Source organism: Spinacia oleracea, chromosome 2 (assembly GCF_020520425.1).
Source record: "Spinacia oleracea cultivar Varoflay chromosome 2, BTI_SOV_V1, whole genome shotgun sequence".
Taxonomy (NCBI): domain Eukaryota; kingdom Viridiplantae; phylum Streptophyta; class Magnoliopsida; order Caryophyllales; family Amaranthaceae; genus Spinacia; species Spinacia oleracea.
Window position 1 is genome coordinate 48,581,419 of NC_079488.1, and position 72,089 is coordinate 48,653,507.

The 72,089-nt window shown below is 37.0% G+C and overlaps 1 protein-coding gene across 1 annotated transcript; it reads left to right on the top strand.

Annotated features, from left to right (window-relative positions):
* The first annotated feature begins 43,687 nt into the window (after positions 1–43,687).
* On the top strand, positions 43,688–56,139 carry LOC110775239 (NPL4-like protein 1). Its single transcript, XM_021979845.2, has 2 exons — positions 43,688–44,841; positions 55,553–56,139. Exons 1-2 carry the CDS (start codon positions 43,843–43,845, stop codon positions 55,808–55,810), a joined length of 1,257 nt encoding a protein of 418 aa, XP_021835537.1. The 5' UTR covers positions 43,688–43,842; the 3' UTR covers positions 55,811–56,139.
* The last annotated feature ends 15,950 nt before the right edge of the window (positions 56,140–72,089 follow it).

The window sequence follows — 72,089 nt, forward strand, 5'->3', positions numbered from 1 at the left end:
TTTAGCTTTGAACTCTATTGTCTAGGCGTTCTAACAATAGTTCATATCCTTTGTTACTTTCAACAAGTAAGACTAGCTTGTCTTGAATTAATCTAGAAATCAACCAACTTTCAATAGTCCATAAAAATGGAGCTTTTGAATGTTAACTTGTTGACATGGTCTAAGCAACAATGTTAAAGGTTTGTGGAACTAAAATCAAGAGATTGATTTGAACCTAGTAAAGTTCTTATTGTTAAAGAGTTGTTTGTTTTAATCAAGCATATTGACTCAACTCGTAAATGACCATTTCATTCAAATAAACAAACAAACAAACATTGTTTTTGTTCTTCTGAATGTGAGTCTTTCTGTGTTTGAAAACAGAAATTTAGGTATGCTGATTATGGAACGAAATAGCCATTATGTTCCAGCCTTTGAAAGGACTTAAAACAAACTAGATGACCCTACAACTAATGTAGCATTTCCATGCTTCATTTCCCACTTGTAGGCCTTATGTGTAGCCTAGCTTCCATTGTTTGAGTTATTACCGAAGTAAGAACCTCAAGCGGTATATGATACCAAGGAAGTTTGATTGCTAGGTCACTTCTCTTAAACATAAACTTATAGGTAGAAACGGAATCGTAAATTCCTTTCATTTGTTCCTTGTTTTCCTATTTCTTGTACCCTTTCTTATAGTCTTAAGAATTGAATTCTTTAGTGTTGACTTTTATACTTTGTTTAGACATGTCCAATGTCACTCAAAGCTCTTACCATTTAATTTATGTTGAATATTCTGTTTCAACTAGATGATCTTTCCAGAAGCTTCTAAAATTCTCTAAGCATCGATCTATTCGAATGTCTAGGGACTAGACTCATTCGAGAATTAAATGGACAAAGATATTAGGCTGTTAACCATTGGTAAAGCTGAGCGTTTAAACTCAATGCTTTATGATCTCAAAACTACATTGTATTTTGAATTCACAAGCACCAATCGGTTTTCCATTCGACTTTGATACTCGAAAACAATCATAAAAGTCGCTAAAAGAAACGTACGGTTTAATTTGCTCATTTTCTCTCATTTCCGTGAATCGTTCTTGGATTCATTACTAATCGAGGGGATTTACTGTTACCTTTCTAAAAGGATTTACTGCAGTGAAATATATTTAATTATAAACAATAATTAAAACATACATTGAAGCATGCAAAGTCTAAACATTTATCATGAGTAGTAACTTGAAAATTAAAGCAATCATGAAATTTAAACAAGTCATTGGCATTTTATTCGAATTTATTGTTCTGGCGGGTGTGAATAAAATGATTCCAAGATCCTTAAATCATTGAAGAATTAAGCACATTATCTATTTAGACTCAATTCTAAAATATATTAGGTAAGCAAAGCCTTTGCTAATAGTCTAGAAACTAGTCTTGGTTGATAGGTACGTCTAAGAACTTATTAGGTAAACCTATCTCATTTTCCACGACAAAAAAGGACTCCTTACTTATATCGTTGAGTTTCACCAAAACTAACATGTACTCACAATTATTTGTGTACCTTACCCCTTTATGATCAATAAGTAACACCTCGCTATGGCGGAAAACTATTACTAAGATTGATGTAAAGGTTTATCCAAGTAAGTGTTATTTTGGCATGGCACCTTTTAACTCAATTTTAAAGTTTGGAACTTAAGACTCTTACTATGTTGGTTAGATTTTAAGTGAACTAAAATCCTTAATCATGAAACATAATCAAGCCACAATCTCATGCATAATTAAGACATATTTAAAGCAATAAATAACTTAAAACATGCATAAGATATAAATGTGATCTAGTATGGCCCGACTTCATCTTGAAGCTTCAACTTCAAACTCCGTCTTGAAAATAGATTGGAAACTCCGTCTTGAATTTCACCATGGGAGGCGCCATTTTCTTCAAATAGGATAAGCTATAATTTAAACTAATTACTACTATTTGATGGTACGCAGACCATATTTAAATTAAAACTTTGGTGCACTAGACCAATTTTACATTCAAATTAATGGTACGCAGACCATATTTACTATCCTATTTGGGCCATACTAGTCACTTTCAAAAACCTGCAAAACAGTACATATACAATATATACCATTCACTCATTCATTTATCAATGAATTGTTAGGTTATGATACATATGAATAAACATAAATCATGCGGAAAAACCATAAAGCCAGGAAACATATTATTAACACATAATCATTTAGCATAATTCAGATGCATACACTTTGTAGCGTGCCCTCCCTAGCTGCGCCCGAACCGAACAAGAACAAGTCTTTAGGACTCCAAGTGTCGTCCCTCCGTAGATAGTCCACAGCACGTCCGGATCCGCCTTAAGATTGACCAACTAGAATCGCCCTTAAGGTACTATATATTTTCGGCTAATAGGGCAAGAATATGGCTGATTTTTCTACTTAAAAATCTTAGCTTTTTATTGTTTGAATACTTGAAATTGTATGTCCATAAATTATGACCCTAGGCACCTATTTATAGAGTTATGGAAAAGGACTTGGAATCCTATTAGGATACCAATTTGTTTAATTAGAATCTTATTAAAACTCTATTAAACAAATTCTATCTTTATTAGGATTAGGATTTAATCATAGAACAAATTCCATTAGCTTTAGGATTTGTATTGAAACACAAACGTTGCACGAGCACGAGCATCGCATAAACCCGCGCAGGCCTTGCGGCCCACACGAGCAGGCGCTGCTCGCAGCCCACGAGCATCAGCCCGCGCGCGCGCGCCATGCCTTGTTGGGCCTGGCCTTGCGCTGGGACTGGCGAGGTTTGGCATCGTGTGTTTGGGCGCTTGGCTTGCTGGGCGTGGGCCTGGCTTCGTGATGGGCCTTCGTCTAGCAAGTCTCGTCCGATGCTAATTTGTACGACGCGCTTCCGATTAAATTCCCGTTTCCGGAATTCATTTCCGATACGAACAATATTTAATATTTCCGATTCCGGAATTAATTTCCGTTTCGAACAAATATTTAATATTTCTGTTTCCGATAATATTTCCGATTCTGACAATATTTCCGTTTCCGGTAATATTTCCGATTCCGGTAATATTTCCATTTTCGATAATATTTTCCGATACGTACCATGTTTCCGTTTCCGGCAACATCTACGACTTGGATAATTTTTATATTTCCGATACGATCCATATTTCCGTTTCCGGCAATATCAACGTTTCCGGAGTATTCATTTCTTGCCTTTGACGATCTCAGCTCCCACTGAAACCAAGATCCGTCGGTTCCGAATATTCATAGATGGAGTATTTAATTCCATTAAATACTTGATCCGTTTACGTACTATTTGTGTGAACCTACGGGTTCAGTCAAGAGTAAGTTGTGGATTAATATCATTAATTCCACTTGAACTGAAGCGGCCTCTAGCTAGGCATCCAGCTCACTTGATCTCACTGAATTATTAACTTGTTAATTAATACTGAACCGCATTTATTAGACTTAACATTAAATGCATACTTGGACCAAGGGCATTATTTCCTTCAGTCTTCCACTTGTCCTTAGGGACAAGTGTGCATTTCCTAATTCCTTTGTCGCTCGATGCTTGCTCTTGAACATAAGGTAAGAGTTATCATCCTTATTACGTCCAGAGGTGTTTCTCGGTTTCAGAGTTCAACTGATCAAATAAACAGATAATCATAACCTATGATTCATCCGAGCACGACCATGCATTTTACAGTTTCTAGCTCTCCGAGTGGCCTTGTACAACTTTTAAGCATCTCATCCCGATTTGTGGGAGGACAATCCCATTCTTGCGATCTTGGGATTAGACTTCGTTTGATAGGTGATTACATGAGCGTTGCCTTTATAGCCTCCTTTTACGGTGCGACGGTTGGTCAACGTCAAAGTAAGCAGTTCTCAAACAAGTAATCCCAAATCACTCAGGTATTGAGGATTTAGTGTCTAATAATTTTAATGAAATTTACTTATGATAGATTTTCATCTCTTATAGTAAAGTTTCATAGGTTTGTCCGATACTAGTCTTCCCAAAGTAAGTATCTATGCAAATAATTATGACATTGCCATGTCCACATAGTTCAAGAAACAGAACTACTAGTCATCTTGCATTCTAGTCGTCTAACGTTTTCTATGCGTCCATCTTTATAGAAAACTCCGACCAGGGACCATTTTCAACTTTTGACATTCAAGTTCACTTGATAGACATTTCTTAGTCACAAGACTGGTCCTGACAGTCTATCTTGAATATTTCGTCAAATTGAAGGGACTCATCATTTAATACTAAACCAAGATTAAATGGAATATGAAAATACATTTCATATATGATAAATGTTCAACCCCAATGTTTTACAACCATGGGCCTCGAACCCATCTTTAAAACAATTAATGGAATTCAAAGCTATGCTTGATTTCCAGTGCTACAATGTGAGTGTTGCTTCTCACTTTTTGCATAGGTTTAGTTATCATGCTTTGCCAATCTTAATATCCTTTACATCGAAAGTTCTTCGAGATAGATGATAAGATCTTTTGAGTATGTTTATTTTGTGATCTAGTCTTTTCTTGCTTCAAGAGTGGTTGTACGCATTTTTCAATGAAGAACCATCAAGCCAGCAAACATGTGATCTACCCAAGTTTAACATAAACAACCCTGTTTTATTGCTTCTTAGGCAATAAGTACTTTTACTTCAACTTTATAGGTTGCTACTGATGCTTTGTTTGGAATTACTTATCCAAGCGGTTCACAGATATGTGGAATACTTTCCAGCTGTATCTTAGAACATAGAAATTAATATTTTAATTTCCCACGCAACAACTCATGGTCTCCAATCCATGTTGCCATTTCAAAATACGATGCTCTATAGCTCGTCCTTGTCAATGGATAACTCCAAAGGGATCTTGCTTGATCATTTGCCAGTGTTTCTGCGTGTAGCATCAATTTAGCATATCCTTATTTCCTTGAATCAAGAACTATTCCTATGTACCTTTTCAAGTACCATAAGTATTCTTGATCTCAATCTAGTTGATCTTCACTTAGATCAATAGAGATTGGTATATGTTCGTCATGCCTAAAGCCATACGATACATTTTTGGCGATCCTTATATTATATCATACATGATAAATGCGTTTGCAGAATAATTCCCAATTGAATTCTATCCATTTAACTTTAGCTCATTCAATTTCAGTAGATACTGAATCCAGCTAAATTCTTTGACATATAATATAGGTGAAGAATCTCATTTAGATCCTTTGATGTTTAACTTAGTAAATGCTTATACATAGTTCAAACATTCATTACTTAGATTTATTCATATGGATCGAATATCTCCAATGGAGTCTTTCGTGTTTGATTTAGTAAATGCCATTACTTAATCTAAAACAATATCATAAGATCTTTGTAAATAGATCTTAATACCCAGTATGTACTAAGTTTCGCCATGGTCCATCATTGAAGAATAATTTCAAATCTAAGTCATTAGCATTTGAATGTTCTTTTACAATAGAGAGATATGTGTGTGATACACATAGGACCAATTAAGTTTTATGTACACCCACTAAACTTCTTATACATCTATAAGAATCATGTACATTTTATGAAACTAAAATGCTTATTAGCTTCACTAAAATACAGTTCCAATTCCCAATTGCTTGCTTAAATCTGTACTTAGATTTCATAAGCTAGCTTTCCTTTTCAAGCATTTATTTGGATCCACAAATCCTATGACATGCCATGTACATAGTTTCTTCCAACATTTGACTGAGGAAGATGTTTTGTCATCCAATTGCCATATGTACCAATATGCAATCATTGAGCATTACGATTATGCTTGAGGTTTCAACACAATCCATGCCATGAATTTGCTTGTAACCTTTAGCAACTAATCTAGCTTTCTGTATGAACATAATTCCATGTTTGATGGTTTTTATCCTTAAAACAAACTTGCAACCAATAGGTGTGAAACTATTCTTGCAAATCAACAAAATTTCAAGTTTGTCATCAAAACATTGGTTATGTTTTATGGCCTTTAACCGTCTAAAACAATGAGTCTATATATGGCCTCTAACCATTTTAGGGAATCTAGGTTTCGTCATAGCTTTCTTACAACAAACTCATTAAGCTACATGATAATAGTTTGACTGCAAGTTGTAGGTTTCTTTACTATCTAATAGAAGAATCTCATAGTTTCATTGACCCGAACTCTATGTTTCTTCACTATCTAATAGAAGAATCTCATAGTTTCAGTGACTTGAACTCTATGCCTACTTGGGTATAGAACATCAAACAATAGAATATCAACATCCACTTGAAAGTCCTTTGAATATTCTGTTCTCCTTGAAGCACTTGTAAAGTCCAGCAAGAGATGTCTATTCTTTAAAGCCACTTCTAAAGTCCTTAAAGAATAAGTGTTCGGATTTTCTAAAGAACTTCGAAAAGCCTGCGGAATGTCCGATTTATTTTTGTTGTTCGCCTCGAATACTTTCGAGGTCTATTTTCTCCCACTTGTCATTTTGGAAACGAATCTCCAAAAGGACATTATTTCGAGCAAACAAACATTATGTTCTCAAAAAATTCGTGGTAGAAACAATACCCTTGTTTCTCATTTGAATAAATCACAATGAAGCATATATCTATACTTGGGCCTTAGTTTATAGAAATAACAAACACTAAGCTCCCACTGAGTTTAGTAACTCTTTAGATATATTATGAAAAGATATTCTGAAATTACTTTTCAATAGCTTTGACGAATTTGGTTTAGTTTGGTGGTAGTTGAGCATTTTGTTTTAGAAAATATAGGAAAAGTCTTTATGGTCCATTAAAGTCATAAAATCTTTCTTTAGCTTTGAACTCTATTGTCTAGGCGTTCTAACAATAGTTCATATCCTTTGTTACTTTCAACAAGTAAGACTAGCTTGTCTTGAATTAATCTAGAAATCAACCAACTTTCAAAAGTCCATAAAAATAGAGCTTTTGAATGTTAACTTGTTGACATGGTCTAAGCAACAATGTTAAAGGTTTGTGGAACTAAAATCAAGAGATTGTTTTGAACCTAGTAAAGTTCTTATTGTTAAAGAGTTGTTTGTTTTAATCAAGCATATTGACTCAACCCGTTAATGACCATTTCATCCAAATAAACAAACAAACATTGTTTTTGTTTTTCTTGAATAAGAGTCTTTCTATGCTTGAAAACAGAAATTTAGGTATGCTGATTATGGAACAAAATAGCCATTATGTTCCAGCCTTTGAAAGGACTTAAAACAAACTAGATGACCCTACAACTAATGTAGCATTACCATGCTTCATTACCCACTTGTAGGTCATTAGTGTAGCTAGCTTCCATTGTTTGACTTATTACCGAAGTAAGAACCTCAAGCGGTATATGATACTAAGGAAGTTTGATTGCTAGGACACTACTCTTTAAACATAAAATTATAGGTAGAAACGGAATTGAAAATTCCTTTCCTTTGCTCCTTGTTTTTCCTATTTCTTGTACCCTTTCTAATAGCCTTAAGAATTGAATTCTCTAGTGTTGACTTTTATACTTTGTTAGACATGTCCAATGTCACTCCAACAAGGTTCTTACCATTTAAGTTATGTTGAATATTTTGTTTCAACTAGATGATCTTAGCAGAAGCTTCTAAAGTTCTCTAAGCATTAATCTATTCGGATGTCTAGGTACTAGACTCATTCGAGAATTAAATGGACAAAGATATTAGGTTTTTAACCATTGGTAAGACTGAGTGTTTAAACTCAATGCTTTATGATCTCAAAACTACATTGTATTTTGAATTCACAAGCACCAATCGGTTTGCCATTCGACTTTGATACTCGAAAACAACCATAAAAGTCGCTATAAGAAACGTATATTTAAATTGCTCATTTTCTCTCATTTCCGAGAATCATTCTTGGATTCATTACCAATCGAGGAAATTTGCTGTTACCTTTCTAAAAGGATTTACTGCAGTGCAAGATATTTAATTATAAACAATAATTAAAACATACATTGAAGCATGCAAAGTCTAAATATTTATCATGAGTAATAACTTGAAAATTAAAGCAATCATGCAATTTAAACAAGTCATTGGCATATTATTCGAATTTATTGTTCCGGCAGGTGTAAATAAAATGATTCCAAGACCCTAAAACCCATTGGAGAATTAAGCACATTATGTATTTAGACTCAATTCTAAAATCTTTTAGGTAAGCAAAAGCCTTTTGCTAATAGTCTAGAAACTACTCTTGGTTGATAGGTACGTCTAAGAGCTTATTAGGTAAACCTATCGATTTTGCCACGACATAAAAGGACTCCTTACTTATATCGTTGAGTTTCACCAAAACTAACATGTACTCACAATTATTTGTGTACCTTACCCCTTTAGGATCAATAAGTAACACCTCGTTGAGCGTAATCTATTACTAGATTGATGTAAAGGTTATCCAAGTAAGTGTTATTTTGGCATGGCACCTTTTAACTCAATTTTTAAGTTTGGAACTTAAGGCTCTTACTATGTTGGTTAGATTTTAAGCGAACTAAAATCTTTAATCATGCAACATAATCAAGCCACAATCTCATGCATATTTAAGACATATTTAAAAACAATAAATAACTTAAAGCATGCATAAGATAAATGTGATCTAGTATGGCCCGACTTCATCTTGAAGCTTCAACTTCAAAGTCCGTCTTGAAAATGGTTGGAAACTTCGTCTTGAATTTCACCGTGGGAGGCTCCATTTTCTTCAAACAAGATCAGCTATAATTAAACTAATTACAACTATTTGATGGTACGCAGACCATATTTGAATTGAAAAATAAATTTGGTGCATTAGACCAATTACATTCAAATTAATGGTACGCATACCATATTTTCTATCCTATTTGGGCCATACTAGTCACTTCATAACCTGCAAAACAATATACAATATATACCATTCACCCATTCATTATCATGAATGGCCCACATAGTTGGTTAGTGTAAAAACACATTGTATGCATCATATAAATATTTGCAACAATTAATCAAGGGCACCAATAATCTACCAGTTATTCAGTCCTTATTAATTCTAATCAAGTTGTTTAACCTTAAAGGATTTGTAGACCTAATCAAGAGTTTATGACTAAAATTGCTCCCACTTAAATCAATAACTTTATATACTTTACTAATTTGAAACATAAAAATGTATTTCTAGTCTAACTGGAAACATACAAATTTAATTAAAATTTAAAGCTCATATAAATTTATAATTGAATCCGTTTATTTAATTTATTTTTCAGTTGAATTAAATGAATTTAAATTAATTCAAGGTTTAATTTTAGTAAAATAATTAGTATAAATAAAATTTATAATAATTATAATATTCAAAATTAAAATCCGAGAAAATAATTTAAATTATCAATTTTAAAATTAATTAAAATTATTTCCGAACTGAAAATCTCAAATTAAAATTCAAAACGATTCAATCGTAACACGATGAGCACTTGAGCTTGCGCCCAAGTTCCATCGTGTGAACGACTGGTCGCTGCACAAGGCACACATAGCTCCACGCAACACGCAGCCACAGGCCACACGCACACGCAGCCATCGCTGGCCACGCTGCGCGCAGCCTCTATGCTGTGTCGCGTCTGCTGCTACTTTCCCTCGCGAGGCTTCGCTCGCTGCACGCGAGCCATCGCTCGCTGCGCAAGCCTTCGCTCGCTGGCGCGAGGCAGTGCGCGCTGTGGCGCAACTCGCTTGCTGCCCACACGCGACTGCTCGCTTTGCCCTGCCCCTCGCCCACGCCCATCGCATAGCACACACGGCCAGCACCTTTGCTTCGCGCGCGCGACATGCTATGCTGCTCGCTGCATTCGTACCGCACGGGCGACGAGCTCCCTTGCTCGTCGTTGCGTGCCCACACTATACAACACCCCTTAAGGGTAACACGTAGCTTCCTTTGCTTTGTGCGTGCAACATTTATGAGCGTTTTCATAAAAATTTAAAATTTAAAATTTAAAATTAACGACAAATTAATAAATCATATTAATTTCATAATTTAAGGGCGAAAAATCGAAAATTTATTAATCAATTAATTTCCGATTAACATGGATTCAAATCTAGGTAATAAAAATTTAAAATTTAACATAAATTAACAATTTTTATGGTGGATTTTAATCATGGATACCTAATTAAATTATTAATTAATTATGAAAAACATATCAATTCTAAATTATTCGAATTTCAACAAATTAATCATAATTACAAATTAGGTTGTATAATTAACAAGTATAGGCATTCATAATTGTTAAACATATACTGTAGGTCAATCAAAAACTCAAGATTTATCAACAAGAATCGCAAATATTCAATTTAACATCTTAAATTTACAAACTTTTGCGTTCGAAAAACTTAAACCTCCGAAAAGTCAAAGTTAGGCTTCGAATTTGGGAATTCTGGGTTCGGCCGAAAAACACTAATTTTTGTCAAAATTTTAGAATGCCTTTTACATGCGAAATTGACACAAAAATCACTCGATTTGGTTGAGTAACGAATATCTGCCGAAAAACTGCGTACATATAATGAAATAAACGCAATTTGCAATTAATTACGAAAACTAATCACCCCTTTAATTCCTTGCAAATTTGTAAAATTTAACCATGTTCATGCAATTTAGATTATGAAAATAATAAGAGGCTCGTGATACCACTGTTAGGTTATGATACATATGAATAAACATAAATCATGCGGAAAAACCATAAAGCCAAGAAACATATTATTAACACATAATCATTTAGCATAATTCAGATGCATACACTTTGTAGCGTGCCCTCCCTAGCTGCGCACGAACCGAACAAGAACAAGTCTTTAGGACTCCAAGTGTCGTCCCTCCGTAGATAGTCCACATCACGTCCGGATCCGCCTTATGACCAACTAGAATCGCGCTAAAGGTACTATATATTTTCGGCTAATAGGGCAAGAATATGGCTGATTTTTCTACTTAAAAATCTTAGCTTTTTATTGTTTGAATACTTGAAATTGTGTGTCCATAAATTGTGACCCTAGGCACCTATTTATAGAGTTATGGAAAAGGACTTGGAATCCTATTAGGATACCAATTTGTTTAATTAGAATCTTATTAAAACTCTATTAAACAAATTCTATCTTTATTAGGATTAGGATTTAATCATAGAACAAATTCCATTAGCTTTAGGATTTGTATTGAAACACAAACGTTGCACGAGCACGAGCATCGCACAAACCCGAGCAGGCCTTGCGGCCCACACGAGCAGGCGCTGCTCGCAGCCCACGAGCATCAGCCCACGCACGCCCGCCATGCCTTGCTAGGCCTGGCCTTACGCTGGGCCTGGCGAGGTTTGGCAGCGTGTGTTTGGGCGCTTGGCTTGCTGGGCGTGGGCCTGGCTTCGTGTTGGGCCTTCGTCTAGCAAGTCTCGTCCGATGCTAATTCGTACGACGCGCTTCCGATGAAATTCCCGTTTCCGGAATTCATTTCCGATACGAACAATATTTAATATTTCCGATTCCGGAATTAATTTCCGATTCGAACAAATATTAATATTTCCGTTTCCGGAATTATTTTCCTATTCCGATAATATTTCCGATTCTGACAATATTTCTGTTTCCGGTAATATTTCCGATTCCGGTAATATTTCCATTTCCGATAATATTTTCCGATACGTACCATGTTTCCGTTTCCGGCAACATCTACGACTTGGATAATATTTATATTTCCGATATGATCCATATTTCCGTTTCCGGCAATATCATCGTTTCCGGCGTATTCATTTCTTGCTTTTGACGATCTCAGCTCCCACTGAAACCAAGATCCGTCGATTCCGAATATCCATAGATGGAGTATTTAATTCCATTAAATACTTGATCCGTTTACGTACTATTTGTGTGACCCTACGGGTTCAGTCAAGAGTAAGCTGTGTATTAATATCATTAATTCCACTTGAACTGAAAGCTAGGCATTCAGCTCACTTGATCTCATTGAATTATTAACTTGTTAATTAATACTGAACCGCATTTATTAGACATAACATTAAATGCATAGTTGGACCAAGGGAATTATTTCCTTCATGAATGGCCCACATAGCTGGTTAGTAGAACATATTATGCATCACATAAATATTTGCAGCAATTAATCAAGGCTTCCAATAATCTACCAATTATTCAATCCTTATTAATTATAATCAAGTTGTTTTAACCTTAAAGGAATGTAGACCTAATCAAGAGTTTATGACTAAAATGCTCCCAACTTAAACCAATAAATTTACATGCTTTACTAATTTTAAACATAAAATTGTATTTCCTAGTCTAACCGAAAACATACAAATTTAATTAAAATTTAAAGCTCATATAAATTAATAATTGAATCCTTTAATTTATTTTCAGTTGAATTAAATAATGAATTTAAATTTATTCAAGGTTTTAATTTTAGTAAAATAATTAGTATAAATGAAATTTATAATAATTAGATTATTCAAAATTAAATTCCGAGAAAACAATTTAAATTACGAATTTTAAAGTTAATTAAAATCGTTTCCGAACTGAAAATTCAAAATTAAACTCAAAGCGCATCAATCGTAACAAGACGAGGCACTTGGGATTGCGCCCAAGCCCCATCGAGTCACGAGGCAGCAGCGCCCCAACGATTGATCGCACAGCAACGCACGAGCAGGCCATACGCATCGCAGCCAGCCCAGGCCACGCTGCGCGCAGCCTGCCTTACTCGACGCGTCTGGTTGCCCCATCTCCCATCGCCCATCGCAGCACACACGCCCAACACCATTGCCTCGCGCGCGCGCCATTGCTTGTTGCTCGCTACATTCGTACCGCATGGGCGACGAGCTCCTTTGCTCGTCGTCGCATGCCCGCACTATACAACACCCCTTAAGGGTAACACGTAGCTTCCTTTGCTTTGTGCGTGCAACATTCATGAGCGAATTATATAAAAATTAAAACTTTTTTATTCAAATATATAGACAAATTAATAAATTATATTAATTTCATAAATTTAGGGCGAAAAATCAAAAATTTATTAATCAATTAATTTTCGATTATCATGGATTCAAATCTAGGTCATAAAAATTTAAAATTTATCAAACATTAACAATTTTATGGTGGTTTTTAATCATGGATACCTAATTAAATCGTCAATTAATTATGAAAATCAAATCAATTCTAAATTATTCGAATCTCAACAAATTAATTACAACTACAAATTAGGTTGTATAATTAACAAGCTTAGGCACTTAAATTTGTTAAACATATACAGTAGGTCAATCAAAAATTCAAGATTTAACAACAAGAAGCATAAATATTTAATTTAACATCTTAAAAATTACAAACTTTGCGTTCGGAAAACTAAAACCTCCGAAAAGTCATAGTTAGGCTTCAAATTTGGGAATTCTGGGTTCAGTCAAAAATTGATATTTTTGTCAAAATTTTAGAATGCCTTTTACATGCAGAATTGACACAAAAATCACTCTATTTCGTTGAGTAACGAAGAAACTGCCGAAATACTGCGCACATATAATTAAATAAACGCAAATTTGCAATTAATTACAATTATGAAATTAATCACCCCATTTAATTCGTTGCAAATTTATAAAATTTAACCATGTTAACTAATTATTATGGAATTAATTAGAGGCTCGTGATACCACTGTTAGGTTATGATACATATAAATGAATATAAATCATGCGGAAAAACCATAAAAGCCAGGATTCCAAATTAATTGCCACATAACAATTAGCATAACTTAGGATGCATACTCTTTGTAGGGTGCCCTCCCTTGCTGCGCCCGAACCGAACAAGAACAAGTCTTTAGGACTCCAAGTGTCGTCCCTCCGTAGATAGTCCACAGCACGTCCGGATCCGCCTTAGGTTTAATTAACTAGAATTGCCCCAAAGGTACTATGTGTTTTTCAGTTTTTATGCAGAAAATAATGATTGAATTTTATGCCTAAAACTCGTATGAATACTTTGAAAAACTCGTTATAAATTGTGTACCATGATCACCTATTTATAGGGTATGGGTATCGGATATTAGAATCCTAATAGGAAACTAATTTAACTAATCTGAATTTAACTTAAATTCAATTAATTAATTATCTAGTAGATTTAGGAAATCAATCTATACGAATCCTAATCGATAAAGGTTTCGTACACAAGCACAAACACACACGCACACACAGCAGCCCACGAGGGGCGCCTATGCGCGCGCGCGCGCTGAGCCCAGGCCTAGCAAGTACTCGCAGCCCACGAGGGGCGCGCCTGCTGGCCTTGCTCGCGTTTTGGCTTTGCTTGCTTTGGTCGCGCGGGCTTCGCTAGGCGTTGGGCCTAGCTTCGTGCTAGGCCTTGCGTCTAGCAAGCTCGTCCGATGTTTATTCGTACGTCGCGCTTCCGATTAATTTTCCGATTCCGGAATTCATTTCCGATACGAACAATATTTAACATTTCCGATTCCGGAATTAATTTCCGTTTCGAACAAATATTTAATATTTCCGTTTCCGGAATTATTTTCCGATCCCGATAATATTTCCGATTCTTACAATATTTCCGTTTCCGGCAATATTTCCGATTCCGGCAATATTTCCATTTCCAATAATATTTTCCGATACGTACCATGTTTCCGTTTCCGGCAACATCTACGACTTGGATAATATTTATATTTCCGATACGATCCATATTTCCGTTTCCGGCAATATCATCGTTTCCGGAGTATTCATTATTTGCCTTTGACGATCTCAGCTCCCACTGGAACCAAGATCCGTCGATTCCGAATATCCATAGATGGAGTATTTAATGCCATTAAATACTTGATCCGTTTACGTACTATTTGTGTGACCTTACGGGTTCAGTCAAGAGTAAGCTGTGGATTAATATCATTAATCCACTTGAACCGAAGCGGCCTCTAGCTAGGCATACAGTTCACTTGATCTCACTGAATTATTAACTTGTATAATTAACACTGAACCGCATTTATTAGACTTACCATTAAATGCATACTTGGACGCCTCTAGCTAGGCATACAGTTCATTTGATCTCACTGAATTATTAACTTGTATAATTAACACTGAACCGCATTTATTAGACTTACCATTAAATGCATACTTGGACCATGGGCATTATTTCCTTCACTCCAGGCATGTCACGATAACCGGGTTTTGTCAGTTTTTTTTAAACTGAATGGCGACTCCAATAAAACTAGTAAAAAGAGGCTTACGCCCATAGTTAGTTCCAATGTACTTAATATGCTTGCCACATCCAGAGAGGGAAAAGTCATGCGGGCCGTACACGCTTTCTTAAGAGGCGCCTCGTCGTGTTTTTTCGACCCCCTCACAGTGGCAACTCCACTAGGGACAATACTGAATTAATCTGTGCAAGTAGTGCGTCGGTGAGGAAGCCGTATATCAGAAATCGAACGCTATGCCACAATTATTTCCATATTAAGTTGGGACGACCTGAATATTCAATGTGACGAATGATCCGCGATAGAACCGCATAAACGAATCTCGGCTTCCTTGGCATGTTACGTCTCGGAAGTCCAGACTAAGGACACCTATCAGCCCGAGGGTGCACGCGCTTCAGATGTTATCCACTCGATGCATTCGCAATGTACCACATCCACCAAGACTAAACCGCTTATCTCCTAGGTCCATTCACGGTATATGCCACTCCAGCACGTACCGGATATGCCTTGATAAAATTCGTCATGAACCTGGCTACTCTGACAAGGGCCTGTTGGTGGATTGGCGATAGGTTTGGTACACTTTGACACCCAAGCCTTTTTGAACCTTAGAGACTAGCATAAACTAAGTGTGCATTATACCTGAAATCATGCTTGTTGTTAGTTTGATGTAATTTTTTATGTGCTATGTGAAACTAATGAACCAGACGCTTAGTTTAAGGTCAACAATGCTTATGAAACTCCTAAAACATACTCTAAACATCGAAACAATATTAAGGCTACGAATCAGAAACAAAATTCCGCAGTCAGGAGCCTAGCGCCAGAATAAAGTAGCACAGCCCTGACCAGCGCTAAAAAATTCCAGCGCTCATAAACAGAGCGCAAGGAAATTCTAGCGCACGCGACGAGGAAAAGAAAAATAGTTACAGTGGCCAGCGCACCAAATTCTAACGCTGAACAGGGCTGCGCTGGAAAATTCCAGCGCTTGGCATACTGTGCGCTGGAAATATCCTGCGCACACATATATTTTTCCTTGCATTTGAATTACTTACCAGAACTTGAAAATTTAGAACCTAGTCTATCGTGCAACCAGGTCTAAAGACCAAAATACGCATTTGCCTTAAAGCACTACGTAGGTATAGCGGAAAATACCCATTCCGGAATGCATATTCAAAATTGCGCCGAAGGGTATTTCCGCAGAATTAAAGTATCCTTAAGTCAAAATTAAATGAAAATCCGCATTAACTTTTACCAAATCTAACCCAAAGGTCAGTACGCGCAAATTACTTATCATTTGCATCAGAATGCTGAACGTTTGAGCGCACGAACGCTCTAACGAAGGGCCTAGTTTGGTAAAGTTCAAGCCACAGAGTAAAACTGACTGAAAGGAAAAAAATCTGCACATATGCCTGCAAGCGCTGGAGTTTTCCAGCGCTCCACATGCAAGCGCTAGAAAATATCAGTGCTGCATATATAAGCGCTGAAATATTCCAGCGCAACTGGCTTCATCTTTGACAATTTTCGCGTACTCTGGCCTAAGTAAAAAAAACGATACGCAAAGTAATCGTTGGCTCACCAATGATACTTTTGAGTGGCATGACACCATTCGAGCTAAAAAAATAAGTAATTTGACGTTCACCTGAGTTAAGTCTTTGTAAGAAACTACCCTTACCCAAGAAATTGAGCCATTCCGAGTCAGTATTAAGTTTGTATCCCATAGTACACCAATCCGTCATCCTAAATAGCTGCCGTGTAACATAGGGTTGGTTCCTCTACTTGGCGCCGAACTGAAGATCAAAGATTAGCACGTCTTGAGTCTGTCACCCCAGTTGCCAGTCGATTGCAGAAATAGTAACTCCTATCTCCACCCATCGTTCCCCTTTTCCAGGATCTCCTGACTTCCAACCCCGGTTCTCCTCTGCATCAACTAGCAACATGTCGCTCGAAGATTTGATCGCACAGGTCCAGCTAATGGCCACTGCTATGGAACGGCTCCGCATGGAAAATAAAAAACTAACAGCTACTTAGGCCCAAAATGAGCAGGATAACGCTAGAAAGATCGAGAAAATGGTCCTTCAACAGACCATGGGAAGCAAATTCATCTCAGTCGACCCTACACCCCTTGCTGGCAAATTATCAAACAAGTTCAATTCATCTGACTTGCCCAAATCCAAGGTGACAGATAATCCCAAGAATCACCTTATGCGTTTTGTGGGCGCGATGAACCTGAAAGGCGTGGACAGATCCATGTATCTACCAGCCTTCCCCTTGTCCTTGGAATCAACTGCACTCCAGTGGTTCTATGAACTGGACCCTAAGACTTTCCCCACTTGGGAGGACTTTACTAACATTTTTGTCAAACAATACTCGTCAAACATGGACTTCCAAGTAACCATGCGCGAGCTAGAAATCCTCTCGCAGAAAAAGAACAAGGGATTCACGACTTACTTCAGTCGATGGAGAGCGCAAGCCGCTCAGATAATGCAGAGGCCTCCCGAACCAGAGTTAGTCCAAAAGTTCATTGACAACTTGGACCCAGCTTACAAACAACATGTTCGGTACCTCGGTCTGGATTCCTTTAAGAGAATCTACGATGTGGGCATTAAAATTGAAGAGGATCTATTCAAAAGCACCCAAAATGCTGTGGCAAAACCGCAATACGCACCTCGAAACAACACCTACAAGAAAGGCGAGCAATCCCAGGCCCAAGAGGTCCACGTCGTCGAAAACAGTCCGCCAAGGACCAAACGCTGGTTCAAGGGTCGAAAGTTTGCCCCACTAGGGTCAACTTTGGGAGCGGCATTTGGCCGACTATGTGCTCAAGAAAAATTGGTCCCATCAGAACCAACACCAAAGCTTATAGTCAAAAACAAGTATTGGGTTGACTCTGCCTACTGCAAGTACCACAGGGTCAGAGGCCACGACATCGAAGATTGCTAGTTCCTTAAGAACACGGTACAAGATATGATATGGGATAACATCATTCCCCTTGCCAATGTGAACAAACCAAGCAACAACACCAGCCCTCTGGGAGCCTTCTGCATAACACTCGATCACCCAGAGTGCACAACTATTGACCCCTCGAGCAATATAATACCTCAAGGGGAACCGCTAGCCCAATTACCAGCATACTATGAATATAACAACGTATGCGGCATTTGGGACGACGATACCGAGGATGTCTACTTATTCCAAACTGAAGCCTCATGCCAGAACTACTTCACCGAAGACTAGCACGCGGTACCCTTCACCTACCCTCCTCTGGAAACCGAGGTCAACAACTTAACCCGGTCTGGAAGAGTGTACCAACCGGATATCAGCCCGCCACCTACGAGCGATATCCCGGTCCGGCAAGACACCGAACAAACCTGGCCCAACACCACAGCTAGGGCTATCGAAGATCCCTTTATGAGGCAGTTAAAGAAGACCAAGGCAGAAATCACCATCTGGGATCTCATGTGCACCTCAAAAGTGAACTAGATCCCTTGACCTTATTTCAGCCCCCACAGATACCACTCCAGACTTGCTAGTGAACCAAGTCACTGGGGACTTAGAAGATCGGACAATAGTGTTTACTGAAAAAGACTTACCCAAAGAAGGAAGCACCCATAACAAAGCGCTTTACTTAGTAGTCGGATGCAAGGGCCAAAACATCCCACTCGGACTGGTAGACAACGACTCAGCTGTAAACGTTTGCCCGCTCAGCACAGCCCGATTCCTAGGCCTGAAAGATACTGATCTCCAACCATCTAGTCAAGGAATACGAGCTTATGATAACTCCAAGCGAGCAGTGTAGCTCACCATACAAACTGGACTGTAGTACAAACTACGGAGTTCCAAGTTGTGGACATCAAGCCCACGTTCAACCTTCTCCTGGGCCGCCCATGGTTGCACGACCTAGGAGGAGTAGCTTTCACTCTGCACCAAATGGTCAAGCTGAACCATAACGGAGTAACAATAACCATCCAAGCCCCACCTCTCGACGTTAGTTGTTCCATGACCGAGACAACGGGAAAACGGGAAGACCTATACGGCTTTTAAGTAGACGAGACCGTCTCAGCCGTTGAGGCATACGATCCAACATTCTTGGATCCACGAGCATCACAGATTATACCAAAGATCATGCTATCCTATGGATGCTTTCCAGGGATGCCGTTGGGCATAAGGGGAAGAGACATGACTTATCTCGCCCTACCCATGTTCTCCCCATCGTTCGGTTTGGGCTACAAGCCGCAACAGGGAGAAGATGACTTACGCAGAAGACAAATGCGCATAAAAAGGATGCTATCCAAAAACCGGTACGGCCAAGAGAAGCCCACCCTGCAGCCGTACCAGCTAACCTTGAACGGTATGTTCATACGAGATGGAGAAGATTACCCATGTTACAAATTTTTGGAACCATTTGTTAGTAATGGCATCCAGAAACCCGGCCTAGAAATTTTTCATGACTACAGCCTTTCGGGCGAGGCATTATACCTTGCCCTAGACAAGCCTGAATATGAGCTATCCATAGAAGAGAAAACCCTACAATCGCTGTTTGACGAGCTAAAGTCGTTCAAAGAAGAACCCGACCTGGTCACCCTGGCCCTGCAAGATGAAAACTTCAATCCATTTCTGCTAATCGCTCCATCACCCTAGGCTACTACAGGAAAGGAAGGAAGTTGGTACCGGACTATCAAATGGACTAGCTCCAAAGGAATCAACATTGAAATGACGATCAGACAAGAACCAAAACCCTTCGCCGATGAATCCGCAATCGGTCTAGAACCCCAAGGTCCAATCTGAGTCTAAAGAAACCCATAATAGCAATCACCTAGGGCAATTTAAGTTGTTTTCAATAAATCTCGGACGATGATTCCCGAGAAAACTAGTTAAACGTACTCTTTATGTTCTTTCTTTTCGTCAAGTGTGTTTCAGATTTCCTTTTAATAAAATTAGCAGCATTATTAGAAATGATCTACACTATTAGTCCAATAACCAGAATTATTAAGAAACGTTGCGGATAAAATAAACAAAGGGCCACTTTGAGCCCAATATACGGAAACTCACTCAGTCAATCCGTCAAATGGTCAACTATAAACAAAGCATACAAATGGGAAATCGGCGGAAAATAATAATAGACAAACGATTAACTTGAAAAAATAGGGTTCATGCGATCGCCAGCCGCTTACACATAAACATCCACATCTTGCCCATATGAGCACCTCTCACAAAAAAAAACCGTCTTAAGTCACGAATGCAGAATAAAATGCTAAAACATCAAGTATTTCACGTACTAAACCTAATAACTCCGTAAAGCATACTTAATTTTGGTTTAAGAACCTTTAGTACACGACCATAACTTGCAAATTAAGGACACAGAAAACAACATGAATATGCACGCAGGAAACCTCGAAGCGCTGGAAAATTCCAGCGCTCAAGAGTTGAGCGCTGAAAAATTCCAGCGCTTGAGCTAAAGTGTCCGGAATTTTTTTCGCACTTTTACAGAAACATTCCGAACACTTGGGGGGTCCATAATCGCATATAACTGTGCAGTTTTTTTGTGCAAACTTAAAACTATCTAAGGAACCCACAAATGCAAATATTTTCACATTCAGATTTATTTCGCTTGATCCTTAGCTAGAACTACGCGCAACCTGTTTATAAACTGATTTAATTAAGCTTGGGGTAGATACGTAGGCAATCCAAAAATGGATTCGGTCCAAATAATTTGCAAAATATACAATGTTGCTAAAAAAAATACTCTTTATTGAAATGAAAAAACAAACACTCGCATCTCAAGTTCAAACAAAAAATAAACACACTAACAAGAAAGAAAGTAAACTAAAGACACAACGCAAATGAAAGGGGCACAAACCACCCCAAACTATCCAAGAGCATCTACTCTAAATCCACAGGATCACCAAACAGCGCCTTGTGGAAGTCAAACGCCTCAGTACAATCTTTTATTGCTCCCACGTCGACCACCATAGATGCTAAAGCCTCGCTCACCTTATCTACGCTTGCATCAACCACAACCTAAATAGGAATGGCTACAGAAACAGGCACAGTAACACTGGGGGCTTCAACAGTGCTTGCAAAAGCAGAAGTCTTCCTAGTCCATGTCGGCTTCTTACTATTCTCGCCACAACGCCCCCTACTTGGAACCCATTCAGCACTCCTTGCGGGCGCAGTAACACCACGCCCAGGTAACATGTGCCTAGGACGATGATCAACCCTTCTTATTCAGATTGGAGAACCTCCATTGGTGAGGCAGATTCCAGTTCTCTTTGTAATTATACAAGACCTTACAACATTCAACATTATATTGGGCCGATAGACCTTGAACTATATCAGAGCAATAATCAGTCCTCACCTGTTACTCATGAAGTTTGTAAGAAACGATGGAGGCGTTGGTACTATTTATGGAAATCAACAATTGGGCAGAGATTTTTATCTCACTACTCTCGACCCCTCGGCCTGGGGGACGGATGCCAACTAGAACGACTGTAAACCACAACAAAAAAGCAAAAGATAGAAGATACCCTTGGAGACTAAGTAAATATCAACTAGATTGAGATCAAGAAAAACTTGTGGTACTTGAAAAGGTACAAAAGTAGTTCTTGGCTCAAGGAAATGAAGATATGCTAAGTATTGATGCTACACGCATAAACACTGGCAAAGGATCAAGCAAGATCCCTTTGGAGTTAACCATTGGCAAGGATGAGCTATAATGCATCATGGTCTGAAATGGCAACATGGATTGAAGACCATGAGTTGTTGCGTGGGAAATTAAATATAAATTTCTATGTTCTAAGATACAGCTGGAAACTTTTCCACATATCTGTGAATTGTTTGGATAAGCAGAATCAGACATAGCATCACTAGCAACCTACACAATTTAAATGAAGTACTCATTTCCTAAGAAGAAATAGTATAGAGTTGTTTATGTTAAAGAGTTGTGCACTAAACTTATGTGAATCACATGTCTGCCGACTTGATGGTTCTTCATTGCAAAATGTGTAGAACCACCATTGAAGCAAGAAAGACTAGATCACAAAATAAACATACCCAAAAGATCTTATCATTCTATCTCGAAAGACATTCGATGAAAATGATAACTAAACCTATGCAACAAGTGAGATGCCACACTCACATTGTAGCATTAGAAATCAAACATAGTTTTGAATTCCATTATTTTTTTATAAATATGGGTTGGAGGCCCATGGTTATAAAACACTCGGGTTGAAAATTTATCATATATGAATTGAATTTTCATATTCTATTTAATCTTGGTTTAGTATTAAATGATGAGTCCTTTCAATTTGACAAAATTCAAGATAGACTGTCAGGACCAGTCCTGTGACTAAGATATGTTTATCAAGTGAACTTGAATGTCAAAAGTTGAAAATGGTCTCTGGTCGAAAGTTTTCTATAAAGGCGGACGCATAGAAAACGCTAGACGACTAGAATGCAAGATGACTAGTAGTTTTGTTTCTTGAACTATATGGACATGGCAATGTCGTAATCATTTGCATAGATACTTACTTGACAAGACTAGTATCGGACAAGACAAATGAAACTTTATTGTAAGAGATGAAAATCTGTCATAAGTAAATTTCATTATCTTATTAGACGCTAATCCTCAATACCTGAGTGATTTGAGCTTACTTGTTTGAGAACTGGTTACTTTGACGTTGTCAACCGTCGCACCGTAAAAGGAGAACATAACGGCAGCGCTTGGGTAATCACCTATTAAACGAAGTCTAAACTCAAGATCACAAGATTGGGATTGTCCTCCCATTAATCGGGAAGAGATGCCAAAAGTAGTACAAGGCCACTTAGAGAGCTAGAAATTGTAAAATGCATGGTCGTGCTCAGATGAATCATAGGCTATGACAATCTATGTATTTGACCAGTTGAACTCTGACACCAAGGAATACCTCTAAACGTAATAAGGATGACCCATCTTACCTTATGTTCATGAGAAGGCATCGATCGACAAAGGAATTAGGAAATGCACACTTGTCCCTAAGGACAAGTGGGAGACTGAAGGAAATAGCGCCCTTGGTCCAAGTATGCATTTAACGCATTTAATGTTAAGTCTAATAAATGCAGTTCAATATTAAATAAGCAAGTTAATTATTCAGTGAGATCAAGTGATCTGAATTCCTAGCTAGAGGTAGTTTCAGTCCAAGTGGAATTAATGTCATTAATTCCACAACTTACTCTTGGCTGAACCCGTAGGTTCACACAAATAGCACGTGAACGGATCAAGTATTTAGGTGAATGTTATATTCAGTAAATACTCTAATTATTGATATTCGGAAATGACGGATGTTTGTTTCAGTGGGAGCTAAACAAACTGTCAAAAGGTAAAGAAAGGACATTTGCCAGAAATGATGATTTACCGGAAACGGAAAAATGGTTTATAATGGAAACATAAATATTATCTAAGTCAAAGATATTACCGGAAACGGAAATATGGTACGTATCTGAAAAATATTATTGGAAATAGAAATATTACCGGAATCGGAAATATTAACAGAAACAGAAATATTATCGGAATCGGAAATATTGCCGGAGCGGAAATATTATCGGAATCGGAAATATTATCGGAGACGTAAATATTTTTCGAATCGAAAATAAATTGCGGAATCGGACAAACAAATCGGAAGTACGAAACGAGCGACGGACCACTACACGAAGCAATGGCCCATCGCTCATGGGCCGAACCACAGCGCGCCAGCCACAAGGCCAGCGCTGCTGACCAGCGCGCATGGGCCAGCACTGTTGTGCCTTACTCGCGGGCCAGCGCTGCTGGCTTGTGCTTGGCCAGCACTGCTGGGTCGTGTGCACAAGGGCAGCGGATGGTCCGCTTGCTTGCCTTGTAAGCAGTCGGCCAACCCTAGTTCTTTAGGGTTTGGGTTTTGGTAAATTCCTAAAAGATTCCTAAAACTAACTAGAGTTTTGGCTCCTAGGGTTTTTCCTATTTCCTATAAATACAGGGCCTATGGTCATGAATATACACATAAATTGAAGTACAATTCAATACTCTTTGCCTATCACCTAAAAGTGGGATTCCGAAATCCTAAACCTTATATTATATCCTAGTTGGTGCAATCTAAGGCGGATTCAAACGTATTGTGGACTTTCTACGGAGGGACGACGTTTGGCGTTCTAACTTGTTCGGTTTCGGAGCAGTTAGGGAAGGCACGCATCACAAAGTGTGTTCACTAAATTATGCTAAATGATTATGTGCATTTAATTTGGATTCTGCCATTTATGGTTTTTCCGCATGACATTAGATTTTTCATAACCTAACACCAGAAACCAATAAACACAAACAGATTAGGAATCTCGCATGAAACGAGACAGTATAAAGAAAACCGACAATGCATACTGAATCGGGATGTGTAGTTCCAATCATATCTTTGAACCTCAATACACTGGGTCGCCTCTTCAGACTCCCAGCGGCACCCCAACATAAGGCCACGGGATAACTCATATTCCCTACTACAAAAATTAGAATATAGTACTGTTGAAATAGGCTTCATAAAACGCCTTAGAGGCGTTCTTCAACTCAGCGCACTATAAAGTTTATAGTACATGTGGAAGAGGCGTCTTATATGCCTAGTCATATAGAATGGTTACTTGAACTAGAATTGAATTTTTTGAACTTGGAAATTAGATGCTTGAACTAGAAAATCCGGCGTGACGCCGTTGGATTGAATTTGAATTTGAAATTTTGACTAGAAAATCCGGCGTTACGACGCCGTTGGATTGAGATTGAACTTGGAATTTGAAATTGGGACTAGAAAATTCGGCATTATGACGCTGTTGGATTTGAATTTTGAAATTAAAACTCGAAATTTAGACTAGAAAATCCGGCATTATGACGTCGTTGGATTTGAATTTTGAAATTGAAACTCGAAATTTGGACTAGAAAATCCGGCATTATGACGCCGTTGGATTTGAATTTTGAAATTTAGACTACAAAATCCGGCATTATGACGCCGTGGGATTTGAATTTTGAAATTGAAACTTGAAATTTGGACTAGAAAATCCGGCAATATGACGCCGTTGGATTTCAATTTTGAAATTGAAACTCGAAATTTAGAATAGAAAATCCGGCATTATGACGTCGTTGGATTTGAATTTGAAATTTGGCATTTGTGTGTGAGGCGTGTTTAAGGGTTTTGAATCAAATGGAGTGGCACTCCTAAAAGACCTTAAATCGGCAATTTTAGATGCATGAGGCTTGAATGATGCTCCCAGGGGTTTGGTTTCCTAGTTGGAGGCTAATTGGTTTTGGCAAAGCTAGAACTCGAGGTTAGCCATTCATGCGTGCAAAGACGCCCACACAATGCACAAGTAGCACGTTGTCACATTAGTCATGAATATGAATGCGACATGCAAAGTTCTCAACCTAAGGTCGGCATAAGTTTTGTATGATGCAAGTGGCCGGCTTTGGGTGTCAAAAGGTACTTAACTAAGAGACGGATCCGGCGACAACTTGCACATCCGCCTAAGGGACGTGTGTGTCGGCAGACAGCCTCCATACTTGACATCGGGAATGTCAAGTAAATGCCAAGTTTCGGTAGGCGCGGAAATGGTCACACACTTTGGTCGGGAACCGTATGGAGAGTCACCATTTCGTTGCCCCCGGGGCTAGCCCAAATGTAAAACACATCCGTTTGGGCAAAGGTAGAAATTCATTTTGCACAAATTTGGTTTTCGAAAATGCATGAAATGCCTAGAAATTGAAACTTGAAATAGCACTTGAATATTGTATTTGAAAAGCTCGTTTTTCGACATTCGTTCTCAAGGTTTGGGAGCGTCCTTCAAAGTACAGAAATAGACTGATTCCCACTTGAAAACTTGAGCAAAATATGGGCAGCAAGCCACTGTGAGCCACTGTGCTGGATGCAGACAGTGGCGTTGGGCGCAGGAGGTTGCGCCTGGCGCCAGTTCTGGCATCCAGAACTAAGAAGATCAGTGGCTTGATGCTCAAAGTCTGCTTGTATTTACGAAGTTGAAATCAGGAACTCCCCAGTGGAGTCGCCAGAATTGTAGGGGGTGTTTTTGGAGACTTTTCCCCTACGGGGGCGGTTTTTTTTAGAAACCTTCGTATTTTGTACTTTGTAGGAGTCGCCACCAAACATTGTTTAAGGTCTTGTTTGGAAAGACCGCAAATTACTCTATTAGGATAAGACTTGAATCTTCGAAACGGATGGGTGAGATCCGGGCAAGGGAACAAGATGCTTATTCCGCGAGCTTTAAAAATTATTCGAGTGCGTGACACAACATTTTCGAAAATACCCTAGTTTAGACTATGTGGGTTTGAATTTAGGACAAATTAAATTTCTATTTTGTACGGCGGTCACATTGCTTTAAAGTTAATTTAAGGGAACCTAAGATCGATTTGTCCAAGAAATTATCTTTGTTAAGCGTGATGTAACCTTGTATTTTGTTGTATTTAGCATGTGCGGTGATGAAAGCAATAAAGAAAATAAAGCAACATCACAATAGTAAATAAATACGGAATTAGTAAATACAAGACCCCCTAGAGATGGACTAGGGAGTAGGTCCACATTGCCTAGAAGGACTAGGCAAGTAAAGTTGTGGAATTGAAATGCGTTATTGAAATGCGTTATTGAAAGTGCGGAATTGAAAGTGCGAATTGAAAGGTGCGGAATTGAAAGGTGCATAATTGAAATTGCGGAATGGAAAGGTGCATAATTGAAATTGCAATATTAAAATTTGTATTTTGGGCACATGAGATCCGAACGCCAAACGGGTACTTAAAAATAAGTGCGCTCGACACGAATTCAAAGCCAAAAATCTCAACTTCGGAGAAGTTGTTCATCCCAAAGTATCCTAGATTTTGCATATATAACTTGAACTTGAAAGCTTGAAACTTGAAATATTGAACTTGAAATACTTGAACTTGAACTTGAAATATTGAACTTGAACTTGAAATATAGAAATTGAACTTGAAATATTAAAATCAAGAGACATGAATCTCAAAGATCGGGCCTTTTAATGTTGAAAAGGTTAGATCTTTGATATGCTCTTGCTTTGAAAGTATCCTAGTTTAGGGAAGTAGTCATGAGCAACCCTAAACATTGTTGGATCTTGACATTTGAAAACTTGAACTTGTATATTGAAAAATGGAGTCTTGAATCTCAAAGAATAAACCTTTAAAAGTTAGAAAGGCATCATCTTTGATTACTCCATGCTTGAAAATGATTCTAGTTCAAAGAAGTGATTACAAACAACTTTGAACATCCTTGAATCTTGAAGGTTTGAATTTTTGTATTTTGAAAAGTTTGGATTTTGAAAAGATGTATGACTGTTGCAAGTGACATTTTTAAGAGTAAAAATGCCAACTTACTAATCATTTTGAAAATAGAAAATCAAGACATCATTAAATAGATTAAGGTTGGGATTCGGAATTACCTAGTTAGGTTTAGGCAAGCTTTCCGATTAGAACTCCCAATTGCTTAAAGCTTGAATATTGTATGGTATTTTTTGGAGGATTTTGTATTGATTTTTGTATTGAATATTGAGGTGCAATTTTTGTATTACGACGTTATATCTTGAATTTGCCTCTCCTTAATGCTGGGATTTAGGGGGGTTTTGTAGGAGGAATGGCTGCTAAATGCCAGCCATTGCCAGCGCAGCACGCCAAAGCAGCGCCCAGCGCTGGTGACGTGGCGTGAGTGCTGCCAAAACAAGGACGCGGGCTCTGTCCTTGATTTGTCTTGTATTGATGTACCTTCATACGAATAGTACGATGCTTGGCACGTAGTGTTTGCTTGGGGGTTAAGACTTGATTTTGCGTCTAAAAATAAGTTGTTTCGGGTTTTGAATTTCGGTTTTACGGGACGAGGCCCGGCTTGCTCGGTTTTGTGGGTCGGCGCCTGAATTTGACTTGCCTTATATGATTTTGAGTGGAAAAGGGCTTAGTAAAACCAATGGAATGGTCTACTAGATGAGATTGTACTTGGATTTTGAAATTGGTTTTTGAAAATTGTATTTTGTACCGAGTTCCGGGAGGGGAACGGCCTCGGGGATTGGATGGTGGCTCTTGGATTTTGGACATGCTTTTAGCAATTGGAATTTCCGCACGGAGTTGCTCCAATTACCTAACAAGGATAATGGTATCGTAATCATCCCAATGGGGAGACACAAGTTAGGTGTCTACAGTGTCTAATAATGTAATGAAATTTATTTACGACAGATTTTCATCTCTTACAGTAAAGTTTCATAGGTCTGTCCGATACTAATCTTCTCAAGTAAGTATCTATGCAAATGATAGCGACATTTCCATGTCCACATAGTTCAAGAAACAGAACTACTAGTCATCTTGCATTCTAGTCGTCTAGCGTTTTCTATGCGTCCACCTTTATAGAAAACTTCCGACCAGGGACCATTTTCAACTTTTGACATTCAAGTTCACTTGATAGACATTTCTTAGTCACAGGACTCGTCCTTACAGTCTATCTTGAATATATCGTCAAATTGAAAGGACTCATCATTTAATACTAAACCAAGATTAAATGGAATATGAAAATACATTTCATATATGATAAATGTTCAACACCAATGTTTTACAACCATGGGCCTTAAACCTATCTTTAAAACAATTAATGGAATTCAAAACTATGTTTGACTTCCAGTTCCACAATGTGAGTGTTGTATTTCACTTGTTGCATAGGTTTAGTTATCATGCTTTGCCAATCTTAATATCCTTTTTCATCGAATGTCTTTTCGAGATAGGATGATAAGATCTTTTGAGTTTGTTTATTATGTGGTCTAGTCTTTCTTACTTCAATGGTGGTTCTATGCATTTTGTAATGAAGAACCATCAAGTCAGCAGACATGTGATCCACCCAAGTTCAGTGAAGAACTCTTTAACATAAACAGCTTTGTTTTATTGCTTCTTAGGCAATAAGTACTTTTACTTCAACTGTATAGGTTGCTAGTGATGCTTTATTTGGATTTGCTTATCCAATCAGTTCACGGATATGTGGAATACTTTCCAGCTGTATCTTAGAACATAGAAATTAATATTTAATTTCCCATGCAACAACTCATGGTCTTCAATCCATGTTGCCATTTCAAACCACGATGCATATAGCTCGTTCTTGCCAATGGTTAACTCCAAAGGGATCTTGCTTGATCCTTTGCCAGTGTTTCTGCGTGTAGCATCAATATTTAGCATATCTTTAATTCCTTGAATCAAGAACTATTCCTATGTACCTTTTAAAGTACCATAAGTTTTTCTTGATCTCATTCTAGTTGAAATTTACTTAGAACAACAGAGATTGGTATATGTTCGTTATGCCTAAAGCCATACGATACATTTTTGGCGATCCTCATATTATATCATACATGATAAATTCTTTTGCAGAATAATTCTCAACTGAATTCTATTCATGTTACTTTAGCTCATTCAGTTTCAGTAGATGCTGAATCCAACCAAATTATTTGACATATAATATAGGTTAAGAATCTCATCTAGATTCTTTGATGTTTAACTTAGTAAATGCTTATACATAGTTCAAACACTCATTATTTAGATTTATTCATATGGGTCAAATATCTCCAATGGAGTCTTTCGTGTTTTATTTAGTAAATGTCATTACTTAATCCAAAACAATATTATAAGATCTTTGTAAATAGATCTTAATACCTAGTATGTACTAAGTTTCTCCTTGGTCCATCATTGATGAATAATTTCAAATCTAAGTCATTAGCATTTGAATGCTACTTCACAATAGAGAGATATGTGTGTGATACACATAGGACCAATTAAGTTTTATGTACTCCCACTAAACTTCTTATACATTTGTAAGAATCATGTACATTTTATGAAACTAAAATACTTATTAGCTTCACTAAAATACAGTTCCGATTCCCAATTGCTTGCTTAAATCTGTACTCGGACTTCATAATCTAGCATTTATTTCAAGCATTATTTGGATCCACAAATCCTATGACATGCCATGTACATAGTTTCTTCCAACATTTAATTGAGGAATACGTTTTGTCATCCAATTGCCATATGTACCAATATGCAATCATTGCTTGATTATAGACTGGAGCATTACGATTTTGCATGAGGTTTCAACACAATACATGCCATGAATTTGCTTGTAACCTTTAGAAACTAATCTAGCTTTGTGTGTGAACACAATTCCATGTTTGATGGTTTTTATCCTTAAAACCAATTTGCAACCAATTAATATGTGTAAACCATTCTTGCAAATCAACAAAATTTCAATTTTGTCATCAAAACATTGAGTATGTTTTATGGCCTCTAACCATTTAAAACATTTGAGTCTATATATGGCCTCTAACCATTTTAGGGAATCTAGGTTTCGTCATAGCTTTCTTACAAGTCACAAACTCATTAATTTACATGATAATAGTTTGACTGCAAGTTGTAGGTTTCCTCACTATCTAATAGAAGAATCTCATAGTTTCAGTGACCCGAACTCTATGCCTACTTGGGTATAGAACATCAAACAATAGAATATCAACAGACACTTGAAAGTCCTTTGAATATTCTGTTCTCCTTGAAGCACTTTTAAAGTCAATAAGAGATGTCCATTCTTTAAAGCCACTTTTAAAGTCCTTAAAGAATAAGTGTTCGGAATTTCTGAAGAACTTCGAAAAGCCTCCGGAACGTCCGTTTATGTTTGTTGTTCGCCTCTAAGACTTTCGAGGTCTATTTTCTCCCACTTGTCATTTTGGAAACGAATCTCCAAAAGGACATTATTTCGAGCAAACAAACATTATGTTCTCAAATATTCGTGGTAGAAAGAATACCCTTGTGTCTCATTTGAATAAATCACAATGAAACATATATCTATACTTGGGCCTTACTTTGTTGAATAACAAACACTAAGCTCCCACTCAGTTTAGCAACTCTTTAGATATATATATTATTATTGAAAAGATATTCTTGAACTTTTCAATAGCTTTGACGAATTTGGTTTAGTTTGGTGGTAGTTGAGCATTTTGTTTTATAGAATTCATAGGAAAAATCTTTATGATTCATCATTGATCGAATCAAGTACTAGTTGACTTCGATCATTCCAATTTAGATAAACGATATTTTATGGAGCTAGATTGTGAAATTACAACACACAATCATTGATGATCATTCTTGGTATAAGTAATCATAAACATGATCTAACCTGGATCTTTATGATTTCTTGCCAAGTGGCTTTTATACTTCTGAATATTTTAACTAGCCAAACAGATTCAAACTTATATCACATTGAGTAAATAAACCTATATTCACTCAAATCCATGTGAAATAATAAAGTCATAAAATCTTTCTTTAGCTTTGAACTCTATTTTCAAGGAGTTCTAACAATAGTTCATATCTTTTGTTACTTTCAACAAGTAAGACTAGCTTGTCTTGAATGATCTAGAAATCAATCAACTTTCAAAAGTCCATCAAAATAGAGCTTTAGAACGTTAACTTGTTGACATGGTCTAAGTAACAATGCCAAAGATTAGTGGAACTCAAATCAAGAGATTGATTTGAACCTAGTAAAGTTCTTTACTGTTAAAGAGTTATTTGTTTTAATCAAGCATACTGACTCAACCTGTAAATGATCATTTTATTCAAATAAACAAACAAACATTGTTTTTGTTTTTCTTGAATGTAAGTCTTTCTGTGTTTGAAAACAGAAATATAGGTATGTTGATTATGGAACAAAATAGCCATTAAGTTCCAGCCTTGAAAGGACTTAAAACAAACTAGATGACCCTACAACTAATGTAGCAATGCCATGCTTCATTTCCCACTTATAGGTCATTAGTTTAGCCTAGCTTCCATTGTTTGAGTTATTACCGAAGTAAGAACCTCAAGTGGTATATGATACCAAGGAAGTTTGATTGCTAAGTCACTTCTATTTAAACATAAACTTATAGGTAGAAACGGAATCGTAAATTCCTTTCATTTGTTCCTTGTTTTCCTATTTCTTGTACCCTTTCTTATAGTCTTAAGAATTGACTTCTCTAGTGTTGACTTTTATACTTTGTTAGACATGTCCAATGTCACTTCAACAAATTTCTTACCATTTAATTTATGTTGAATATTTTGCTTCAACTAGATGATCTTACCAGAAGTTTTCTAAAGTTCTCTAAGCATCGATCTATTCGAATGTCTAGGGACTAGACTCATTCGAGAATTAAATGGCCAAAGATATTAAGTTGTTAACCATTGTTAAAGCTGAGCATTTAAACTCAATGCTCTATGATCTCAAAATTACATTGTATTTTTGAATTCACAAGCACCAATCGGTTTGCAATTCGACTTTGATATTCGAATACAACCATAAAAGTCGCTAAAAGAAACGTACATTTTAAATTGCTCACTTTCTCTCATTTCCGTGAATCGTTCTTGGATCACTACCAATCGAGGAAATTTACTGTTACCCTTCTAAAAGGATTTATTGCAGTAAAAGATATTTAATTATAAGAAATAATTAAAACATACATTGAAGCATGCAAAGTCTAAACATTTATCATGAGTAATAACTTGAAAATTAAAGCAATCATGCATGCAATTTAAACAAGTCATTGGCATTTTATTCGAATTTATTGTTCCGGCAGGTGTGAATAAAATGAATCCAAGATCCTTAAATCATTGAAGAATTAAGCACATTATGTATTTAGACTCAATTCTAAAATATTTTAGGTAAGCAAATCCTTTGCTAATAGTCTAGAAACTACTCTTGGTTGATAGGTACGTCTAAGAACTTATTAGGTAAACCTATCTCATTTGCCACGACATAAAAGGACTCCTTACTTATATCGTTGAGTTTCACCAAAACTAACATGCATGTACTCACGATTATTTGTGTACCCTACCCCTTTAGGATCAATAAGTTACCCCTCACTATGGCGGAAAACTATTACTTAGATTGATGTAAAGGTTATCCAAGTAAGTGTTATTTTGGCATGGCACCTTTTAACTCAATTTTTAAAGTTTGGAACTTAAGGCTCTTACTATGTTGGTTAGATTTTAAGTGAACTAAAATCCTTAATCATGCAACATAATCAAGCCATAATCTCATGCATAATTAAGACATATTTAAAGCAATAAATAACTTAAAGCATGAATAAGATATAAATGTGATGTAGTATGGCCCGACTTCATCTTGAAGCTTCAACTTCAAACTCCGTCTTGAAAATAGATTGGAAACTCCGTCTTGAATTTCACCATGGGAGGTGCCATTTTCTTCAAATAGGATATGCTATAATTGAAACTAATTACAACTATTTGATGGTACGCAGACCATATTTAAAATAAAAACATTGGTGCATTAATTAGACCAATTTTACATTCAAATTAATGGTACGCAGACCATATTTTCTATCCTATTTGGGCCATACTAGTCACTTTCCATAACCTGCAAAACGATACATTTACAATATACCATTCACCCATTCATTTATCAATGAATGGCCCACATAGTAAGTTAGTAGAACATATTATGCATCACATAAATATTTGCAACAACTAATCAAAGGTTCCAATAATCTACAAATTATTCAATCCTTATTAGTTCTAATCGAGTTGTTTTAACCTTAAAGTAATGTAGACCTAATCAAGAGTTTAATGACTAAAATGCTCTAAAACCAAGAAATTTACATGCTTTACAAATTTTAAACATAAAATTGTATTTCCTAGTCCAGCCGGAAACTTACAAATTTAATTAAAATTTAAAGCTCATATAAAATATTATTTAAATCCCTTTATTTTATTTTCAGTTGATTAAAATTAATTAATTTAAATTTTATCAAGGTTTTAATTTTAGTAAAATAATTAGTATAAAATAATTTATAATAATTAAATTAATCAAAATTAAATTCCGAGAAAAAATTAAATTACGAATTTAAATTTAATTAAAATCGTTGTCAACCGAAAAATTAAAACGAACCAACGGGCTAAGACAAAGCCATAGGCCTGCGCCCATGCCTCGTCAAAGCCTCGTAGTAGCAGCACCCATGGGCCGCGTGCACGAGTACAGCGCCCATAGCCTGCTACTGTCGATGGTCGTAGCATAAGCGTCGAGCAAGCCACGCACAACACGCAGCAAGCAACGCTCGCTGGGACGAGCCAGCACTCGCTGCCGTGGCCTGGCCTGTGTTGCTCGTTGCCTTCGTCTCGCCTCTCGCTCACATGCACACAGCACACACCGCACAGGAACGTAGCCCCGCGAGCGTGCTTGTGTCTTGCTCGCTGCCTAGTAACGCATGGGCGACGAGCTCCCTTTCTCGTCGTCGCATGCCCGCACCATTGCAACACCCCTTAAGGGTAACACTTAGCTTCCATTGCTTCGTGCGTGCAAGATTTGTGAACGATTTACATAAAAAACGAAACTTTTATAATTAAATTTATCGACAAATTAATAAACCATATTAATTTCATAAATTTAGCCGAGAAATCGAAAAATTCAAATTAATTTCCGATTACATGTATTTTTTTTTAAGGGATTCAAATGTAGGTCATAAATTTTTAAAACTTTTCAATTTTAACAAATTTTATGGTGGTTTTTAATCATAGGATCCTAATTAAATTGCTAATTAATTATGAAAATCAAAACAAATTCTAAATTATTCGAAATTCAACAAATTAATTACAATTACAAATTAGGTTGTATAATTAACAAGATTAGGCTTTAAAATTGTTAAACATATACAGTAGGTCAATCATAAATTCAAGATTTACATACAAGATTCGCAAATATTTAATTTAACATCATAAAAATTAAAAAATTTGCGTTCGAAAAACTAAAACCTCCGACAAGTCATAGTTAGGCTTCAAATTTGGGAATTCTGGAGTCGGGCGACAAATCTTTGATTTTTGTCAAAATTTTAAAACGTCGTTTACATGCGAAATTCAATATAAAATTATAAGATTCCGACCATTATTGACAAAACTGCCAAAAAATCCTGCACACATATAATTAAATAATCGCACAAATTTGCAATTAATTACATAAACGAAATTAATCACCCCTTTAATTCATTGCAAATTTATAAGATTTAACCATGTTAACTATAATTGATTATGGAATTAATTAGAGGCTTGTGATACCAATGTTAGGTTATGACAAATATAAACAATATATTTCATGCGGAAAAACCATAAAGCCAGGAATCCAAATTAATTGCCACATAGTCAATTAGCATAATTAGGATACATACAATGTGATGCGTGCCTTCCCTAGCTGCTCCCGAACCGAACAAGAACAAGTTTAGGACTCCAAATGTAGCCCCTCCGTAGATAGTCCACAGCACGTTCGGATCCGCCTTAGATTCAATTAACTAGAATATTATCTAAGGTTTTATGTTTACTTGGAAAGCTTTATTTTTAATTTAGGCAAATTATTAATTTCTCTCTTGAACTTAATGTGTGTGAATACTTATTGAATTGCATTATAAATTGTGATTATAAACCACATATTTATAGGGTGGAAATAACGGAATTAGAATTCTACTAGGATTCCAATAACCAAATCCATTAGGATTCTAGTTAAATTATATCATTAGAATTTAATGTTTAATCAAACACCTAAGTATTTCAGATTTAACAATTTATCTAATTTGAGTAGAATTAGGAAAGCGAGATTACTTCACAAGGAAGTAATCCTAACCGGCCAAGGGAATGGCCATGGCACCGCACAGCCCACCCCTTTGCACAGCCCACAGCACGCAGGCCCAAGGGCGCTGCTGCTTGCTCGCTGGCCCAAGGGCACTGGCAGCAAGCGCGCGGCACACTGGGCGCTGCTGCTGCTCGGTCTTCTTGCTCGGCGCGCGCGCGGGCTTGCTGGGCGCTGGGCCTGGCTTCGTGCTGGGCCTTGCGTCTTGCAAGCTCGTCCGTCGATCGTTTTGTACGTCGCGCTTCCGATTCGTTTTCCGATTCCGGAATTCATTTCCGATTCGAACAAATTTTTAATATTTCCGATTCCGGAATTTATTTCCGATTCGAACAAATATTTCATATTTCCGATTCCGACAATATTTTTGATTCCGGTAATATTTCCGTTTCGGGCAATAATTCCGATTCCGCCAATATTTCTATTTCCGATAATATTTTCAGATACGTACCATGTTTCCGTTTCCGGCAACATCAACGACTTGGATAATATTTATATTTCCGTCACGATCCATATTTCCGTTTTCGGCAATATCATCATTTCCGGAGTATTCTATATTTTGCCTTTTGACGATTTCAGCTCCCACTGGAACCGAGATCCGTCGTTTCCGAATGTTCATAAAAAGAGTATTTAATTTACTTAAATACTTTATCCGTTCACGTACTATTTGTGTGACCCTACAGGTTCTGTCAAGAGTAAGCTGTGGATTAATATTATTATTTCCACTCGAACTGAAGCGGCCTCTAGCTAGGCATACAGCTCACTTGATCTCACTGAATTATGAACTTGTTTAATCAATTAATACTTAACCGCATTTATTAGACTTAAGCATTGAATGCATACTTGGACCAAGGGCATTATTTCCTTCATGAGTATCTTACTGCTATGTGTTTTATAAATCTGGTTGATTTTCTTCTAATGCAATTACTTATGCATATGTGTTTTTTGTTAAATGATTGGAGTTAGTATTGGAGTTAATACCAACGTATTAACATATGTGATTGGAATCGATTGGAGTTTTTTTTTTGGTGCAAATGAACCACAAGGGACGTAATTGTTATTCCATTATGCCGTAATTGTTATATACCCAATATATATATTCGATCGACTTAACTCTTATTGTGTTTGTTTTTTTTAACTAGTCAAGTATTGTACGGTACATTGCATTATTTGGTTAAACCCAAAGTTTTTTTTAAAATTAATTTATTGTTGTAGATAATTCCTAATTTGCAATATTCAATTGTAGTGTGAACTATGTCGAATCTTACAAAACTTGAATTTGCGGCCCTTGATATTACTGGAAAGAACTATTTGTCTTGGGTGTAAGATGCCGAAATTCACCTAGATGCAAAGGACCTTGGTGATACAATCAAAGAGGGAAATAAAGAAACAAGTCAAAACAAAGCTAAAGCTATGATATTTCTTTGCCATTACCTCCATGAGGGTCTTAAGATTGAGTACTTGACTGTAAAAGATCCAAAAATTCTTTGGAGTAATCTAAAGGAGAGGTATGACCACCAGAAAACTGTGATATTGCCTAAAGCTCGTTATGATTGGTTACATTTAAGACTACAAGACTTTAAGTCTGTAAGTGAATATAAATCAGCCATGTTCATAATTACTTCATAATTGAAGTTATGTGGAGAGAAAATCACTGATGCAGAAATGTTAGAGAAAACATACTCTACCTTTCACGCAAATAACATTGTCCTGCAGACATAATACCGTGAAAAGGGATTTAAGAAATATTCTGAACTTATATCTTTTCTCCTTGTGGCTGAGCAAAATAACGAGCTATTAATGAAAAATCATGAATCACGTCCAACTGGTTCTAGTCCATTCCCTGAAGCGAATGTGACATCCCATAATGGGAAAGAAAAATATCATGCCAACAATAGTGGTCGAGGACGTGGTCAAGGACGTGGACGTGGATATGGATATGGTCGAGGCCGAGGCCGAGGTGGTTCTTTAAAGAACTTGTATCCCCACCAGAAGTGGGACAATAAAGATGGTAATAAACAAGAGAAAGATAAAAGCGAGAATGTGACCAATGTATGTTATCGATGTGGAGGAAAAGGTCATTGGTTTCGTACATGTCGTACACCAAAACACCTGGTTGAGCTCTATCAACAATCATTAAAGCAAAAGGGAAAGAAAGTAGAAACAAATCTTGTGTACGAAGATGGCAAAGGTGACTTTGATTGTGGCAATACAACTCAGCTGGAAGTTGCTAATTTCCTCACTACCCCTGAAGGGAATAATTAATCCTTAGAGTCGTTTATGGTCATTGAAGAATAGAAATTTGTTTTCTTGGATTCATGTTAATTTATTTTGGATTTTATTTGTTTGAACTATGATTTTGTACGGCATTGTTAAATTTCGATTTTTAAATTATTCTTATATATTATTGTCATTTCATTTATTTGAAGATCATGAATACCCCTCAAGTTCAGTTAGCAATGAATGGTGAAGATTTATGCCTAGCAGACAGTGCAACTACTCATACCATACCGAAAAGCAAGAGATATTTCTCTCATTTGACAATGAAAGAAACTAGTGTGAGTACTATATCAGGTAGTACAAACATAATTGAAGACTCCGGAAGAGCAAATATATTATTGCCTATGGGAACGAAATTTGGAATAATTGTTGCATTATATTCTCCCAAGTCTCAAAGAAATTTATTGAGCTTTAAAGATACTAGTGTATGGTAGTATGCAAGTGATACATTGTGAAAATATCGGTGGAAAAACTGGCGGAAATATAGTGTATGGTAGTATGCAAGTGATACATTGTGAAGAAATGTACATGGATAATGCATCAGAAATGGCGACGAACGTAAACAAAATCTATAATGCCAATACATGGTGAAAATATCGGTGGAAAAACTGGCAGAAATGTAGTGTATGGTAGTATGCAAGTGATACATTCTGAAGAAATGTACATGGATAATGCATCAGAAATGGCGACGAACGTAAACAAAATCCATAGGGTAATGCTTGTATATCTTGTCTTTGAGAGAACACACTTCTGAGCTCTAATTATGTTATGTTGCAGCATATAGAATCAGGTCCATCCAACCACAATGCCCAAGAGGTGTGTCAACTTGACTATGTTGTGCTGAAGGGACTGATATTACAAATGAGCATGAGCGTATTTCGATACCTGCATCAAAGGATAGCTTATTTTATCAGCATAACCAGATTGAAAGGTATAGCACTCTATGCACAAGAAAATTTTAGGAGGTCCAGTGAACCTTGTATGAATTTGATATCAAGCATGTAAAAGTATTATCATTCTTTGATTCTGGGGTGGCTCCTTATAGTATTGGTTGGTTTAGTTGTTCGAGCTCCTTAACAATGGCATGCGGTATGTCAGATGTATTTCAACTGCTAGCGAGTCTACAGCACGCCTGAAGCGTGGTAGACCTATTGGTTCCAAAGATAAGAATCCTCGAAAAAGAAAAAGAGCGGCGATTGATAATAGCCAGGCCGAGGAAGCAAAAAACTTTGAAGAATCTCCTGAAGAGACTTTAAACATGACGAATGATGAAATTCGGGTACCTTACAAAGAAGAGATCTCAACTAATTATGTCATGTCTGGAATAAAATGGAACCGAAATAAAAGCGACGTCGATGAAATTTTTGCATGCAATGTAGCAGTTGATTTTATGGATGAAAATGAGGATCAAAAACCAAAGTCTATTGAAGAGTGTACACAAAGTGATAATTGGCCAAAATGGAAGGAAGCAATTGAGGTAGAATTAAAATCTCTTGCAAAGAAAGAAGTATTTGGACCAGTAGTCCGTACAACTAAAGGTGTAAAACCAGTGGGACATAAATGGGTCTTTGTGCGAAAGAAGAATGAAGATGGGGAAATTGTGCGATACAAAGCACGTTTAGTTGCACAAGGATTCTCACAAAGATCTGGAATCGATTATGAAGAAACATACTCTCTTGTGGTGGACGCAACTACTTTCAGATTCCTTATCAGTCTGGCAATTAGAGAAGGACTTGATTTACGTTTAATGGATGTATGGATGTAGTCACAGCCTACTTATATGGGCCACTGGACAATGACATTTATATGAAAGTCCCAGAAGGATATAAACTGCCAGGAGCAGCAAATTCTAGTTCTCGAGAACATTACTGCATAAAATTAAACATATCTCTTTATGGATTGAAACAATCATGGCGTATGTGGTATAATCGCCTAAGTGAGTATTTGTTAAAGGAAGGCTATAAGAATGACCCCATCAGTCCAAGCATTGTTATAAAGAGATTTGGGACATGATTCGTAATAATTGCAGTGTATGTTGATGATTTAAACATTGTTGGGACTCCTGAAGAGATATCACATACAGTGGGATATTTGAAGAAAGTATTTGAGATGAAAGATCTTGAAAAGACAAAAGTTTGCTTAGGGCTACAAATTGAGCACCTAAAGAATGGAATCCTTGTGCATCAAACAACATACACAAAAAAGGTACTGAAAATGTTATCTTTGGATCAAGCACATCCGCTGAGTAGCCCAAATGGTTGTAAAATCATTAGATTTGGATAAAGACCCATTTCACCCTCAAGAAAACGATGAAGAAATCCTTGGTCCTGAAGTACCATACTTAAGTGCAATAGGGGCATTGATGTACCTTGCTAGTCATACGAGACATGACATATCATTTACAGTAAATTTGTTAGCAAGGTTTAGCTCATGTCCAACTCGAAGGCATTGGAATGGGATAAAACATGCACTTCGTTACTGTTAGGTTATGATACATATGAAAAACATAAATCATGCGGAAAAACCTTAATGCCAGGAAACATATTATTTACACATAATCAGTTAGCATAATTCAGATGCATACACTTTGTAGCGTGCCCTCCCTAGGTGCGCCCGAACCGAACAAGAACAAGTCTTTAGGACTCCAAGTGTCGTCCCTCCGTAGATAGTACACAGCACGTCCGGATCCGCCTTAAGATTGACCAACTAGAATCGCCCTTAAGGTACTATTATTTTCGGCTAATATGGGCAAGTAATGTGACTGATTTTTCTGCTCAAAATCACAACTTTTATTTTATGAATACTTGTTGAAAAACTCGTGTATAAATTTATGACCCTAGGCATATATTTATAGAACCATGGAAAAGGATTTCGAGTCCTGTTAGAGTACTAATTAATTAATTAGAATCCTTTTAGAACTCTAAATAATTAATTTTATCTTTTAGGATTAGGATTTAATCATAGCACGAATTCCGATAGCTTTAGGATTCGTATAGCACGCACACGAGCACGAGCACAAGCACCGCACAGCCCGCGCGCATGCCTCGCGGCCCACGCGAGCTGCACGGCGCCTTGGCCCAATGCTCGCAGCCCATTCGCTGAGCGCGCGCGCCATGCCTTGTTGGGCCTGGCCTTGCGCTGGGCCTGGCTGGCTTTGGCTTGTGTTGATGCGTGTGGCTTGCTGGGCGACGGCCTGGCTTCGTGCTGGGCCTTCGTCTAGCAAGTCTCGTCCGATGCTAATTCGTACGATACACTTCCGATTAAATTCCCGATTCCGGAATTCATTTCCGATACGAACAATATTTAACATTTTCGATTCCGGAATTAATTTCCGTTTCGAACAAATATTTAATATTTCCGTTTTCGGAATTATTTTCCGATTCCGATAATATTTCCGATTCTGAAAATATTTCCGTTTCCGGCAATATTTCCGATTCCGGCAATATTTCCATTTCCGATAATATTTTCCGATACGTACCATGTGTCCGTTTCCGGCAACATCTACGACTTGGATAATATTTATATTTCCGATACGATCCATATTTCCGTTTCCGGCAATATCATCGTTTCCGGAGTATTCATTTACTTGCCTTTTGACGATCTTAGCTCCCACTGAAACCAAGATCCGTCGATTCCGAATATCCATAGATGGAGTATTTAATGCCATTAAATACTTGATCCGTTTACGTACTATTTGTGTGACCCTACGGGTTCAGTCAAGAGTAAGCTGTGGATTAATATCATTAATTCCACTTGAACTGAAGCGGTCTCTAGCTAGGCATTCAGCTCACTTGATCTCACTGAATTATAACTTGTTTAATTAATAGTGAACCGCATTTATTAGACTTAACATTAAATGCATACTTGGACCAAGGGCATTATTTCCTTCAGTTACCTCCAAGGAACGAAAGATATGGGATTATTCTTTTCTAACCAGGCTAAAGAAGACTTAATTGGCTTTGTAGATGCAGGGTATTTGTCTGATCCCCATAATGCTCGATCACAAACAGGATATGTGTTCACATGTGGTGGTACTGCCATTTCTTGGCGTTCCATGAAGCAGACTATTGCAGCTACTTCTTCTAACCATGCAGAAATTTTAGCTATCCATGAAGCTAGTCGTGAATGTGTATGCTTAAGGTCTGTAATTCAACATATACGAAAGGATTGTGGCATATCCATAGGGAAAGAAGCTCCAACGGTTATGTATGGGGATAATGCAGCATGCATTGCACAACTCAAGGATGGATACATAAAAGGTGATAGAACAAAGCACATTTTACCAAAATTCTTCTTCACCCATGACCTGTAGAAGAATGGTGATGTACAAGTTCTGCAGATTCGTTCAAGTGGGAATTTGGCAGACCTATTTACCAAGGCGCTTCCAACTGTTACTTTCAAGAAATTAGTTTACCAGATTGGATTGCGTCGTCTCAAAGATCTCAAGTTAGTTAATCATGAGAGGAGTAGATGCGCGCTGCACTTTTTTTTCCCTTAACCATGGTTTTTCCCATTAGGTTTTCCTGGTAAGGTTTTTAATGAGGCAGCATCGTACGCGCATTAGGAAATATTTTATTTTGAGAAATTTTTATAAATATAATATGGATGTCCATTATACCCCTGAAATATTTTAGGGTTCAACAAAACCCTAACTGTTGTATCCTATATATATCCGATACTATAGGGAACAAGATACACAACACTATTCTCTCCTATTTATTAACAACACTAGTTTAGGGCCCGTGCAATGCACGCCTACTACTAAAATAATTTATTATTTTAATAGTAACTAAAAGACTTGTGATATTAGAAAATATGAAAGTAAAAATGATATATGAAAAAGTATAAATTCAAAGTTGTGTAAAAAAAATATTCAAATGAACTAAATTTGCATATTACTATACAAACTTAAAAATTATAGTAGTTTACTTGTATGTAGAACGATCTAACATCGTTAACCAAACCCGAATGACTCAAGACTAATTTTCGAAAATGCCTGAGCATAACCGAATTAGTCAAATACAACATATTTTGAATTGAGTAAAATCTTGATAAATAAACTTATATGTTAGTCTACTTTCCATGTATTATTATTTTAATTAACATTCTTACTTACCAGTTACCATGTATTATATAATTAATAGTAGACTAACATTAGAAGTTCATTTATCAATATTTTTTATATTTCTTATCAGATTAAAAAGTTATAATAATACATAAATAAAATTATATCATAAAGGAAAAAATAATATTGATTTAGCTTTCCTCCAATAATATATTATGCAGTACACATCTAATGTAATTAAAATATATTTTTATCTTAGTTTCCTAAAAAAACGTAATGTAATTTATCTATTTTAAAGTAATTAAATAAAAAATATTTTAGCGGGAAAAAATCGCACCAGAAATGACACGTGTCATTCCTGGTGTCGCTTTTAATATATAGTAATAGCAGTAATAGATAAATAGATAGATAGATATTGTATACTCCGTATTTTAACAATTTATTTACGAAAAGGCTAGACGAGATATATTTACTCGTTAATGTTGAAGATTAAATGGGCAACCCTCTATTATTTTTCCTTTATATGTTTCCGCAACCCCTCAAATCCGTCTGTCAAGATCCCCCACCGTCCACCACCTATCAATCCAACTTCACCACCTTCATCCTCCTTACTTTGCCATTCAATCAATTAACTCGCCGGAAATAACAATGGTAATGATCAGAGTTCGTAGCCGTGACGGTGTCGAAAGGGTTTCAATCGACAACCCTAACATCACAATCGGCGAACTCAAAACCCTAATTGAGTCTCAGCTTCACGTACCACTCGCTAATCAAACTCTCTCCCTCCAACAAAACCTTTTGTTGGCCAAAACCCCTGCGGATCGATCCAGTTTTTCGGATATGGCGAACCCGCAAACTCGAATTTCGTCTCTAAAAATTGGACATGGGTCCCTCGTTTACCTCTCTTACGACGGGGAGCGTGAGATTGTTGCCGCTCGCCCGAGCATAACTCCAGCAGGGTCTTTCGGTAGGAAGATGACAATGGATGATCTGATTGCGAAGCAGATGAGGGTGACTCGCCAGGAGACGCCTCATTCTCAGCATGTTTCATTTGATAGGGATGCTGCCAATGCTTTCCAGAGCTATGTAAATGAAACTCTAGCGTTCGCAGTGAAACGAGGTGGGTTTATGTATGGGACTGTTTCCGAGGATGGGAAGGTGGAGGTGGATTTTATATATGAGCCACCACAGTTGGGACAGGAGGAGAGGTTGGTGCTTATGAGGGATATCAACGAGGAGAAGCTTGTCGATGCAATTGCCACGGGATTAGGGATGAGAAGAGTTGGGTTTATATTCACTCAGGCTATTGGGCAGGATCAGAAGGATTATACAATGTCGTACTTGGAGGTTGCCCAGGCTGTAGAGTTGCATGCTGAGAGTGGGCTAAAAGAGTGGGTGACTGCTTTAGTGAAGCTTAAGGTTAATGATGATGGTGTAGCTGATGTGCACTTTGAGGCCTTTCAGATGAGTGATATGTGTGTTCGGCTTTTTAAGGAAGACTGGTTCGATGTAGAACGTGGTAATGAGGGGGAAGAGGTTGATCCTAAGGTATCCCGGATGAAGAAGGATGTTGTTGTTGGTGGGAAGGATGTTAAAGAGGTGGACAATGATTTCTTCTTGGTTGTCGTTTCCATCTTTGATCACCAGGTTTTGTCTCTTATTCCATCTAGTTTTTATCTGTCTTTTTCAATGGGTGTGTTCTTGTATACTTGGTATCTTTATAGATGAAATTGTTATTCTGCTCTTTTCTTTCCTCTTTAGTGTGAATGATTATATGTTTTCTCATTTCTATATAATTTCTATAGTGCCGAAAAATTATTAAATTATCACAGGATTAAATGGATAGGGAATTCTGTGTATTTATATCTGAAATTACATATGATATTCTACAAGCTTGTGAAATGAAGAAGTCACGGTCATATATATCCTTACCTCAAGTTCTCATGTGGCATTTGTCAAACTACCATTGGGAAGATACATTGGCTAGATTATAAGTTTGGCATACAAAGACTTCTTTTAATGTATTTAAACCATTTTGCGGCAATTTCTTTTGCACTATTATCATGTTTTTTTTCTTTTTCTTGAATATGTGATTTTTCTTCTAACACGGCTCCCTCCGTCCCCGAATACTCGCAACGGTAGGACGGAATACTCGCAACGGTTTGACTGGACACGCTTATCAATGCACAACTTTGACCATCAATATCTTCGATTATATATTATAAAAACTTATAAAGTATTAATATTTTGAAAATATATATTTAGATGAAGCCATCAATATATTATATGCTATCACTTATTTTCATATACTATAAATAAAATAGGGTCAAAGTGAATTATGTGAATAGTGCAAAAAGTCAAACCATTACGAGTATTCCGGGACGGAGGGAGTACTTTGTTGAGGTCTATGTTGATTAATTCAGAGAAGTTTGTGGAATGAAAAGGATTATCTTTTCTATCCTCCTTTTATCTGGTCTTATATCTTCGAGTGGAATATTTAGTATAATCAATCATCATTGCATCTCGTGTTTAAGAAAATTATAGTCTTTCTCTTTGTAAGTCTAAGAAACAATAATGTGTCAGCCAATTGGTAATAATTTTGTGCACTCCCAATACTTATTGTTTTAGATATTATTTGAGGGATTCTCCCATAGTGAACTGCCAGTGCCAATCATTAAATGTACTTATTTACCCATCAAGATTTCTAACGTATTTGGTTCACCTTTTACCTGGTTAATGATTTTTCAACAAATACAGTATGAAAAATTGCACAAACTACGAATTTGGTAATCCTTGATTTGGTGACATCACATTCCTCTATTGTTAAATAGCTCCCTACTTCAACTATTCTTTCGCAGCTTTCAGCGCTAAATCTCTAGCTCTTAACTCTACCTTGTCTCTAGCTCTCAACTTAAAGAATGAATCCATTTCTCAATTTGTTGTCTTGCTTCCTTGTGGCGGATATAATTTCTAATAGGTTGGCATCTTGTGGTGGTAGAACTAGCTTAGTTTAAAAAAGCGCGACCAAGGCGCGCCTAGGCGCAAGGCTCACCTAGGCTCAGCCTTCGGCGCCTTCAACCAGGCGCAACGCTTTTGTGTGCCTTAAGAAGGCGCAAGGCGCAGTGCCTTGTGCGCCTTGCCTTGTGCGCCTTGTCTTCAGGCTGACGTGGATCTTTTATTTACTTTTATTTTTCTTTTTTAATGATATATACACACCTCATGTGACCTATCGACGGTCATATCTCTACCATCTAAGCTTTTTGGGTTGTTAGCATAATATGAGTTAATATCCATAATTCCAGCTTGTAATTACCATGGAAGGTTCTAATTTTGGCACTCCATTGACGGGCTTATGAACCGGAAAGAAAAAATGGCACTCCAATAGTATTATGTTGTTTTGAGTATAAATTGTGTTAATTTTGTTCTATACCGAATTTTAAGGTTTATTAGGAAATTATGTGCGCCTCGTATCCAAAAGGTACGCGCCTGTTCCTTGCGCCTAAGCTCCATAACCCTTGTGCGGTTTAGTGGGCCTTGTGCCTTTTTGAACTAAGGGTGGAAGATGTTGTTACAACTTACATTTGTTATTACATATACTCACATTACTATTATGCCCGCAACCTTAATCTTAGGATTCTTCACTCTTAGGATTCTTCACTGATTCACAGTAGTAGTTGATTTTTTTCAGCCACAATACATAAATCATTTATCCATGCTAACAATAATATGTTGACAGTTTTTGCTCAAAATTGATTCCTAGGCTAGCTTAGTTTCTAAAAGTGCCCCTAGGAGAGTTCATGCGGGCCATTGCCCACTCACCTTCAACCACCTTCACAGGCGCTAACGCACACCGTAAGGCTCCAAAAGGTGCGTGCCTTGAGCCGCCTTAGCCAAGGTGCACCAGTTTGCGTCTTAGCATGCGCCTTTTATGGTATGGGCGAGGCGATCTCAATGATGCGCACCAAGGCACACCGCACACCTTAAGGCGCATCCTAAGACGCAAACTTTTTTTTCGCCATTATTTTTTTACTGTTTATTAGGTGCTCCTCACTTCAATGAGGCGCACTAAGGCGCATGAAACCCCAAATGCCTAGGAGCGCCTTGAGCCTTTTTATACATTGTGCTACCGCCTTTGTCACCTTTTGTTAAGATGTGAGAGAAAGAGAAATATGAGTTTAAAACATAGAAACTCATTTTGTTTAACAAACTAATATTTAACCAGTCTTTAAGAAGCAAATTCAAGCAAAACCCCTCTAGTAATTGCATCAATTTACTTCATTCTATCCCAAAATTTAAATTCGTAATTGTAAAAAGACCCTAATTTACGGATGAGAAGCAATTGGAAAATTAGGGTTCCTTTCTCTTGTTGGTTAAATAGAAGTTAACAGCGAGGCTAGCCGACACCGGCGCTTCTGACTGTCTTCTCCAGTCATTCATTTTGAGGTAAGTTTTTCTTTGGTCTGTGTTTCTTGTGTCTCTTCGATCTTTCTTTTCTCTTCTTTTCTTTTCTTTTCTTTCTCTCTCTTGTTATTGTCACCTTTTCCTTTTTCCATTAATTTTTTTCCCACCTTTTCTTCACGTGGGTGGTACTCCCTACTTTTTTCTTTACCTGCTACAACCGTACAAATAAAGCTGGATATTTACGGTTGCTTTTTAATTATTTTTCTCCACTTTTTTGTATAAAGGCTTTTATTTTACTTTATTTTAAAGCATTGTGGCTTTTTTAACTACTTACTGTATAGCACTATCAATTTAACTTAGATTTAGGCTTTTTAATGGAAATATAATACTAGTAAAAATAAAAAATGAAAGAAATAAATTAAATTACGCCTGGTATCCGAAAGGCGCGCGCTTTTATCTTGCGCTTAGTCTCCAGGAACCTCTTGTGCCTTGATGTGCCTTTGCGCCTTTTAAAATTAATTGGGCTAGCCACCTAGAAATAGCCTATGCTGACTTGCTGTCACCACCTTAGGATAGTCATAACAGTTGTTTCATGTCACTACATGATTTAAACTTTTGTTAAAGAAAAGGCAAATGAAGAAGCCTATTTTGTTGAACGGTGGTTCTCCAATAGTTATGTCCATTTCCGATGGAGCTAAAGATTCACTTGTTCTTTTGGCTGTGGGATGTAATGGACTAAATCAAAATGGCTCTTAAAACCTCTTCGCTTCCTTTCCATGAAGTAGAAGATGGTCGTTCCGTTGTCATCCCGTTGTAGCTTTTGCGTCAATTGGAAACAACCTCTCTGCAATTGTAGGGGTAAGGTTGCGTACACCCGATCCTCCTTACCCCGCTTCTTGCGGGAGCCTCTTTGAGGCAATGGGGTAATGATAATGTTGGTTCTCCAATAGTCCCTAAGAGACTAGAGGGTGCTTGAGTCACTTTTTTGATGAGAGTAAGAGAGTCATAAAGGGTAATAAATATCTACTTCTGTCTAGTTGTTTACTGGTGGTCAAGGTGTAGAGGAGAGTAAGAATGAAGTGCAGATTTTATTGGATTTTTCTTCCCTTCATTGGTGTTCAGAAGATGATGTTTTGGATTGCTGGTGAGTGATAATAGCAGGTGCTCAGTTCCTAGTTCTAGAGGAAGCGGGAGTGAAAACTTCTTCGGGTAAATGGTAAATGTCACTCTGGGTGGTTTTAAAAATCTTTACTATGTAATGTTAATAAGTTACTCCTTAATTTTGAAACGGGCTGATATAATTGGACTATAAGGTGGCTTCAGAAGGCGCGCGCTAGGTAGGACGCCTTTTGGTAAGATGCGGAGATATAGGAAATCTGAGTAAAGAATATACAAAAGATTTACTCTTACCCATTTTTATGATACAAATTGAGCAAGAGCCGTTTTGCATGAATTTACTTCATTTCAACCCTGAATTGAAATCCCATCTCCTACACGCTTGTCATGACATATTGGCCAACGATCTATCTTTGATGGTGTCCAACATTAAGAGTTTTTCGGTTTGTATGTCTTCGATTGGTAACCATTGCTCTCCTATCTCTTGTTAATCTTTTCTTTCTCTCTCTTTCATCCGTCACTTTTCTCGATTTCCATTTTATATTTTCTTAGTGATTGCCTCTGTTCCTACTTTTTTCTATTTACTTCTCTCCTTCCTTCGGCCACCTTTTTCATTTTGATTTTTTTTCTTGCCCTTTATTGTGTACAAGTAGTGACTTTTCTCTTTAAAGGTTTTTTTAAGTAAGCTTTTTCCTCTGGCAAAAAAAAGGTATAATAGCTTTTTTATCCTCTTACAGACGAATTAGTACTTCTAATAGAAATAAAATTCCAAAAACAAAGTGCAGCTTGTATCCAAAAGGCCTATGCATGTGCCTAGGCTTTTAGGACCTTATGACTTGTGTGCCTTGGTCTGCTTTGCTCCTTTTAAACTAAGGCCCTGTTTGGTTTATCTTTGAACCGTATTACTTATTTCAGACCAAAACTTATCAGATAATTTATTTTTATTACTATTTTTTTTGGCAAGCAAGTAAGGGATTATATATCAAAATCAAGCAACAAATTTACAACCAAGCTAAGGGGGAAGGGAGCCAGACAACCAACACACTCCAAAGCAAACTAATCAGACTACAAGCAGTCTAGAACAAACAAAGACACATGGAACTCATAAAGAGAAGAACTAGTTCCTATCATTGAGCCTAACTTTGTCACCGTTGATGTTTTTAATTCGAAGTCTGACATCCTGTTTGATCTGACTATTTGTTCTGACTAACAGTATGGTCTACAGAGGGGACTTGATGATCCCAAACAACACAATTCCTGGCTTTCCATACATGGTAAGTGAGGGCAGCTATAGCAGTGTAGATGACCTTCTTCCTGAATTCACCCTTGCAGCATCTCTTAATCCATCTCTTAATCCAGAGAACATATAGGGATCCCCCCTATGATTGATGCTCAACCATTGTAAGATTATGTTCTTACACTCAGCACTGTAGCATTGTACCTGCAATTGTAGAATAAGTGCAGGACAGATTCTTCGGTTGTTCCACATATTGCACATAAATTATCCATGCAGACTCCACACTAAAGAGTCTAGCCTTTGTCTTCAATCTATCCAGCATAGAATGCCACAGAATAAACCTATTAGGCATAGAAAATCAGTTCCACACTTGGTTGTGCCAAGTAACTTTAGGGTGAGTGTCACCGAGGTTAGAGTACATTTCTTTGATAGAGTAGCTGCTCTTAGTCAACTAATCAGAGGACTGCAACTTTTCTAAACATTTGTTCTTCACCTGATAGACTAGTCTGTCAGCCAACTAGCATAATTAGAAGCAATGAACAATCTTCAATTTTCACATAGAGGGCATGGATCCACTTGACCCATAGATTGTACTGTTTTTGAGCAATAGACCAGCTTGCTTACCAATAAGCAGCTTGGTTCCATAAAACTATGTTTCTGAATCCTATCCCACTGCAAGTTTAGGGGTGACAAAGCTTGTCCCATGCCACAGAGCCAGGTTTACCATGTTCAAAATTCCCAAACCATAGGAAGCTCCTACAGATATCATTTATCTTCTTTAAAATGGACTTTTTTATCTTCTTTAAAATGGACTTAGGAAATATGAAAAGCTGAGCCCAGTAGACACAAATACTCATGAGAACTGAGTTAACTAGTTGTACCCTTCCAGCAAATGAGAGATTCCTTGAACTTCAAACTTTAATTCTTGCCACCATTTTGTCTATCATAATGTCACAGTCACCCCCTTTTAGTTTCCATGGGCTGATTGGTACCCCTAGATATCTAAAAGGAAGAGAGCCACTAGGGAAACCAGATACAACAGATACAACACTAAAGTACTGTGTCATTCAAACCACAATAGTAAATAGTGGACTTGGAGGGATTCACTGTCAGTCCAGTGGAACTAGAGAAGATAGCAAATCCTTCTAGCATCAGTTGAACCACCTGAGGGTCCCCTTTACAAAACACCAACAAGTCATCTGCAAAGCATAAGTGGTTAAGGTAGAGCAGTTTGCATCTAGGGTAAAATCTGAAAAGAGGGTGCCTAGCAACTGTCTTCATGGCCCTGGAGAAATACTCCATGCATAGAGTGAAGAGGAGAGGGGAGAGAGGATCCCCCTGCCTTAAACCTCTCTTTGGGTGCAGAAGAGGAATGGGGACACCATTAATGTGAATGGAATACTGAGCGGTGGTGAGGCAAGTCATTACCAATTGAGTGAAGTGAGCTGGAAAGCCCAAGTCAGTAGTATCTCCTCAATAAAGCCCCACTCTACAGTGTCATAGGCTTTTCTCAAATCCAATTTCATCAAGCAACCTTGTTCCTGACTATTTTTATACATTTTCACAATATCTTGGCACACCAGCACATATGTAAAATTGATCTCCCTGAAATGAATGACCCTGGTTATGAGATATGATATCATCATATTAGGCAAGATAGTGTTTAGTTTCCCACGGAGGAGCTTTGAGATACATTTATATATCACAGAGCAGCAAGCAATGGGTCTAAAGTCACCAGCAAAGGTTGGAAGACTCATTTTAGGAGCAAGAGTAACGGAAGTTACATTTACTTCCTTAAGGATCTTCCCTGTATTGAGAAGTCCATGATTGCTACATAGAGATCCTCATGAATGACAACCAAGCAGCCTTGAAAAAATGGCTATTATAACCATCTAAACCTGTGCTTTATTGTTAGGAATATCCTATAACACCTTAATATCAGCAAGAGTGAACCTGCATTCCAGTTGCTTCCTGTGCTCATCAGTTAGCCTTGGGCCCTGATCCATAATTGTTGGATTAACAGGTGTTCTGGTCTCCAACTTTTCCCCAAATAAAGAACCATAGAAGTGCAAGAAAGTGTTCTGAATGCCAGTCATATCAGTTATCCAATCACCACTGTCAGATTGAATGGAGTAAATTTTGTTCTGTTTCCTTCTTTACTTCACACTCTGATGGAAAGCTCTTGAGTTCTCATCCCCTTTCTCTAGCCAGTTCAACTTTGCTGATTGTTGGAGGAAAGAGATGTAATTAGCATGAGCAATTTTGTAATCACCAGGATTAGCATGTAGTCTGTCCTGCACTTCTAAGAGCAACTGGTGTTTCCTGAGTTGTGTAACTTCCACCTCATTGTACCCCTGTTTGTTCAACTCTTTGAGATCAGACTTCAGCCACTTCAATCTTTGGATCACTCTATACATAGGGCATCCATGAACATATTTACCTGACCAAAGGCATAAAAGAATCAGAATTTGTCCACATGTTGAAGAACCTGAAAGGCCTTCTCTGGTGGCTTTGAGAGTGACTATTTTTTATTACTATTATTATTACTCTACTATTACTATAATTTTATTAATATTATTGTTTTTATTGTTGTTGGTGGTGGTGGAGTAATTGTGATATATAACAAAAAAATATTCCCTCTGGCCCAGATTAATCTTTACACTTACCATGTCACAAAATTTTAAGAGATAAGTTATCCAATCAATTAAATGGATTTTTTTTTCTTTTTAAAGATCTTTTTTAACAAAAGAAGGCGTTGCTCCTTGCTCTTTGGTAAAGTCGTGTTTAGGCGGGCATCCAGATGCATCTTTTGTATAGGGTTGTGCCTAACTCTCCTCGTGCCCAACCTCTTCCTAATAGCGTTTTTTAAAAATAAGGTACTCGGAACCATACCCAACCCGTACACCCGTTGCAAATAGTAAAATATACTTGTGGTAGATTAGGATGGGTGGTATGTCTTGTAGTAGGACTGCGTGCCCTTCCTTGGTGGAGCCTATTTAGCATAACTCAATGAGAAACTCTCATTGGATTAAAGGTTGTTAGGAGGAATCTAAATGAAGAATAGATTAAGGGGAGTAACAAGGGATTTGATTGTATGCATTATATGCTAGCCATACAACATTTGAGGAGGTGTCTATCTCTACAATTCAGAACGACCTTTCTAGTCGAACACAAGTCGCATCTTCTAATTAACTGCCAGCCAGCGTTAAGCTCCTCTCTCTCTCACTTACGCTTCTCCATTTCTCTCACCTCTAACAAACTTATTACTTCCTCCGTTTCATAAATATTGCACCCTTTGGACTTTTACACTGGACATTTGGTCATCTTTTGTGATTCATACGTAAGAAAAATTGTAGTCAAGTGATATCTTGTTAGACTCGTATTAATATATATTTTTTAAATATCAACTTTTTATAGTTTTTACTTTTGCATAATTCGAGATATTAAATCAAAATCATATGTTGGAGAACGTAAACGTTGGAAGCATTAATTTCCCAAAAGATTTCTTACAACTTCAACTTTGTTAGATAATAGCTACGGTTACCTTCTGCATCTTGAATTGTTGATTAGCCATTTTACTTCAACTTCAATTTTTCTGATTCGACCCGATTACATACCCGTTCCTCGGTCGTACTGTGTCAACGCAGAAATTTGCCTAGTCCGGGTAACAGAGGCTCTACAACAAAATGGTATCAGAAATTTGTGCTTGGCGAAGCTCCTATCACAACTTACTGAGGTGAGAATAAAAAACTAGGCCAAACATTAATTTAGGAGAAGTAGAAGCTAGCCTTGCAGAAGTCCAAAACTGTCTCTAGGGGGTGGAGAATAGAAACTCTAATTTGGAGCTTGTCAAAAGAGCTTCTCGCGGAGCCGTTTCTCCTAATTAATTAAACTTCCATTTGGGAAGTGATAATAGAAAGAATGGTCGCCTTATCCTGTTTAAAAACACTGGTTCTTTCGTTTCATCTGTTGAGTTCATATTCCCTCAAGACCTCTCTTATCTCCCCATGGTAAAGACATGTCTTTCTATCCTAATTAACAGAAGATCTCCACACATTTTCGGATGGTGAATTATGTCAGGTCTTAATTTGGCAAGACTGGCCTTTTGGTTTTGTGTTATGTTATTTTGATATTCACATATATGTATCATAGGAACAATTTTTTGTCTCTACGGACAAATGGGTAATAGTTTTTGATTTAGCAAGTTGATTTTTGACAAATGATTACCTGGTTAGCTTTAACCCATTGGTTTCATGGTGGATTATCTTTGATGCATTTTCTTCACCGGGTAAAACATGAAATTATCTGAATGAGTAATTTATTGGCCTGTATTGGAACTTATTGACCGACTAGTGTAACTTATTTATTGGACAGGAAACTTACTTTTGTTAAGGTGAAGAGAAATCCCCCCTGGCCCCTCTAGTTGATTCTATCTCAGTTTGGATGGAAACGATGGCTATTATTTAACAATCTATTTAGTTAGTTGTCCTTTCCATTGGTAGAACCTTTGTCTAGCTCATTAGCTTTTTGTTTGATTAGCCATTTCTGAAACTATGGATTAGTTTGAATGCAATTAGTACGTTATGGGTGCGTTTTCTTCACCTTACCTTAAACAATAAGTTTTGTTTCCACTTTCCAACAAGTGAGATTGCAATCAGGTCCTATTGGTATTATTTATGATCTATTTAGTTTAGATGTCCTTTCCATTGGTAGAACCTTTGTCTAGCTCATTAGCTTTTTGTTTGTTTAGCCTGGCAAAGTTTCTAAACCTATGGATTAATTGAATGAAAGTGTTACATTATTGGTGTCTTCTCTTCACCTTAAACAATAAGTGTTGTTTCCAACCAGTTAGATTGCAAACAGGTCCTATTGGTTCTATTAAGTTATAAGTTCCAATCATGCCTATAACTTTACCCTCTCAAGTTTAAGTTCAGAGTCATGTGTTATAAGGTGAAGAGAACGCACCCTATAAGCAAGAAAAGCTCCTTACATAGATGTAGATTGGTGGAAGTTTCAGATAAATGAGTTTATTTCTTGCGATATCTGCTGAAAAGTTGATCAGAAGTTTGTGAACATAACTTTTTAACCTGCATATCTTATTCTTTTACATGTGTTCAGTTGTTCATGTTTGTAAATGGCATATTTATCAATGTAGAAATGCCTTCTAAATTGATGTGTGGAACTTTATTTGGGAGACAATACTCTTTTGAACTTTTTCGAGAATATTATTATGTTTTGGAAAGGATTACTTATGATATTTTTGTAAACAATTTATACTAATCAACTTACTAGCATATCAGTTAATTTAGACCTGCATTTTGTTGTTACTTGAAGCAATTTAAACTTGAAGTAGATTACTAAAGATTATTATGTGAGGATTAGGAATACTTTTGATTGTGTTTGTGGATGATTTTCTGATTAATTAACTAGCATGGCAGTTGATAATCTGAATATGCATGGCAGTTGATAATCTGAATATGCATGACAGTTAATGCCATAGTTATTTCTTTCCTTGTTTAAAGTGTTTTTGAGGTAGGAAATTTAGACCTGTATTTTGTTGTTGCGAATACATAATACATACTAAGGAAATTTGGTGGCATGCAGGGCCCACTGTCATCAATATTCCCTATAGAGAACAGGAACTTTCCGGTCACAACGAAGGCTGTGAAGACTCATCTTGAGCGAAGTAAATCTTTTCCGTTTGTGAAGAGAATTTCTGATTTCCATTTGCTGCTTACCTTGGCAAGGTTCCTGGATCTGAATGCAGATATCCCAGCATTGACCCAGTGTGTGTACTCGCAGACAGTGGTCCCTGAAGGATACCAACTTTTGATAGAGTCCATAGCAAATGCTGGTGTGTGATACAATAGATAAGTTGCTTCATTCCGCCGCACAGATAATGAGTTCATGTGATGGATGAGATTTTACTTGCTTGGGTTGTCTACTGAGAGGCCGTCGTACTTGGTACTGTGGTACATAATAGGAATCCCATGGTTAATGAACAGCTACATAGCCAAATATGTGCCAAATGGACCATGATCCTGCAGTGAAATGTCTCGCTATGTAGAGAATGCCCTGTTTATAACTTAATGAATTTAAGGATCAGGAAAGGTTGAATTAAATTATGCAACTATGTTGTTTCAAAGATACATTTTCAGTCCCGTCAAAATTAAAAAAAAAGTGCATTTTCACTCATTGTGTAAACTATTCCGTTAATTTTGTTATTTGTTCAAATTAGAATTGGTAAATAAACTAGTTTTATGGTCGGGACTATGTAGCATTTCGTTACTTTGAAAATAATGCTCCAAATTAGAATTTTATTTAAATAGCTTTTATTTAGTTTGTTACTCCCTATGTCCCAATTTACTCTCACTATTTTAGCCGACATAAGATTTTAGACAAGTTAACTTATAATACCCGTATGATACACGATTTTTAACCTAAATATCAATTTTGCATGAAATATAAATTACATGTAGTAATAAACAATTATCATCAAAATGAGGCGTAAAGATATTCGTCTTATTAAAAGTAGTGATGGATAGAATTGTTACTGGCTACTTAATTTATTGTCACGTTCTGTGTCTTATTTTATAACTAGTATTGAAGTCAGTGCGATGCACGGGTTCGTAAAATTCTATTACAAATTTCTTTCGTTGTTGCACCCAAAAAGATTATTTATCTAAAATTCTATCATGGCACCCTTTTCTTTGTGTTTTGATTTTTGGGTTTAAGTTTATTATTGATCAATCTCTCGTTTTTTTAATTATATTATACTTGTTTTTAATTAGCCAAAACTCACTATTTGTAATTCTATCTTATTTGTTAAAAGGGCTAATTCATAACTTACAACACTAATTTAACTATGGTTTCTAAATTTTAATGGGTACTATTAATTTAAAAAGGATTATTATAAATTCATACTACATCTAATTTATAACAGTAGTGTTAATGACTAATCCACATACAAAGGAGTGCCAACACTTAAGTGCTTATAATTACACAAGTTAAAAGTCCTATTTATACTATTAATTTAAAAAGGATTAGAGTTGTAGTCCAGACATTACTAAAATTGTAAAGACGATTTATAAAATCGTATCATCGACAGTATCCGATTAATGGTAAAGTACCAATCTATATCCTCGATCTTCCCATGTTCCTTAATCAGTGCAATATAATGTTGTCATTTATGCTGTTATGCTAGTGTAGCGATGACTAAATTCGAGGGAAATTGGACGTCATTGGTATAATGTTGCATACTCCATCCGTTTTCTTTTAAGATTACACTCATGATAATTCACCCACGTTACAAACATAAAGGGAGAGGGATCAAATAGTCATAATTAGGAAAGATAATCTATACTTTAATTAATTCTAATCAAAACCGAAAGTAAAAAAACCCAAAATCAACGATTTTAATTTACATCACTTTACCCTTTTTCTATACAAATTCACACACCCTTTCAATATTTTCAGTATCAATACCAAAAAAAACTATGCAATGGTGAATTTTAATACGTGAAATGCATAATACATAAAGAAGAGCTTCTATAGGACCCGCCATGGCTTCCAAGGGAGTAGCATAGCCTGGGCCTTTTCCATGGCAGCAAACAATTCCGCCATTTTTCTCTATTTCTCCATGCTCAATTACTGCTACATCCACACTTGCCATTTTTCTGCCAAATTCAAAAACAAAAATGAATAATTACAGTAAAAATAATCAAAAAATGATAATAGTATTAAATGAACAAACACAAACGAATTGCAAGTTCTTAAGCCGATGGAGCATGGAGCATAAACAATTATGATGTGTACAAAAAAAATCTACGTAGATTTTTTTGTGTTATACGTGAGTTTTTGTGGATCCTCAAAAAAGTTTATATGTATATATATACAAAAAGGTAGAAGAGAAATAGGATAAATTTTAGTTGGAATCTATCTTTATCATATTGAGTGGTCAATCACGGTAAGACTCTAATATTATTTAATTAATTAATAAATAATTTAATTATATGTGATGACGTGGAAATCCTACATGGACGATGTAAATGCTCTTGAAAAAACTCTCCTTTATATATATATAATAGATTAAAATAAATAATCGTACGTAGATAAATTTATTTTCTCCCCTTTCATCACTTGTGTAACTTAAATGTATTCTCATCACCCATTTAATTTAATAGTCATACCCATCTAATACTTGTCCCACCATCTACCTCATTAAATGTTCACTTAAAACTTATCCCACCATATACTTTATTCATTTAGCGATGACTTAAAAGCGGGGTGAGTGAAGGGATGATTGAATATTGTTGATTGTTGGTAATATTGGTTAATTCCTATTGATTGCTTTAATTTACTTTGCGATTGGATTTGCGCAGGTCTAATTGTATTAGTCTAGCAATATCAAGTTAAGATTCGAGAGATGCAATTTGATATTTAGGCTTGTTTCAATAGGTAGAATTGAGATTAATACCTAGCGATAGCCTGTTAATTCCAAGTCTATGATTAGTATCGATTCGAGAAAGCATGCTAGTCTAACTAATTGCTTTATGGATTATTAGTATTGTTTATCATCCTGAATTATTGTTCATTGGTGAACCTATGCCCTAGACCTTTTATTATCTAATTTATTCCCTTTTTATTATCGTTGTAGTTTTAATATTCAAACCAAATCAACTTTCTTGTTTCCCGATAGTCTACACCTTATTTTAGTAATAGAAAGAACGTCATTTCCCTGTGGATTCGATCATGACTTCCCTTGCTACCTGGTTAGTGGAATTAGGTTTATCTTTGATTAGCTGATACGACTTTAGCCTGTCAAGCTGGCCGAGTAAAGATAGAAATATGAAGAGTAAGAAGTCACTGAAACTGAAATTAATTTCTAGCGCTTGCCCAACCAGCACTGGAAATTAATGGCGCTAGTCTGGCAACGCCAAATGCGTTGGAATCTGCGTCAATGATAGAACATTCTGGAACCTTATCCTTACTGTGATTGGGTGCAGCGCCAGAAAAGAGTGGCGCTAGGGTGCAACGCTAGAAATAAGTTGCGCTTGGGTGCCACGCGCTAGCAATTTCTAGCGCTGGTAATTCTATCCACGCACTTTTCTAGATTCTTCCGGTTATTCCAGATTCTATATCTTTTCTACAGTTCTTCTACAAGATTAGTTGGAGTGCAACTCTTATCTGTTCAAAAAGACTAATTGTAGTGCAATATAATCTCTTAAATATCTATCTTATATGGTTACTATATTCAGCAGTTGTTTGGTGTGGAAGTTACTATGAATAGCAGTTACTATAAATTGAAATATGGATTCAGGGATCGCTTCAATCAGTCGTAGGACGCTCGTTGCTTACTCAGGAAAGCGTTGACAAGTAGTTTCTGGTTTCATCATTGAACTTACCTCTTCTAGTCAGGGGTCAAATGTAGACGCCTACAGTGGAGGTTTTTTGATGAACTTGTTTATGCGATTTACTTTGTGTTCCTAGGATTGTAAGAACTCATACGTAATAGTATTAGGTGTACAGTAAATTTAATGGCAAAAATATATAGAATAATTTTAGCAATTGTAATAAATTTATAATATTATTTGACTTTTTGGTCTTTGACTTTTATTAAAGAAAATGAGAGATTATGGCTCTGTTTTGTTTGATGTAAAACGTTCTCATTGTAAAATGATTTTCCATGTAAAATATTTTCCAAGGGAAAACAAAATTCTAACCTTGTTTTCCTTTGTTTGTTTCTTTAAAAGAAAATGGGAGAAGATGGTGAAGATTGAGGGGAAGAAAGGAGATGGAGGTAGGGAGGAAATGAGGAAAATTGGTTTCCCCTCATTTCAATTGGAAAAGGCTTTTCCACCTTTGAGGCAGTTATATATATATATATATATATATATATATATATATATATATATATATATATATATATATATATATATATATATATATATATGTATATATTATAGAATCGGGATCTGGTGAGAACCACCCCTTAAGATGAGAACTGAAAACTAATCTCAGCCATCGAATCAAACACATCTACGACCTGAATCTTACCCGGTCAAATAAAAAAAAAAGAGGACATTTTGGTAACTTCAACTGCATGAATGACTACCCCTTTTTTCCCCTTCTTCCAGTTTTTTCTTTCTCTCGCTTCCTCCTGTTTTCTCTATCCTTCCTCAGATTCTCTCTTTCTAACTTTGACTCTATTGAACATTTTCGATTTATCTTCGATCTACCTTCGACTGCTGATTTTTTTTCCCGATTGCTTATGTTGCCCAGGTAATTCTCCTTCTAATTTTTATTTTCGAACAAGTTAAATTAGGTTTTCTAGTTCTTATTCGTTTGTTGATGCTATGATTACTTTTGGTGTTCTTGTGTTTACTTTTTCACGATGCTATGTTTACTTTAGATGATATTGTGTTTACTTTTTCTCGATGTTGTGTCTGCGCTCTTCGATTTTTTAACCTTCTTCAAGTTCATCCTTTCAAATCTTCTCAGTTTCAATTTTCTCCAAGTAAATTCATTTGATTTACAAATTTGTTGTTGTTTTTTCTATTAGATATTTAGTTAAATTATTTTCTATTTGGGTTTCAAAAATTCATTGTTTTAGTGTTTTGCGATTTCAATTTATAGAATTAGGGCTTTTAAAATTTTGATTTTTTTGTTGTTTTGCGGCTTTGCTTTCTAAAATTAGGGCTTCTATATTGCTATTTTGTTTAAATTTTGACAAATTTCGGGGTTTTATGTTTCTTAAATTAGTTTTCTTTCAAAAATTTTGCGTTCTGGAGATATAATTGGATTACGCTTCGTCTTTTTTTGATGATTATATGCTGTAATTTTAAGAAAACATAGAGCTAGCTAGATCAATTTCACGAGTTTAATATTTGAATGTTTGTTTGTGTTCTTAAATTGTTTGTATTAGTTTTTAGTTTAAAGTTTTGTTTGTTTTTCATTGATATATGTTCTTGTTTTATCGGTTTTTATGTGATGGTTGAATAATTCGTGTAATTGAGGTTGTGAAGTGGTGTTGTGTGTGTGTTGGTGCTGTCTGGTGTAGTCAGGCGTTTTGCAGGACTGCAGTGCCAAGAGTGTTGTTGCTGCAGAGAAGGGGAGCGGGTACTGATGCATATTGATTCCTAGTTTCAGTTGGTTTGCTGGCCAGAATTTGAGGCAAAACACCAGTTGCATGCTGTTTTGTTTTATGTTACAGTAATCACACCAACTGATTAGGTCTGCATTGGTCAACTTGGCCCTTAGTTGACTTTGGCCTTTGTTATAGTATGTTTTGAAGGAAATAATGCCCTTATTCCAAGTATGCATTCAATGCTAAGTCTAATAAATGCGGTTCAGCATTTATTAATTATGCAAGTTAATAATTCAGTGAGATCAAGTGAACTGTATGCCTAGCTAGAGGCCGCTTCAGTTCAAGTGGAATTAATAATATTAACCCACAGCTTACTCTTGACTCAACCCGTAGGGTCACACAAATAGTACGTGAACGGATCAAGTATTTAAGTGAATTAAATACTCCATTTATGAATATTCGGAATCAACGGATCTCGGTTCCAGTGGGAGCTGAAATCGTCAAAAGGCAAATTATGAATACTCCGGAAACGATGATATTGCCGGAAACGGAAATATGGATCGTATCGGAAATATAAATATTATCCAAGTCGTAGATGTTGCCGAAAACGGAAACATGGTACGTGTCGGAAAATATTACCGAAAATGGAAATATTGAAGGAAATAATGCCCTTGGTCCAAGTATGCATTTAATGTTAAGTCTAATAAATGCGGTTCAGTATTAATTGACAAGTTAATAAATTCAGTGAGATCAAGTGAGCTGAATGCCTAGCTAGAGGCCGCTTCAGTTCAAGTGGAATTAATGATATTAATCCACAGCTTACTCTTGACTGAACCCGTAGGGTCACACAAATAGTACGTAAACGGATCAAGTATTTAATGGCATTAAATACTCCATCTATGGATATTCGGAATCGACGGATCTTGGTTTCAGTGGGAGCTGAGATCGTCATAAGCAAGAAATGAATACTCCGGAAACGATGATATTGCCGGAAACGGAAATACGGATCGTATCGGAAATATAAACATTATCCAAGTCGTAGATGTTGCCGGAAACGGAAACATGGTACGTATCGGAAAATATTATTGGAAATGGAAATATTGCCGGAATCGGAAATGTTGCTGGAAACGGAAATATTGTCAGAATCGGAAATATTATCGAAATCGGAAAATAATTCCGGAAACGGAAATATTAAATATTTGTTCAAAAATTAATTCCGGAATCGGAAATATTAAATATTGTTCGTATCGGAAATGAATTCCGGAATCGAGAATTTAATCGGAAGCGTATCGTACGAATTAGCATCGGACGAGGCCTGCCAGACGAAGGCCCAGCACGAAGCCGGGCCATCGCCCAACAAGCAAACGCGCAACAAACACACTCCAAGCTCGACCAGGCACAGCGCAAGGCCAGGCCCAGCCAAGCCTTGGCGCGCGCATAATGGGCTGCGGGGCTGTGCGCCGTGCGTGGGCCGCGAGGCCTGCACATGGGCGTGCGGCTCGTGCGTGCGTGAGTGTTTGTGAATCCTAAAGCTATCGGGATTCTACATATGATTAAATCCTAATCCTAAAAAGATAAATTAATTGATTTAGAGTTCTACTAGGATTCTAAGTTAATTAATTCGTATCCTAGTAGGATTACAAGACCTTTTCCATAACTCTATAAATAGGTGCCTAGGGTCACAATTTAGAGATACAATTGAAGTATTCAAAGGTAAGATTTTCAAGAAAAATCAGTCACTCTCTTGCCCCATAATAGCCGAATTTCATACTACCTTAAAGGGCGATTCTAGTTGGTCAAGCTTAAGGCGGATCCGGACGTGCTGTGGACTATCTACGGAGGGACGACACTTGGAGTCCTAAAGACTTGTTCTTGTTCGGTTCGGGCGCAGCTAGGGAGGGCACGGTACAAAGTGTATACATCTGAATTATGCTAAATGATTATGTGTTAATAATATGTTCCTAACTTTATGGTTTTTCCGCATGATTTATGTTTATTTATATGTATCATAACCTAACAGTGGTATCACGAGCCTCTTATTATTTTCATAATCTAAATTGCATGAACATGGTTAAATTTTACAAATTTGCAAGGAATTAAAGGGGTGATTAGTTTTCGTAATTAATTGCAAATTGCGTTTATTTAATTATATGTACGCAGTTTTTCGGCAGAATATTCGTTAACCAAATCGAGTGATTTTTTTGTCAATTTCTCATGTAAAAGGCATTCTAAAATTTTGACAAAAATAGTAATTTTCGGCCGAACCCAGAATTCCCAAATTCGAAGCCTAACTATGACTTTTCGGAGGTTTAAGTTTTTCGAACGCAAAAGTTTGTAAATTTAAGATGTTAAATTGAATATTTGCGATTCTTGTTGATAAATCTTGAGTTTTTGATTGACCTACAGTATATGTTTAACAATTATGAATGCCTAGACTTGTTAATTATACAACCTAATTTGTAATTATGATTAATTTGTTGAAATTCGAATAATTTAGAATTGATTTGTTTTTCATAATTAATTATAAATTTAATTAGGTATCCATGATTAAAATCCACTATAAAAAATTGTTAATTTTTATGACCTAAATTTGAATCCATGTTAATCGGAGATTAATTGATTAATAAATTTTCGATTTTTAGCCCTAAAATTATGAAATTAATATGTTTTATTAATTTGTCATTAATTTTAAATTAAAAAATTTAAATTTTTATGAAAACGTCCATAAATGTTGCACGCACAAAGCAATGGAAGCTACGTGTTACCCTTAAGGGATGTTGTATAGTGCGGGCACGCGACGACGAGCAAGGGAGCTCGTCGCCCGTGCGGTACGAATGCAGCGAGCAACGAACGTGGCATGCACAAAGGCAATGCGCCTAAGGGGTGTATGCTACGCGTGTGGGCGATGGGGCAACGGGCGAGCAAGTGCAGCGAGCAAAGCAAGCACGCGTGGAAAACGATGGATGCTGCGCCACACATGCGTTGCCTCGCCCAGCAGCACGTCAAGGCATGGGCCAAGGCAGCGACGAGCTGTCCAGCAAGCCATGCCCAGCAGCGCGCCAAGGCGATGGGCGAGTGGGCTGCGCGCAAGCGTAGCTCGCTGGGCCTGACGCATTGGTGCGTTGTTGCTTGGGCTTTGCGGTACGATCAATCGAGTTACAAGGGGTTTGTTGCTTGTTGGACTTGACGAGGTATGGGCGCAAACCCATGGCCTTGTCTTGACCCGATTGGTTCGTCTTAATTTAATTTGGAATTTTGAGTTCGGAAATAATTTTAATTAATTTTAAAATTAATAATTTAAATTGTTTTCTCGGATTTAATTTTGAATATTATAATTATTATAAATTTTAATTTATACTAATTATTTTACTAAAATTAAACCTTGAATTAATTTAAATTCATTTAAATCAACTGAAAATAAATTAAATATAATGGATTCAATTATAAATTTATATGAGCTTTAAATTTTAATTAAATTTGTATGTTTCCAGTTAGACTAGAAATACATTTTTATGTTTAAAATTAGTAAAGCATATGAATTTATTGGTTTAAGTGGGAGCATTTTTAGTCATAAACTCTTGATTAGGTCTACAAATCTTTTAAGGTTAAACAACTTGATTAGAATTAATAAGGACTGAATAATTGGTAGATTATTGGTGCCCTTGATTAATTGCTGCAAATATTTATGTGATGCATACAATGTGTTTTACTAACCAGCTATGTGGGCCATTCATGATAATGAATGGGTGAATGGTATATATTGTATATGTACTGTTTTGCAGGTTATGAAGTGACTAGTATAGCCCAAATAAGATAGAAAATATGGTCTGCGTACCATTAATTTGAATGTAAGTGGTCTAATGCACTAAAGTTTGTTTTTCAATTCAAAAATGGTCTGCGTACCATCAAATAGTTGTAATTAGTTTAATTATAGCTGATCCTATTTGAAGAAAATGGCGCCTCCCACGGAGAAATTCGAGAAGTTTCCAATCCATTTTCAAGACGGAGTTTGAAGTTGAAGCTTCAAGATGAAGTCGGGCCATACTAGATCACATTTATCTTATGCATGCTTTAAGTTATTTATTGCTTTTAAATATGTCTTAAATATGCATGAGATTATGGTTTGATTATGTTGCATGATTAAGGATTTTAGTTCACTTAAAATCTAACCAACATAGTAAGACCCTTAAGTTCCAAACTTAAAAATTGAGTTAAAAGGTGCCATGCCAAAATAACACTTACTTGGATAACCTTTACATCAATCTAGTAATAGTTTTACGCTCAGCGAGGTGTTACTTATTGATCCTAAAGGGGTAAGGTACACAAATAATTGTGAGTACATGTTAGTTTTGGTGAAACTCAACGATATAAGTAAGGAGTCCTTTTATGTCGTGGCAAAATTGATAGGTTTACCTAATAAGCTCTTAGACGTACCTATTAACCAAGAGTAGTTTCTAGACTATTAGCAAAAGGCTTTTGCTTACCTAAAATATTTTAGAATTGAGTCTAAATACATAATGTGCTTAATTCTTCAATGGTTTTTAGGGTCTTGGAATCATTTTATTCACACCTGCCGGAACAATAAATTCGAATAAAATGCCAATAACTTGTTTAAATTGCATGAATGCTTTAATTTTCAAGTTATTACTCATGATAAATGTTTAGACTTTGCATACTTCAATGTATGTTTTAATTATTGTTTATAATTAAATATCTTGCACTGCAGTAAATCCTTTTAGAAAGGTAACAGTAAATTTCCTCGATTGGTAATGAATCCAAGAACGATTCACTGAAATGAGAGAAAATGAGCAATTTAAAATGTACGTTTCTTTTAGCGACTTTTATGGTAGTTTTTCGAGTATCAAAATCGAATTGCGAACCAATTGGTGCTTGTGAATTCAAAATACAATGTAGTTTTGAGATCATAAAGCATTGAGTTTAAACTCTCAGCTTTACCAATGGTTAACAACCTAATATCTTTGTCCATTTATTTCTCGAATGAGTCTAGTCCCTAGACATTCGAATAGATCGATGCTTAGAGAACTTTAGAAGCTTCTGGTAAGATCATCTAGTTGAAACAGAATATTCAACATAAATGGTAAGAACTTTGTTGGAGTACATTGGACATGTCTAACAAAGTATAAAATTCAACACTAAAGAATTCAAATCTTAAGACTATAAGAAAGGGTACAAGAAATAGGAAAACAAGGAACAAATGAAAGGAATTTACGATTCCGTTTCTACCTATAAGTTTATGCTTAAAGAAAAGTGTCCTAGCAATCAAACTTCCTTGGTATCATATACCGCTTGAGGTTTTTACTTTGGTAATAACTCAAACAATGGAAGCTAGGCTACACTAATGGCCTACAAGTGGGAAATGAAGCATGGCAATGCTACATTAGTTGTAGGGTCATCTAGTTTGTTTTAAGTCCTTTCAAAGGCTGGAACTTAATGGCTATTTCGTTCCATAATCAGCATACCTAAATTTCTGTTTTCAAACACAGAAAGACTCACATTCAAGGAAAACAAAAACAATGTTTGTTTGTTTATTTGAATGAAATGGTCAATTACGGGTTGAGTCAATATGCTTGATTAAAACAACGGTTTTTTCATGAAATGCCCCTGAGGTTTGCAATAATGCACCAAATACACCTGCGCGTTTCAAAATTCATAAAATACCCCTACTTACTCAAAATTGTTCACCAAATACCCCTATTATGACTTTCCGTTAGTCCTCCGTTAAGTCATGTTTAAAATTCATAAAATGCACCTAAATATAAAGGTTTTGCATAGTATACACCTATTTGTAAAGTTCTTTGCACCAAATACCCAAACTTCATAATTTGAATCCAACAGCTAGTTTTAATACAATATAGCCGTTATGTTCATGCTGCCTATAAGTAAGGCTGTTGTTTACTTGACTTGCTCCATGTTTAGCCCTCTATTTCCTAAATAGCCATGAGTTCTAATTCAAAAACCGGATCCTCTTCCATCCCAAATTTGTCATACCTAAGAGTTCCAAATAAAAACTGCAATTGTGGGAGAAGATTTGCAATTAGGAGCTCGGAAACGGCTAAAAATTCGCAAAAGCTTTACTACAAGTGTGATCCTTGTGATAATTTCAAGTGGTGCAAAGGTTTTGTTGATCAGACATTTGATGAAGCTCAAAGAAAGGGAAACAGAGCTGATGAAAACAGGGGAATGCAAGAAGAAAACAAAGGAATGCAAGAAGGAAGCAGGGGAATGCATGAAGAGTTGAAGCTATTGAAGAAGAAACTGAAACAACAGAAACAAAAATTCAAGTTTGCAATAAAAATTGGTGTAATAATGTTTGCATTTCTAATTTGGATAGCAATGAAGTAGAGTTGTAACAAATTTCAAACAATAACATGACTTGTTTAAGCATATGAGCTTTACAAAAACTGATTTCTAAGTGGACAAATGCCACTGAAACTGCACAAAAACATCTTGTCTAAGCACTTGTGTTCTTTCCAAAAAGTGATACTAACTGTAAATTGCCTAAGCTATTTTAACTTTGTGCACCTACAATTCACCAAAAACTGACTAACTTTTAACTTTGTGCATGCTTAAGTTGCTGTGTTTGCTCTTTTCCTCCCCCTTGGACCCCCTTGTGATGTACTTGCTCCTGCTGCTGCTGAAGTGCTTGGTCCAGTGCTTGGTCCTCCATTCTTACATGTCCTTGAGTTATGACCAAACTCCCTGCACTTTCCACATTTCACATTGCTGTTCCTCTTCCCCTTCCTGGGTTCATTTGGTCCTCTCTTTCTCTTCTTAGCAGGTCTGCCGGCTTGTCTTTTGATGACTGGAGGCTGAATGCTAGGGAGAGAAAAGTTAGGCCACTATGTTGGGTCTGACATGGGGTGAATGTGGTCTGCATATGTAAGCTTGTATGCAGCAGACTTGAAGAATGGGGAGACAAAATCAATGGGGTTCAGCCTTTGGTCATAAATCACCCTGAGTGCATGCTTGCAGGGGATTCCAGAAATTTGCCACTTCCCACACCCACATCTTCTAGTTGATAACCCGATGGGGAAGTTCACATGTGCATCTGTGATCTCAAATTCCCCCCCACCACAGGCTGTAGCATAGCAGAACCTAGACTCTCCTGTTCTTTCATCCACCTCTTTCTTGGCATACTCAGTCAACTGACCATCCTCCATATCAATTGCCATGTCAAATCTTGCCCCAACCCTCTCCATACACCACTTTCTGATTGCTGTACAACAACACAAAAACATACACCATTATACACAGAACATCACAAACATCAGAAAATAAAGGAACAGAACATGAAGTGGTGAGCTATACCTTCCAACAATGAGAATACATGCATGTCTCTGTATGGTTTTGTGCATGCATTGAATGACTCCACAAAGTTTGTTGTGTTGTGATCACAACAAACAGCAGGGTCAAACATATGCCTGGACCACTGCTCCTGGCATGTGTCCAAGTATGCAGCAGCATTTGGATCATGAGCAGTGATCTTCTCTAATGCTTTACCATACACATACTCATTGTGTGCATTTGCAGCTATCCAAAACAGTTTGAAGAAAGCAGATCCACTAAATCCATTGTTTTTGCAATTCATGTACAAGTGTTGGCAGCAAACTCTCCTAGTAGCTCTAGGAAAAGTATCTCTCACTGCCAAGTCAACTCCCTACACAGAATATGTTCATTTTAGGCCAATCATATCTGTTGCAATATTATAAAATTGAAACAAAAAAGGAGCAAAATGAACATATACCTTCATCCTGTCACTGATGAAGGTCCAATCATCTTTGTTGCAACCCTCTTGCTCAAACATCTGCCTCAAGCATCTCATGAAATATGTCCAACTATCACAACTCTCAGTGTCCACTATCCCATAAGCCAGAACAAATATTTCATTGTTCCCATCAATGCCAACAGCTGTGAGTAGGATTCCCTTGTAAAACCCACTTAGATGAGCCCCATCTATTCCAATTATAGGCCTGCACCCCCTCAAAAACCCCTTGACTTGAGCAGCAAAGGAGAAGAAACAAGCTCTGAACTTGGGGTTCACATCCCCACTTGTAGCACCCCATGAAATCAGTGCATAACTTCCTGGGTTTGTCTGTTTAATCATCTCAGCATACCTAGGAAGCAACTCATAAGCCTCAGCCCAACCACCATGTATCTTCTCTACTGCCATACTCCTTACTTTGTACAACAATCTCTTTTTAACCCTCAATTGAAATGTCTCCTGTGCATACCTTCTCAATGTCTCAACAGGAATTTCAGTGTTGGACTCAATTAGACTCATCATGTTCTTACATTGCCACTCAGAGGTCACCACAGGGTTCTCCTCCAATCTCCCACAAGTTTTGTGGCACCCACTGATCCCCTTAATAGCCCAACTGACACTGTCAAACATCTTACTTGCATGTATCCTCCAGTCACAAGTTTCTATTGCACACACTGCAGTGTACCTCTTACTGTCAGCCCTCTCAACACTAAGTCCAAACCCCTCTTGTATGCAAAAACTCCTCAAAACATCTAGGAAAGTGGACTTGTCCGGAAAGATCAACCAAGGTTCTAATTTGATGGACCCATATGGTTGATGAGTCCATATCTTTCCATTCTTGTAGGCCTTATCCATCTTACTAGAACCATCCAAACATTCCTCAAACAATAAGTCAGGCACATCATCTGTTATCACCTCAGCCTCCACATCAGAGTCAACCCAATCATCAAGTTTATCCTCCTCTAGTTCAGAGTCTGGTTCAGATTCCTCCCAATCTGAATCCTCACTCTCCTCTTCTGAACCTATATCCTCAACATCAGTGAACACCCTTGCACTCTTTGACCTCCCTGTACCCTTCCTACCTATGCCCTTCCCTTTGGATACCCAAGTTCCAGCTTTCTTGGCAGTCACTTTGTTCACCCTGAACCCTGTAGGTCTAGTTCTGCCCCCCTTCCTTTTAACAGCTTCAGACTGATTCTGTGGTGGTGTTGAATGGGGTGGCTGATCATTTTGGGTGTTCTGTGGTGGTGGGGAATGGGGTGGCTGATCATTTTGGGTGTTCTGTGGTGGTGGGGAATGGGTGGGGTGTGTTTGTGGTGAAGGGTTGGGTTGCTGTGGTGGTGGGATGGGCTGCTGTGTTGTTGGGGTGGGTTGCTGTGGTGTTGAGGTGGGCTTTTTTGTTGTTGGGGTAGGTTTTTTTGCCTTTGGTGTGGCCTGTTTTTGAGTTGGGGTGGGTTGATGTGGTGTGGGAGCTGATGAAGAGGGTCTCCTCTTAGGGGTCAGTTTCTTGGCTTTAGGAACCTTAGGAGCTTTTGGAGTAGTTGGCTTGACTTTGCCCTTTTGTTTTGGTTTAGGAGAAGTAGGTTTTTTGGAGGGTGAAGATTCTTGTGTGGGTTGTGGTTGAGAGGCTCCTGGAAACACCTCATCAGCACCATCCTTGCTTATAATCCTCACATACTCAGTGCTTAAGTCCTCACAATCAACCACAGGCACCTCCACAGCTACTGTGTACTCCATTTGTTCCTGAAGTTCCCTTAAAATGTCCTCTCTCTCCTGTTTTTTTCCTCATTTCCTCTTCCTCCTTTCTTTGAGCCCTAAGAATTTCATCTTGTCTCTCTTTGAGCTTTCTCTCACTCTCCTTCCTATGATGCTTAATTGTGGCAACAGCATTTCTAAACACCACTCCTGGTTTGTCTGTACCCTCAACCCATATTTCAGCAGTGTCCTTACCCCAATTCCATCCCCACATTAGCTTCATTGTCTTATCATCTACCAACTTAACTCTACCACAGGGAGACTCAATAAACAGGGCAAATGTACTAGGTAAAAACACATCCTGCCTAACAGATTCCTCAAAAATATCCAAAAACAACCTCAAAAGACGATACTTTTCCATGTCTGTAACTCTCACATCAAAGCTATGTGATCCATGATGCAATAACAACCACATTGCAGCCATCCTAAAGGGAAAATTTAAGAAAAAAACATGAATTTCGATTCAACCAACAACAATTCATCAATAAACAACCATAATCATGATCACAATGAAATTCAACAGGTCACAATCACAACTTACAACTAACCAAACAATTATTCACAACAAATCCAAGGAATAACTAACTTCTAACCAATCAATTAATCTCAACTGACAATTTCAAAAAATCACTGACAATTTCGCAAAACCCTAACCCTAATCAATTTCGCGAAAAAAATTGTACTTTACAAGCAAAATAAATCAGCGAAGAAGGGATTATTACCTTGAAGTAGATAATCCAACTAGGAAAAGGGCCCTTGTTCGTCCACTGCACCCGAAGCTCTAAATCGCCTCCAAGTTCCCCCCTTTTGTCGCGAATTCACCAAACGAACACCCACGAACTCGCAAAAAGAGAACGCAACAAATTTCACTAAATTCTTGAAGATCTACCTAGAATTTTGTCAGTTACAGTAGAATTGATGAGGGTTGAAGAACAGGGGAAAGGAGAGAGAAAGAAGAGAAGTTGAGAAGTTTTTTTTTTTTTTTTTGGAATTTCAGTCACAGTTGTTACCTAAATCGCGCCAAACAACAATTAAGGGAAAATTGGTAAAACATCACTAACGGCAAGCTAACGTCCGTTAAATCCAGGAGCATTTAATGATCAGTACGGAACTTTAGGGGTATTTTATGAATTTTGAAACGCGCAGGTGTATTTGGTGCATTATTGCAAACCTCAGGGGCATTTCATAAAAAAACCGTTAAAACAAACAACTCTTTAACAATAAGAACTTTAAATAGGTTCAAATCAACCCCTTAATTTGAGTTCCACTAATCTTTGGCATTGTTGCTTAGACCATATGAACAAGTTAACATTCATAAGCTCTATTTCGATGGACTTTTTGAAAGTTGATTGATTTCTAGATCAATACAAGACAAGCTTGTCTTACTTGTTGAAAGTAACAAAAGATATGAACTATTGTTAGAACGCCTAGACAATAGAGTTCAAAGCTAAAGAAAGATTTTATGACTTTATTATTTCACCTAGATTTGAGTTAATATTGGTTTATTTACTCAATGT

Coding starts and splice junctions, on each gene's coding strand:
- LOC110775239 (XM_021979845.2), top strand. CDS start 43,843: ATGGTAATGATCAGAGTTCGTAGCCGTGACGGTGTCGAAAGGGTTTCA. Junction 44,842..55,552: donor TTTCCATCTTTGATCACCAG/GTTTTGTCTCTT, acceptor GGTGGCATGCAG/GGCCCACTGTCATCAATATT.